Source organism: Phascolarctos cinereus, unplaced genomic scaffold (assembly GCF_003287225.1).
Source record: "Phascolarctos cinereus isolate Bilbo 61053 unplaced genomic scaffold, phaCin_HiC Scaffold_1;HRSCAF=81, whole genome shotgun sequence".
Classification (NCBI taxonomy): Eukaryota; Metazoa; Chordata; class Mammalia; order Diprotodontia; family Phascolarctidae; genus Phascolarctos; species Phascolarctos cinereus.
Genome location: NW_027555514.1, coordinates 107,658,326 through 107,730,414, shown reverse-complemented (window position 1 = coordinate 107,730,414; position 72,089 = coordinate 107,658,326). Strand labels below are relative to the sequence as shown.

At 36.9% G+C, this 72,089-nt stretch overlaps 1 pseudogene; it reads left to right on the top strand.

Annotated features, from left to right (window-relative positions):
* Nucleotides 1–44,040: 44,040 nt before the first annotated feature.
* On the top strand, nt 44,041–45,133 carry LOC110216150 (adenosine deaminase pseudogene; annotated as a pseudogene).
* The last annotated feature ends 26,956 nt before the right edge of the window (nt 45,134–72,089 follow it).

The following is a 72,089-nucleotide window of genomic DNA, read 5'->3' as shown; positions in this document are numbered from 1 at the left end:
TATCTGGGACCCCAGGCTGTGTTTAATGTTTTTCACTTCTTTTTTTATTGTAAACTTGAGAAACATCAACAAATGATAAACATTTCCACTTGGGAAGTACAGAAAAGAATGCTGTGTGTGAAACAATTAATTTATTATGTACAGTGCTTTTTAAAGTAGTAATAAGTTAAATTTAACATGGTTATATTCACATTGTCCTGCTTATCCAGATGCCCTTTTAGATTTCCTTGTTTCCGTCTGTGTTTCTTCTGTATGTTTCAATAGACCCTCTTTTCTCTCTTTAATTATTTTTTCTTGCATCACTATCACCCTTTCCCTTCCCGCTACTCCTTATACAAAGAAAGCACTTTGTTGTTAACAAGTAAGCATGGACAAGGAAAGCAAATTAACTCAAAGGTCTGAAAATATGTTTTATTTTGAATGTAAAGTCCATTACCTTGTCACCAAGAGGGGGAAGTGTGTTTCTTCATCAGTCTCCTGAAGTAATTAGTCATTGCATTGGCCAGGACTTTTCAGTTTTTTAAAGTCATTCCCCATTACAATGTTGTATGTTAACCATTAACATCTTCCCTTGCCCCCCAATTATCATGTCTTTTCCCAGTAACTATAATAATTTAAAATGGTGAGTGATGATACATAACCAGTATAAATACTGACATGTGATGTTTTAATAGTAAAATACTTTATTAACTAACTACCATGGGCTTGCTACACCAACTCTTGCATAGCCTTGTTTCTCTTTCCTGATATGATACATGAACTCAGGGATTTTTTTTTTTAATAGAATCAACTTATTCCAGTGGAGTCATCTTTGAACATGTCTTGTATTTTCATTGTATTTATCTGTAAAATGAGAGCATCAGACTAGATGATCTGTATCTCTGACATCAGATGCTTCTTGTATGGTTCAGTGGAGAGTGTGCCGGATTTGGGATCAGGAGTCTGGATATGACTCCCATCTCTGATATTTACTAGGTATATGACCCTGGGTAAATCATTTAACTTCTCTAGCTCTTCAGTTTCCTCATCTATAAAGTGAGAGATTGGATTAGATGACATTTAAGGCCCTTCTAGCTCTAAACATATGTTCCTATGATTCTCTCATTCTTAGATTCTAATAAGCTGTGAACACCTTGAAAGCAGGGATTATTTCTTTGCTTTCCTTTGTATCCTCAGTGCTTAGCACAGTGCATAGAACATGTCAGCACTTACTAAATGCTTATGGTCTTGACTTGGGTAACTATCATAACGTGAGAACTTCAGTTTAGGCTGGCCCCTCCTCCATCCTAGCAATCCTCCACTCTACTTAAAAATTTTAACAAGTTAGCCTTCTAACAACATTGGGTATTCCCAGTCCTTTCCCATTCTTTGTCCCAAGGTTATACTAATATATTTTAAAGACCTTACAAAGACCTTTATTAGTTGATCCACACTGGAGGAAGACACAAACCAGGGGTACTTAGTCCTAATAAAGTTATAAAGTATCACAAAAATCCCTCCATTCCAAAAATAATAGTAGAGTAGTAGGTGAGACCTGAAACAAGGGTGCAAGGAAATTGGATCAAGACCAGAATGGCTAGGAATGAACCGGGAGAACAACTCAAAGCTAGCATTGGGGGTGTTACAGGGGACAAAGTGTGAAGTCTAACCTTTGGATGGATGACTGCACAAGGAAACAGACGAGGATAGTACGATTGGTGGTTTGGATGTATCCTAAAAATGTACCGAGGTACATCATCTTTGGTTGGTGTCCAGCTGCTGAGGCCTGAGAATAGAATCTGATGAAGTGCCACTTTTGGGTAGATATCTACTCTAGGAAACTGGGCTGAAACCAGCCTCACTGTGAAGTGGCCCTAGGGATGTCTTAGGTAATGACCTAAAACTAATCTTCCATTGCTCTAGAGGTTGAGGCCCAGGGCAAAGTCTGAAGTTGTAGAGCTTCAGATAGATGATTGGACAGGGAAATGAACAGGCATGTAAGAAGATCAGGATTCTGAGGATACCCTTGGAGAAGAGACTAACACAAGTACAATCTGGGCTCAGACCTAAAGACTGCAAGTGTTTTGAGGGTGACTATATATATATATATATATATATATATGTATATATGTATATATACACACACATACATACATAAACGAATATACATATATACATATACACATATATACATACACACATACATACATACACACATATATAAACATATATACACACATACTTATACACACATATATGTATATACACACACGCACACATACATACATATATAAACACAGGCAAAGTCAGACACACCAGATTCTGAAGGAGCAATAGAATACAAATAGAAGATGAAGACTATGGCAATGGCTAGAGCTTGGTATCAATGCCATGTCCAATTCTTATCCTCTGGCTAAGACATTTATCTCTGATGAGGACTAGTGAAGAAGGCAGGGCTTGGAAGGGCTGAAATAAGAGATAAAAATGGAATTAAAACACTTGGAAAGAGAATAAACAATTTAGACCAAAAAAAAGTGCATGACTTTACTCAAGTAGTTGATAACATGAAAAATAGAACAGAATAAACTAAGCTAAAGGTCTCAGTGAAGCAACAAGAAAGAAAAGAAAGTAAAGAGACAAAAATAAGAACAAATGAGATGTTTGTATTTGAAAACAACCGACTTGGAATACAGGGTAAGGAGAGATAATTTTGAAAATGATTTAGCTCCCTGAAAACTATATTTCAAGAAGCAATAAAACTCTTAGAATCATAGATCAGTGTCAAAATAGGAACAATCTAATGGTAGCCTCCTGAAAGCAATTCTAAACTATGTATACGCAGAAATATCAAAGACAAAATTTAGTTTTCAGGTCAAATAAAAATTATTCAAGCATGCAGGAAAAAGATATAAAATACCAAGGAACCACTGTCAGGATCATACAAGACTTAGAAGCAATTATGTTACACCAGATATTAAAAAAAAAAGACTTACAACTAAGAATGACTGATTTTTCAAAACTAAGTATAGTTCTTTGGGGGGAAATGGATCTTTAATAGAATAGAGGACTTTCAATCATTCCTGTTGAGAAAAGTAGAGATAGGCAAAATCTTTGAAATGCAAACATAGGAGAAATCATATTCAAGCAATGTAAAGTAGGTAAATGATGATCAAGTGTTTTACATCCTACTAGGGGAATAGTAGAGGAAAGAAACTGCAGTTTCTTCCAAACTCTACTTTCTTCAAGAACCAAAGAGCAAAGCAAGGTAAACTCAGGACCTGGGGAGAGTTTTGTGCTATTATCTTTGACTTAAGAGAGCAAAGGAATGGGAGGGGAAAAGCGTGATAGGGAAGAAATGAGGAAAAAGGTAGGGACTTATTATTTCTCACAATTCATGTACGTTGGAAGGCTATACATACATGGAAGTAGGAGTGGAGTGACTATATCAGAGCTATACCTTGCTATTATCTAAATTTAGAGAATTAACATATACATATAGAAATACATCAAAATTAATACAGAAATAGTGAGAACATGATGGGGAAAAAGAGGAAGGGTAGAATTGGAAGAGACTGGTTACAATCAAAACAAACTTCAATTATGAATAATTGAATATAAAGGGAAGATGAAGAGGAGAGAAAGGAAGGGTAAGACGACATACTTTTGGTTTGGAGAAGGTGATAGAGAGCCCCAAATAGGATCAAACCATTATACTTACAGATAACTAGAATAAATTCCACTTTTTTTAAAAAACCTCTTACCACATTTTTTCTTTGTGAAAAGAAGGGGCAACAGGAGGAGACACTATTTCCATTTTTGATGGAAGGAAAAACACACCTAATAAGTGTAACTGTGAATGTGGATGGGGTAAACATACCCATAAAAAAGAAGAAAGTGGTAGACTACATTAAACAGTAAATCCAGCAACACATCATTTATAAGAAACACGTTTGAAACATAGAGAATCATATAGAGTTAAGATGAGGGCTAGATTAGAATGTTTTGTATCTCAGGTGAGTACAGACAGTCAATGTGGAAATCATGATCTCGGACAAGGCAACAGTAAAAATAAACAAGGTTAAAAGTGATAAATAGGGAAACTACATCATGCTTAGAGGCACTACTAATATTAGTTATTAATTAGACTTCTGATTTCATTGATTTTAGAAGCTCCCAAAAAGGAATTTCTCTAAAACCTTTAGTGTTAGAGAGGTACCTTGGTGTGGTGCCTGGTATTGAGAGTTAATTGACATCCTGAAGGTGACACAGCCAGTCTGTATCACAGGCAAGACTTAAGCTTATGCCTTACTCATACTGTGGCCAGTTCTTTATCTACTACATCATATTGCCTTTCAATAAAATGATATTAATATTAAAAATAAATGCATTAAATGGCATGGAATCAAAGTACCTAAATAAAAAGCTAGTTAACCCAGAGGAAACTACAACCAGCAAAGCAATTATGGTTGGGGACCTCGATGTGCCCTTTTAAAACTTCAATAAGTCTAAAAAAAGATAAAATGTAAATTAAAGATTTTCATAGAATTTCAGAAAAGCTACATTTGTTAGACCTCTGGTGACTACTGAATGAAAATTATAAAACTATACATCTTCCTGAACTTTGCATGGCATCTTTACAAAACTTGACCATGTATTAGAACAGAAAAAAATGCATAAAGAAAAGCTGAGAAATTAATACAGCCTTTACTAAACATGATGTAATAAAAATGTAATCTATAAGGGTAGTTTAAAAAAAAGGATTCAGACTTGAATAGAGACTGATATAATTTAAAAGAATATATGGGTCACTCAACCCCAATTTCCTAACAAAAAAAAACATATGGGTCATATAACCAATTGCAGAAATAGAAGACAATTTTATAGAAGAAAATACCTTTGAAGTCAACGTAACAAAACATGTGGGATGTATCCAAAACAGGCCTTAGGGAAAGTTTTTTTTTTTTAATATAAATATCTTCCTCATTATAAGAGAGAAGCAAGAAATCAATGTGGGTTTGCAACTAAAAATTAGAAAAGCAACACATAAAAAAATATAAAAATAGAAATTATGAAAATAAAAGATAAGTTAAAAGATCATTGAATTAATAAATAAAATTATGAGTTTCCCACAATTTCTTATTTTATTCTTAAATGTAATTTAAAAACAAAAACAATTGTGTATTTATTTTATGTATTTATGTATTTATATGTATTTACGTATTATATATTTATGTATTTATATATTAAAAACAATTGTGTATTTGTTAGTAATTACAGTACCCATTATGGTGCCACTTCTCCATTTGTATTAGTGGGAGAAACCACAAAGGCTACTGCTGTGTTTTCTTAGGTTTCTAGGAGTAACCCTGAGAGCCTCAGTTTCTAGTACTGTTGCTAATTAGTACCCCCCACCTATTAACTTCTTAATTAGATTTTTAGCTAAGATATTTACTAAGATGGTATAGTATAAATAAATAATATAAAACATTCTCCCTCCTAACTTGAAGGGCCAGTGTCCTACTAGAGTAGACAGATTTAAGAGTATGATGGTGACAGGAAAAACTTTAGAGAACATATGGAAAAAGTGTAAATTTATAACTCTTGGTAACTGGAAGGCCCTTCTTAAGTTCATAGCTGGTATACTTTCCTGGTGCAAGGTGCTCTTCCCTAAAGTGACTATTTTTCTCTATTCATTTGTTCCCATGATTTTCTATAGTGTGTCCTCTGGTTGTATTATTTACTCTTGGTCCAGTCTCTCAAAGGATATGGTCAATGAAGGAAGAGGGAGAGAGAATGAGAAACTTTGAATAAAAATTAGGCTTACTGACAGTTTTTTCTAGTCATTCTAAATATTTATGAATGTATTAAATTAGAAACATATGGAATAAATCAAGCAAAAAACAAGAACATGAAGCATTTTCAAAAAAGGAACTTCATCTTCAGTGGCAAAAAAATGTTTTCATTTTATTGACAGCAGGATTAAATGTAGTCCATGTTGATCTTCCCCTTTTGAGCTTCTTTAGCACACATATTTATGATACAATTTACCACTTAATGTTGGAGAATTGTATAGTTTCTAAATGCTTTTCATGTATCAATATTATCTCCTTAATTTGATTTTAAAATTCTCAAGGACAGAGATATTTTCTACCTGTTTTGTATACTTGATGGTGCTAGAGTACCAAATATTTGTAGGAATGTAGACCTAGAGTTGGAAGGGAACTTAGAGGTCATCCAGTCCAACTCCTTCACTTTAAATAGGAGGAAACTGAGGACCAGAGAAGTTAAGTAAAGATTCCAACTCAGGTCCTATGACTCCAATTTAGCTCTCTTTCCACTGTGTTATATACCCTGCCTAGTAGGCACATAAGAAATGTTTGAGAATCAATGGGTTAATTCATATCCCCAAATAAAACATTTACATCTATATCTTAGGAGATATTTCTGACTAAAATATCTGGTTTATAAAGTAAATATTTTAGTTGAATGTGGCCACGTAGATTGTCCATGTTTCAAACATGTATGTTTGGCCAAAGAATTAACAAGGGTCAATGTGGGCAGCAGAGAAGTCATTAACAAGTCAGTAAATTGCATCTTATTTCTCTCTGTTATCAGTGTCAATCGTATATTCAATTTAGTAAGTAGTTATTGAGTATCTACTACTCTTTAGTTTGCACTAATGTCTCCTATCTTTGTTAGTGTTAGTTGGTATTAATATGGATGAGTTTCACACAACATGAATTTTGAGTTGACATTTTGTTAGTATTAAATCTAATGACAGTTGAAATAAAGACAAAAGCAAACTTAAGTTGAAAATGATTATCTTTTATCATAGATCTTAGTTCACAAATTTATTAATTATTCTCTACTAAAGAAATTAACTTCTTTTTGAATGTTAACTATGAGTATATACTTTATTTGGTGAGGAGTTAACAGAGGATTAACCTTTTTAATAGCATGCATGTGTGTATACATGAATGCTTTTTTCTTTGTTATTTACTTTATTATATAAAGTAAAGCCTAGTGTAACCAATATCCCATTAACTGAACATCTCTAAGCATTACTCTTTCTTTTCACCAGGATAATTGCAACTGATGCTCTAATAATAACCCTAAGGCAATGTAAAATCCTGAAGTATCTTATGAATTATCAAAGAAAGATTAAATTCATGAAATTCATAACACTTTATACTGAGGAGGATTAAGACTATTTGAAGGCCTGAGGTACCAAGACTTTAGGAACTTGCCCTCACAACTTCTGATATGATTTTTTTTTCTCTTCCTCTAATGAAACTGCAGAGATCAACCTTTAGAGAGCTGCTTGAGGCACTGAGAAATTGTGACTTTCTCAGGATAATCCCACTGGTAGGTGCCTTGAACCCAGATCTTCCTAACTCCAAGTTCAATACTCCATTTACCCCTTTAATTGCCTTTCAAAAAATTATATCAATTTTAAATTGAGTGAATTATATGATAAATTTAAAAATCAAGAAAGGGAATTTGTTAGAAGCTGACAGTTCCTAAATTGAACTTAAAACTTGAACATGAAAAGTCAAAACATGAAAATAGTGATTTTTATAATAACAACAATAATATGATAAAAATTAGAGAAAAGAAAAATGTAGTGTATGTAATAATTCATTAAGAAGTATCACAAACCATATTTAGTGAGAGTTAGTGTGGCATGGGGGTTAGAGAGCTGGTTTCACAGTTAGGAAGAACTGGGTTCAGGTCCTGCCTCTAATACATGTTAGAGGCTATGTGACTCTGGATAAGTCACTTAACCTCTTGTTGTCTCAGAGAGACAATGGTACAAGTATGGGGTGGTAAGGAGGATGAGCACGCCTGGTGGTGGGGGGCTTGCCAAGCCCTTTTCAGGGCTGTTCTTCCACCTTTGGTGTCCACTTGATTCACCCAATTCTCACCTATGGCTTTAAGAAGCTAGAGCACGTGTAGTGGTTACGTTCCAGTAAACTGTCTTGGCAGATGGGTTAACCCAGTGTAACTGACAGGCTTAATGTGAAGGCTTTCCCTAGGGGAATGAGCAGATGAGAACAGTTTGTTCCAGCAGCCATGAAGGTGGCTGAAGCAGGCACTGTGGAGTGCTTAGAGGTTGGTTAGACATCAAAGAAGTCACGGTCATCCATTGCATCCTGGACCATCACCAATCATTCTGACTTTTGTCTTGCTACTACACTTTCATGACTGAGGAAGAGAGAGTGAGACCAATGACTTTGTGCAACTCTGCAATCCAATTCGCGGGCAAGTCAAGACATCACCTGTGACGTCATTGGTCCTCTTCGAAAGTGAAGGAAAAAAAACCAAATTGCAAGGATTTTATGAACTGCTTACCTAACTAGTTTGCCTATACCAATTTTGGGGATGGTAAAGAGGAGGAAAGAGGGAAGCTTAGCTGGAATTAACTTTAAGAGTCATATATAAGGGCAACTAGGTGGTGCAGTGCATAAAGAACTGGCCCTGGAGTCAAGAGGACCCAAGTTCAAATCTGGCCTCAGACACTTGACACTTACTAGCTGTATGTCCTTGGGCAAATCACTTAACCCTGATTGCCTTGCCAAAAAAAAAAGTCATATGTATTGAATAATCTGGCTCTGACTTTATTACTTTCTTAGATTTTTATTAAGTTTAATTTGTATTACATATTAGCTGTCTATGTATTAACTCCTATATTACAAACTCCCTACAGGGCATGAATTGCATCTTTCCCAATACCTATTGCAGTGCATTAATATTGTGAATGCTTAATAAATATTTGTTGATTAAACTGTTCAACTATGACCTTTATAGTAAATATAGGGTGTTTAATTCTGTATTCTAGTTCTTTGAAAATTAGTAATTCACCTTTATTTTAGGTAAATCTCTATTAACTAGAATATTTGCTTGAGCCAGGACCATATGATTCTGAAAAGGATTGGGGACAGGTAGTGGACCTGAGATTTCATTGCTATATGAAACTTCAACTGGGATACCCCAGGGAAACTGAATAAACTACTTATAATATTCTACAATTCTTTAGTGCTTAAGGAACCATTAGAAAATTTTTAGCTTGAATTCTTGAACCATTGTCTCAAATCCCCAAGGGGATTGTGAACTACTAAATGGGAAGCATTCACCTAGAGCACTCAGAGGTTAAGTGCTTTGCCCAGCTTTCTCTGGCTTGCAGTTTGGCTATCTATCATGTTATGCTGCATCTCTGCCCTTCTATCATTCTGAATAACAGTTTATTTCTCTCTTCCCCTGTAGAAAAAAAATCACAGCAAGTTTGTATAGTAGTTTTTGCTATAATAGCTAAGTTATGTATCATTTAGGACATTCTATGTGTGTCTGTATGTGTTATATGTATTATATATATATATATATATATATATATATATATATATATAAACAAACTTTTTTTTCCTCTTTTGTTGGTACCTGTGATTTCATTTAGGTAAGGAACTTTGTAGTATGAAAACTTTTACCATTGATAGAGAATTGCAAATCATCTGTAACCAAGTCTTACAGAGCTGTGTTGAGGCAATGAGAGGTTATGATTTGCCAATGTGTCAGAGACAGTTGAACCCAGGTGTTACTGACTACAAGCTGGTCCTTTATCCACAATGCCAGGCTATGCTCCCTCTTCCTGACTGTCCCTCTGTCTTCACCTTCAATGTGCATGTCTATTTATGTATATGAAGTTACTAATGAAAAGCCTTCCTTTCCATTTGAAAACAAGTGCTATGTTTATAATTTATGGGATTTGTTACACAGATTCCCACCAGACAAATCAGGCAAATGTATTTAATTAGGTCTTTCTGAAATTTATATGAATAAATTTTCTATATAATAAATTAGATGAACATTGTTTTAAGAGTCATTAAAAAGGGAAAGATGGTGAAACATCCTGTGAATAAACCTTTATTATTTTTAAAAAAAAATTATCCTTAACTTTATGCTAATCTTTAGTTGTGAAAATGATTTGCATGTCTAAATTGTGGGAAACATTTTGGTTCCAATTAAATGTGTTTGTTTATTTCTTTATTATCTTGTTTTGTCTAAGTAGAAATTTTGCTTTGTACCTCATGAATTTTTATTTGAACTGTAAGTATCCACATAAAAGTAGAAGGCTTTTTTTAAAAAATCTAAAACACTCCAACTAAAATCCCTCCCTTAGCTGTCAGACATCAGGACTTGATGGGGGAAAAAAACCCGTGCCTGGTGATACACTTCATTCTCCTCTCCCTGTACCTGAAATTACATTGAATCTGGAGAAAAATCACAAAATGGAGCAGACTTCACCTAGTGAAAATTTGTATTACACAGATGATGGGTAAAATCACAGTTCCTTGATGTATTAATGTAACTTCAGCTGGCCCTTGTTGATCTAGTCAATCCTCCTGCATTACCTTTTTGACTCCCTGTCTCATCCCTCCACCAGTATTTGTTGCAGACTTTTCCTTTTCTCCTTAAACCCCAGTGTGTTCTCCTTACCTTTACTTATAGTAGATAACCTGAGCTCCTATTTCACTGAGAAGACTGAAGTCACCTAGTGTGACCTTGTTCATTCCTCAAAACTTCTCAAATTGTTGCAAACCTTAAAGTACTAAATAAATATATTTCTTTGTATTATCTTTCTTTGCGTTAACATTATCTTCTCCATCTCTCTGGTTGTAGAAAGGTTATCCATATGCTTGAGGCTAATCTCACTCTCTCTACTGTTGAACCCATTTCTTTCTGCCTCTGACAGCACCATATTCTAATAGTCATATACTATCACTTGCATCTTCAATTGCTGATCTTCCTCTATGCAAGAAAACAATGTCTCTTGACCTTTTTGTAATTAGCCCATCTGACTATTTTCCCAACTCTCTACTCCTTCACTATTAAACTCCTCAAAAATTTTGTTTATAATGGATGCTTTTATTTTTTCATTAATATTTGTTAAATTAAGTTACCTCTGGGTAAAACTGAAGTCATCCAATGGCTCTTCGATGGGGCATGTGCACTTGAAATATACCAAATATATTATTCACCAGAGGACAGAAATCAGTATAAAGCACTTCCATCTTAGACTTTATTGGGCAGGAACTATTTCATTTTTGCGTGGCACAAAGGTGTATAATAAGTGCTTATTGATTAAATGATTTAGTTATTGAAATAACCAAAATGATCCCATTATAAGGTCCCTCTTTCTTCATAAAATCTTGCCAAACTACTCCAATCATAGTGATCTCTTTTTCCCTTTTATCTCACAGGGCTACTTTTCTCTGTCCTTTGATATTATTTTTTCCTCTTCTGCCTTGAGACATATCCAATCATTGTATTGATATAATTGACACATCTTTCCTTAGATTCTGGTGGAGATAGCCCAGGACCCTGAACACAAGTGCCATGATAATGGCAATGTTTTTTGGTCTAGGGCCATTAGTCATCATCCTCGGGAGCCACCCCTGTGGAGAAGTAGCCGGCAAATGCTCCTGTAGGTGCTACAGCCACATTTATTGAAGATCCAGAAAAGAAAATTCTTGTCACCAAAGCCCAGGGCATTGTCAAATGGTTCAACATCAGACATTGATATGATTTTATCAGTGGAAATGACTTTAGAGAAGAAACATTACCATCTACTTTGTTTACACATAGCTTGTTTGCACACAGTTTTTGCATATAATTTCCCCCATTAGACAGTGAGCTCCTTGAGAGGAGGGACTGTCTTTTGTCTTTTTATCTCTAGCACTAACAGTGCCTGGCACATAGTAGGCCCTTGAAAAATGTTTATTGACGGATTGAGTGCTTTGGTCCTGAACCCTAAGGATCTTGGGACCTTTCCATCTGATTTGCAGCTCAAACTTTCCATGTATGTTATCTTCCCCATTAGAATGTAAGCTCTTTGAGAAGGGGAGAAGGGCTTGTCTTACTTTTCTATTTGTTTCCCCAAAGATTTACAAAGTGCTTTGCATATAATAAGTGTTTAATAAATGCTTCATTCATTCATTTAAATCATTGTTTAACTTTATATGTTTTTATTTCCTTAAGTAGACAATATTTTCTTTGTGGGAAGGGACTGAATTTTATACTTGATGTATTTATTTTCACTGGCAATATAAAGAAAAAAGTAAGACTTCTTGCCATGAAGAAGTTTGTGTTCTACTAGGCAGATGCAACATTTCTCACATAAGCAAATATAGGATACATACAGAATAAATGCACAGTGATTTGTAAGAGGTGCTAATAGCTGGGGGAAATAGGAAAGGCAAATTGTCTGTTGCCCTTTGATTAACTGATCATTTTTTACAGTCTTTCAAATGGTAAAATTCTTAAAACTTCCCCATTTCACTTTTGAATGGGACAGCCAAAGCAGCCCACCATGGAGGGAAATGTTTTCTAGGATGTGGCTGCTTGGGTGAGAGCCAAGAGACCTTGAAGCCAAATGAAATTCTTGAATTTTGGACCGTGGTCTGGTGGTTTTCTGCCTTTGGCACAGTTCTTTGATTTGTTCAGAAAATTGAGGCTACTTTCTGTCTTCCAGCCTTAAAAAAGACAGTCTGACCCCTTTAATTAAATCTTTGACTGTCTTGTTCATCAGAACCTCATTTCACCTTGTATCCTCCAAGTAGCCAAATTTACTGCTATCTTTCAGGTGTATTTCAGATGGAACTTTTGGAGTCTGCTTAGTGTTTCTGTTATGCATGTTAGAACATGACATTGGTGCTATTCAGTATCTTTAGAAGTCCAAAGCAATATGTAGAGCACTCTGGAGGATTTCCTAATGATTTGAATTTACATGTCTCCTGTCTAATCTGTTTCAGGAGAGCCAAGAGAATCACAGATAAGCTCTTGGGTGACTGTGGCAGTGTTTAGGACTTTTGATAATGTTTCATAATCCCTTGAGGGAAAAAGATTTCTTTTATTCTTTTTTCAGACTAGTGAATGGGAGCATATTTTGATACCAGCTTTCAGGTTCCTTGATGCGGTTTTCAAGCATAAATGCGTAATCTCTCTTTTATGTTAATTTGTCTTTGTGTGACAGAAACAGAATTTCCATTGTCTGGAAACACCTGCACAGAAATGTCATTGGCTTGGAGTTTGTTCCCAAATCAGTGATAGGCATCCATTTTTCCCAAACACTGATCTTTCTGGGGAGGAATTAGTAGCAATTGGGAGGTGGAGCAGGGAGGAAAAGGAAGAGTAATTGGCTGAGGATAAACTTCTATCAATTAATCTATCAGAAAGCATTTATTAGGGCAGACTATGTGCCAGGTGCTGTGCTAAGTATTGGGGATACAAATATAAAAAATGAAATATGTACTTGCAAGGACTTTAGATTCTAGAAGGAAGACACTTAGGATATAGATTATTATATGTATGTATTTAGCATACATATACACTAAATAAATGTAAAAAGACAAATTAGTTCAAACATAAGGTAATTTGAGAGGGAGGATACTAATACATGAGGGTATCGGGAAAGGCTTAATGCAGAAGATTGTCCTTGATCTTGAGAATGGAAGAGATTCTTTGGGGAGGAAATAAAGAGAGAAAATCACTTTGGCTGCAGTGTGGAGGATGATCTAAAATGGGAGAGCCACCTGGAACAAGGAGAGACATTAGAAGATTACTGCAATAATCTAGGTGAGAGGTGATGATCTGAATTAAGGTGGCAGCTATATGAGAAGAAATAAGAGGTCTAGTTCAGGAGAGATTATGAAGGTAGTAATGGCAAGATTTTGCAAATGATTGGATATGTGGAGAGTTGGAGGTGAAGAGTCAAATATAACACCAAAGTTATGAACCTGGGGGACTAGAAGGATGGTGACAGAAATAGGGAAATATGGGAGAGGGGTGGATTTGGAGGAAAGATAATGAGTTCTATTTTGGACATGTTAGTTTGCGATATGTCTGGGATATCTAGTTTGAAATGTCCAGTAGACAATTAGTGATGTGGAATTGAAGCTGAAAGGAGAAATGGGACCTGGATATATAGATTTGTGAGACATTCGCATAGAGATGATAATTAAGACCTTTGGTAGCTTATGGGGGACAGAGAGAGAAGGAGAGAGGGAGGGAGACAGAGAGAGAGAGAGAGAGAGAGAGAGAGAGAGAAGAGAGAGAGAGAGGTCAAGGGGAAGGAGAGATAGTCTAGGATAGATCCTTGAGGGGGACTACCTGTAGTTAGGAGTTATAATCTGGTGAAGAACAAACAAAGGAGACTGAGAAATAGCAGATAGGCAGGAGAACCAGTAAAGAGCGGTGTATTACAGTCCATAGGGGAGAAAAAAATCTAGGAATAGAGGGTGATTTACAGTGCCAAAGGCTGTAGAGAGGTCAAGAAGGAAAAAGTCATTAGATTTGCTAATTAATAGATCATCAGTAACTTTGGAGAGAGACGTTTCAGTTGAGTGATGTCAGAAGTCAGATTGCAAAGGGTTGAAGAATAAGCAAGAGGAGAGGAAGTGGAAACAGCAGTGTAGACAGCTTTTTTTCCCCTTGAGTTTAGCTAAGAAAGGGAAGGAAGCTATAGGATGATAGGTAGCTTAAGGGAATAGGAAGGCTTAGTAAAGATTAATGTTCTTTAGGTTGGGGGATGCTTGGCCATGCTTGAAAGCAGTAGGGAAAGAATCAGTAGCTAGGAAGCCATTAAAGATTAGAGAGAGGGGGTGATTGAGGTTGCAATTTGCTGGGGGAAGATAGGGGATCATATCAAGAGTACATACAGAGGAATTACGCTTGGCAATAAGAAGGGGCATTGTTGTCCGGGACTGAGGGGGAGGAGGAGTAAATGGGGGAGGATGTGAATAAGTTTATAGAGGAAGAGAAGGGGAGAAGAGAGAATTCATATGGGATAATTTTGATTTTCTTGGGAGATTTTCTTAGGCAGCTAGGTGGCACAATGGAAGAGTGCTGGGCTGGTAGTCAGGAAGACCTTAGTTCAAATCTCAACTAAAAAACTTATTAGCTGTGTGACCCTGGGCAAATCAGTTAACCTCTGTCAGACTCAGTTTTTATATGTATAAAATGGGGCACTTACCTTCCATGGTTGTTGTGAAAATAAAATAAGGCAATAATAGTAAAGTGCTTTGGAAGCTTTAAAGGGCTATATAGATCCTAGCTATTAGTTGTTATTGTTATTAAAATAGGAGGTGAGATTCTCAGCTGAGAGGGAAATAAGAGGTGTGTATGTGAGAGGCTTGAGGAGGGAGGATTAAAATGTTTATAGAAATATACAAAACATAAAATCCCAATCTTTTGAAGGCACTAATAGACATAGGGATCAATAAAGTTTTAATGAAAAAAATTGAAGGTGAGTATGGATTCTAAGATGTGTAGGTGAGGAGGAATTGTATTCTAGATACATGACAGCCAACAAAAAGAATAGAGATGAGATGAAAGGGTCTAGTGAAGGTTGTTGTCATTATTTTAAGATGGAGGATACCTGGACATGTTTGAAGGAAGTAAGGAAAGTTGTATATGAACAACAGTAAGGAAGTTAGTTTGGAGTGTACAGTGTATGAAAGAAGTGACGTATAATAAAACTCAAAAAGATGGTTTGGAGTCAGATTGTAACATAAATGGAGAAATATTCTCAATAGAAGTGAGTACACAGTATAATGGAATCACCCAGAGCAGAGCTCTCCTTATTGAGGACATTGTGGAGAATATTTGAATGGCATGAGTGACAACTCCAGAATGAAACAAGAATTGTTAGCCCGTATATCCCAGTCTAAGATACACAGATGGAATGTATACATGTATGTATGTATATATGTATATATAAACATAAACAGAAAACAAGAAATACATATAAATTCATTCAATACAGGGTAGTTTGAAAGGGAAGGTACTAGCAGTTGAGGAGATGAGGAAAGGCTTTATTCAGAACATGGCAGAGGTACACTAATTATCAATCTAGAAAATGTAACTCTCTGCAAAGATATACCTGCATGCAGATAACAGCTATCATTCATACCTAGCCTTTTAAAAATCCTTTAGAATCTTTCCTCACTCCAAAAATAGTTACATATGATGACAAATTCCTATATTTAAGTAAACAAATACTCATCTGCATCAAAGCACAAATGTTTCCCCACAAAAAACCATTTTTATTCATATGCATTCATAGTGATTGATACATTTGTAAACACTGATGAGCACAGAAGCAAGTATATAAACACAAATAGAACAAGAGGATAGATAAGTGAAGTATATGGACTATTACATGGGAGGAGGATGGGAGGGAATGTTCTGGTGGATTAGTGAAGGTGTTTCTGAAGGTATTAGTAAACTAGTAGATGACCTCCAAATTGGTCTGTTTGCAGATCCAGGAGATCATGGGACTTAAGGAACCTTAGAAGCAGCTTCCAGTTTAACCCCTTTATCTTTGTGCTGAAGGAACTAAGGCCCAGGGAAATTTAATGAATTGTTCAAGATTATAGATGTCAAATACCAGAAACAGGATTTAAACTCAAGTCCTATGACTCAAAAGATTGTTCTCTTTCCATTACATCATGTTGCTTCTTATGTGTACTTTCAGCATGGGGGTCAATGTTGTCAATTATTATAAATATTTGGGGAACACAGGCATTTCCTACTGGATAGCACTGAAGGTCCACCAGTGCTGGGGATTGTTGAGACTACACCATGGGAAAGCAAGGAAAGTATAGCTTTTGAATCTACTTAGTGAGTGACACTAATGGCTGGGTTTGTGATGCAGTGTTGTGTCTGCAATATGTGATGATATTGGAACCTGCCTGGTTCTTAGTCTGACTATAAGACTGGAACTATATGGAGAGAATCCTCCCTGTGTGTATTCCAACAAAGAAGGGGTAATTGGGACAATTCCATTTGAATTATTGGTCTTTGGGTAGTGGGAATGGCCTGGGAGATCTAAGTCAGTTGCAGTGGCCAATGAACCATTAATGAAATAGGGATGGGGATTAGGGAAAAGCTATTTCCCTCCTTCCTTTGTAGCAATGCTTTTTCTTGACTTTAGCTCATCCCTCCAGTGAAGCAAAGCTTTCTTTAAAAACACACTCTAGCAAAACCTTCAGACTCCTTTTCAAAATCAAGTTTTTCAATATAAATACAAAAATAAAATACAATAGGATTACCAAGGAAAACAAAAGTTAGTAAAACTAAAGATGTATTTTCTTCTCACCCAAGTTCACAGACTCCCTGAAGTAATGGGAAGTGACTTGAAATGACTTGGGGACTTTAGGTCAAGACCCTCTGTTTTAGATACAGCCTAGGTTGTATATGTATATGTGTCTTAGGTAATAGTGGTTGGAGGTTAGTGGAGAAGTGAGAGGTAGTACATTCACAGTAGTAATAAAAGTTGTCACTATTTTTATTTAGAAAAACTATTTAAAAGAAAAACATAGTAAGTACAGTATAATCAGTTTGAATGCACCATTGCTGTATGGATCACAGGAAAGCCTTGAATACTTTATGTTCAGGTAAGGAATAATGCTTATAGACCAGTTAGTATTTTGATATCTTAAAATGCAGTTTTGAGCTATTGGAGAGGATTCAGCAAAAAAGCTGGCTTTAATTGGTAATGATTTTCTAGATATCTTTGTAGGGCCAAGACTGGTTATATTAATGCATGTGAGTTGATTGAATACTATGGAGTATAGATAATCTACTGGAAGACACTGAAACCAGTGACTGTAACTCAGCTCTGCTGGATAAATATGTGTGGAAAGTGAGTCACAGAATCTCAAAGTTAGAAGGGACTTCATCTAGTCCAGCCTATACCCGAAAGGGATCATGTTCCCAACATCTCCAACAAGTCACCACCCAGACTTTGCTTGAAGTTTTCTAGTATGGAAAGATTTCACTACCTCCAGAGATAGCCTATTCCACTTTTAAACAGTTCTAATTAGGACGATTTTTCTTGTTGATATGAAATCTACCTTTCTGAAACTTCTATTGATTCCTTCTAGTTCAGCTCTTTGGGACCAAGAAAAAAAACTCTAAGCCCTTTTTACACAGGAAAGCCCTTCAAATACTTGAAGATAAGTACCTAACCCCACCTTACCCCACTCCATGTCAAATTAACAAGATTTATTAAATACCTGCTATATGACTCTCTTCTTTAGGTCAAACATACTCAGATTCTTCAACCTGTCCTCAGAAGGCCTGGCTCATAGTTTTCTTTCTATTCTGGGGGTAATCCTCTGGATCTGTTCCCTCTTGTCAATATCCTTCCTAAAATGTGATACCTAGAATGAAACAGATTCTCCAGATGTGGCCTGACCAGGGCAAAGTGCAAGGGGACCATCACCTCCTTCGTTCTAGATACTACCTTAAAGGTAGTATCAGCCCAAGATCCCATTACCTTTTTGACTGCCAGATTGTATTCTTAACTCATATTGAGCTTGAGACTACTAATAACCCCAGCTCATTTTTAAAGACTCTATTGCCTTTTTCCTTTCTTTTAAATTTGAGCTCTGTACCTGAGGTAGAAGGGGCACTGTCTTAGGCTTCTTGTGCTGCTGGCTGCAGGCCCTGGGTATTTACCTGGTGCTGCACTGATGTTACCCTGAGGCCTCTAGGCAACCCTTGTGCTTGTGCTGAGGGGTGGCTGGTGCTGCTGAAGGCTGTAGGGATCTGGCAGCTTACCTGGTGCTGAACTGGGGTCCTAGTGGTGGTGTCTGGCATGTGCTGAAGCCTAGTGGGGGTGTTTTTGTGTTTCCCTGGGGCTACACTAAAGCACATGTAGGTCTGGCTGCTGGAGCATGCCTGTTTGCCTAGGCCCAATGCTAATTTTTAAGAAATTATTTTCTTCATTGTGCTTTTATACCTCTTTTTCCATTTGGCCAATTCTATGCTTTAACAAGTTCTTCAGTGAATTTAACAAATTCTTTACTTTGGTGAATTTTGAATTTTCAGTGAATTTTATACCTCTTTTTTCATTTGATGATTTCTTATTTTAAAGTTCTTCTTTTCAGTGGATTTTTATGCCTCTTTTACCATTTGGCCAATTTTCTTTTTTAAGGTGTTATTTTCTTGAGTATTTTTTGGTGCCTCTTTCAACCAAGTTGTCGACTCTCTTTTAATATTTTTCTTGTATTGCTCTCATTTATTTTCTCAATTTTTCCTATCCCTCTCTTATTTGATTTTAAAAATCCTTTTTGAGCTCTTCCAGGCTCTTTTTTCAGCTCTTTCTTGTTGGGCATGTATCTAATTCAAATTTTTTCTTTGAGGCTTTGTAACTGCTTTGACATAATTTTTTTCTTTTGGGTTTGTGTCTTGATCTTTTCTGTCACCACAATAACTTGTTATGGTCAGGTTCTTTTTTTGTTGTTGTTTGATCATTTTTTCTAGCTTATTTCTTGACTTTTAATTTTATGTCAAAGTTGGGCTCTCTCCCTGAGGTGGAGAGTGCACCGTTCCAAGCTTCAGGCTTTTCTTGCTGCTGTTTTCAGAGGTAGCTTGGGGTGGTGCTGGTGGGGTCTGTAGGTTTTTTGGTGCTTCCAAAGCACTATGATCTGAGGAGAGGTGTGGTCATTGCTCTCCTGGCCTGTGCTCTGGTCCTTACCCGGGAAGGTTGCATGGTGGCCACAAGTGCTTAGATTCCTCTTTGCCTTGGAACTGTGACAAGATTCCCTGATTTCCTGCAGCCACAAGTGCTAATCTTCTTTCCGTCTTTTAAATGAGACTTGGGTCCCTGTTCCCTTGTGAGTAACCACAAGCACTCTTCTCCACCCTTTAACTTTGACCAGGGCCCTTGCTTCTCTTTGTCCTCTGGAAAGTGTTAGTGCTGTGCCTTGGAACTGCATCCCAGAACTTCATATGGGCAATGCAATAGGCTCCAGCAAAAAAGGGTCCCCTGTAATCTCTTTCTGACCAACTGCCCGATCCCCTTACGGTGTGGACTAAGAGCTCCCAAAGCTGCTCCTGCCCTGATACCGCTGCCTCCAAGCTGTTGGTGTTGCTGGAATGTAGCGTGCTCTCTGCTCCAGACCGACCACCACCCTAGTATGAGACCTTTCCTGCCAACCTCTCACATTGTCTTGGGCTGGAAAATTGTTTTACCCTGAACTGTCATTGTTTCTACCATTCTAGAATTCAATTTGAGGCATTATTTTAAAGTTGCTGGAGGGGAATTGTGGAGAGTTACTGCCTCTATTCCACCATCTTGGCTCTGTGGTACAAGATGTTTTTGTGAAACTTGGTTATAACATCTTCAGTGACATTACTGCAAAGTGGCATTGGTTCGGACAACATTATGTATGTTACACCTGTATTCTTCCCTCAGCCAGTGAAAATAGAGTAGAAACCAATTACTTCCTTACAACATATTAGAAGGTCATCTTTTTTTTTGTCTCCCTAAAATGGTGAAGTAATGGAATCAGTGAGTTGCTGTCTGAGGAGTGATTGTCTCTTGCTCTATCGCATACGGAACAAGAAGGCCATATGACATTGATGGATAGCTGGAGTGATGTGAGTTGGCTGTAGAGTAATAGAGATTATTGCTGTGACAAGAGTGCATGCTTTTACAGTTGTTCCTGTTGCTGAGATGTTACCACTGTTGTCACTAGGGAGATGATTTTTCTTCTTCTTGACGATGATATGAGAAATCTTCAGTGGCTCCTGAGACTTCTTTGCTTCCATCATGGAGTCAGGGAAGCTGCCATTTAGAAGAGATTAGATTACCGTCTTTGCTTGATGATCTAGTTATTCATTTGGTTAAAAGGAAGGGTTTGGCCAGAAGACTGTGGAGGTTCCTGTTAGCTCTAAGTGTTATAATAGATAACACCTACATGAACCACAATGGTAAGCACAGTCAAAGCCACTGCCACCATCACAGGCTTCTGCTAAACGGGCAATCCTAAAACTGTGATTTAAGATTTACAAAATGCTTTGCCTAAGTTCTCTTTTGACCCTCACAATAACTCTGTATGAGGCAGATACTATGGTATATCTCCATTTTACAGATGAGGAAACAGGTTTATTGAGGCTAAGAGGTAGGTGACATAGTAGATAGAGAGCTGGCCCAGAAGCCAGGAGGACATAGGTTCAATTCCCATCTCTACCATAAACTGGCTATGTAGTACTGGGTAACCTCTTTGTTCCTCAGTTTCTTCATTTGTAAAAGAAGAGGGCTGTTGTACCTGATGACCTGTTGTAGCTCTGAATCTTTGATCCTAGTCACGTTATCTAATAAGTGTCTGAAGTTGAATTAAAATCCAGGTGTTTCTGACTCCAAGTCAAGTTTTCTATTTACTGTAACATGTTGCCACTCTCTTCTATAGTGGAAAGAACACTGACATGTGGGTTTTAACATGTACATACTATATAATTCTGGGTAAATCATTGAGCCTCGTTTAATTTTCCCCATCTGTAAAATGGGGATATTAACACTTGGATAACCTACCTTATAGGATTGTTGCAAGGAAGGCACTTCATACGGCATATCACTTTAATACATATTGGAATCTAAAAGCACTATTTTGAGCTACTAGAGAGGAGGTTTAAGCTATTATCATTATCATTATCATTATTATTTTCCTGCTCTTTCAGTGAAGGGACAATTTATTCGTAATCTGTTAGCCAACATATTTTGGGAGCTTAATTACTGCTGCATTAGTTGATATGAGCATCACTTGGTCTCTGACTGATAGTGACCCCTCAGCCAATTTTACTCATCAAATCTCTCTGTCTGTGGCCTAGGACTCCAAGTTTTCTCTTTTATAAAAAAATCTTGTCTCCCTTTGCTACTGATGCTTTGTTATTGTGACCTCTCAAAATAGATATCTGGGTGGTTAGCAGCGGGCACAAAAGCTATACCTGGCAAAAGCTATACCCCCATGGAAGAGTATGCCAGGGAGAGAGATGCTAAAACATACCTGGCCAGTGAATATTTGAATCCTAGTGATAGATAGGCTGGGAGGTGGGAATAGGGAAGGGAAGACAAGGAGCAGGAGTTATTATTACAGGAGTTTTCATCAGTTGTACCTCCTCCCTTCCCAAAACAAAGCAGCGGCCTGTAAAAGTCGATATGGTAGAACTTGACACTAGTGATCTCATGTAACCGTTTGTCTTTACAATGTTAAACACAACCTTCTCACTCATAGTATTGGTAGTCTTTTCCCTATTTATCATAGTCAGTGTAGTCCATTTGGAACATGCCCATATAGATTTGGGCCTGGGGTGCAGTATGTTGTTTCTGCATTTCCTAGGACAGCAGGAATCCCAGGAAGGAACATTGCTCCTCTGGGGGGCTCTGTGGGTATCAGGAAGAACCTAGGGAACAGGCCTGAGTTCAGCAGGTTAAATAAGGGAAGCCACGACTGTTGGAATGTAAGAGGTAGCATGGGATAATAGACAGAGTGGTGGACTTGAACTCAGGAAGACTTTGGTTCGAATCCAGTCTTCGATACTTACATGCTATATATAGCTTTGGGGTAGTCACTTAACCTCTTTGGTCCTCAGTTTCCTCATTAGTAAAATGAGGGGATTGAGCTAGTGAAGCTAAGGGGTTAAGTAATGTACTCAGAGTCACACAGCCAATGTGTGTCTGAGATAGGATTCAGACTCAAGATAGGATTTAAACTCAGATTTTACTGACTCTGAGTCTAGTGCTCTATTCATTCTGCCTATCCCAACTTGTTTCCCTGGTGAGTTTGATGTACTTTCATAGATTTTTTGTAAGATCCATATAACCTAAGTCTGCTTATAGTAAGACATGTATGAATCTTTGCATATATTGTTATATATTATAATCATATATTATAAATTATATATGTGTATATATATATATAATATTTGTCATCTCAGGGTTACAAAGCACTTTACAGTTATATAGAATATGAACACGGGTTTGAGGGAGAGGGAAGTTGCCACTTAGAAATCTTTGTTAGCAAATGTTTCTCACCCATTTTGATGATTCCTACTGTTGCAGTACATGTAGAATGATTGCTCTATCACATGTTATATGCTACAAGATATTTATGACTGGTTAATCTACTGTCAGATCAGTGTTATTTTTTTAATATCTCTAACCTAAAAACAGATTTGGAACTTGATTACAATCATAGCTATTTTTAATTATTCCAACATAATAATGGGAGGATGATGCAGATTTCTGGGACATCATCTATTCTAATAGATCCCTCATAGAGTAGTGGAGGCTACTAGATAACTGTGATTTTTAGCTGTTTCTTACAGATACTTCCTTTGGGGCTCTAGAGGCAACACCAGAGATGCCATCAGGTGATTCATGGCTGAAAATACGGCATGCCTCAGTGTATTGAGACAAGTTTACTGCTGATTGAAATGATGTGACTTCACACATGGGGCTTACATGTGGATCTTTTGAACTAGGGAATATCTCAGCTTCTGTGTTTTACTGATTGCCCTCTATTAACCTGTTATTTACCTGTCTCCTTTGGTATCTATCCTTTTGAAATAGGCCTTAAAGAGGTAAAGCCTATTGCTCTATGTTTATTTATAAGAGGGAACCAGGGGACTAAGCTGATTCCTTAGGGGTAGAAGCTAGTGACTGGGACTGATACTAGCTTTAAGTCATTCAGCCTGTCAGCAAACATTAATTAAGGACCTACTATGTACCAGACACTGTACTAAGTGCTAGAGAGACAAATGAGAAAAAGAAAGACAAGTCTCTGCCCTTGATGAACTTATAATGGAGGAAGACAACACACAAAAGGAAAGCTGAAAATTAGGGAAGAGGAGAAGAAGGTACCTGGTGTGGGAGCATGTGGAGCTCAGTCCAAGAATGCAGGTTCTTAGAAATCGAGAGTTGGCTGGTCTGTGAGCTCTCTAAATGGAGTCTTTGAGAGAAGTTCTTTGCTCCACTCTCTAGTCCTCCAATCAGAAGGGCCAAAGGTCCTAAGGCTATTGATGAGATGTGAATATCAAAGCTGATACAGTCTTTCAGGATGCTGAGGTTTCCCTGGCAGACTGCAATCTCCCTGGTGATTAGGTTTCCTGGGGGCATGCTTATGGTGGAATCCAGTCCAAGAAATGAAGCTGGTGAGAAAAATGACTAGGTAGGCTTAGCTCTTGTCTGTGAAAATGACTTTGAGGCTTTCTCTGACTCTACCCTCAGATAATAATACCTGGAAAAGATGTCAGATTCATTCCTTTTGCCCTTTGTATCTAAGTACAGGTGTTGAGTAATCTTGAGTATATAACTGGGGTTTTTGCTGTGTTTTCCTGTAATCTTCTGAAGGTGAAAAGATGTCAGGACAGTGTCATACAGTGAATATTCATGGGCAATACAGATCTTTGCAAATGAGTTTACTCCTAACAGTTGCTGGCACAGAAGAGTCAATAATTTATAGAGGTTTAGAATCCTAGAGCTTTGAAGTACCTTAATCCAATTCCAATTCCTCCTCCTCTTCTTCTTCCTCTTCTGCCTCCTCTTTATATCACTATACAAGGTGTCTCACAAGTCTTACTGCAGTTTTAAGCTACAAAAGCTGAAAGGACAGGGGACAAAGGGTCTCCCAGGGAATTTGTGTCATTTAATGAATATTGGAAATCCAGATTTTTGCAGATGAATTTACTCCCAGAAGCTGCATGCATAGAGAAGCTAATAATTTATAGAAGTCTAGACTCCTAGAACAGACATCAGGTATTCTCAAGATATCTTTTTGCCGTAGAACATTAACTTTTGAACAATTTAGAATGTAACACAATGTTAAAAGATTGTTATTTCCTGCAATCTTCTCATGCCTTAGCATAGCATGAATTGGGTTCTCTAAGTCCTTGCCAATGAGACACAACCTCTGTTGTGTACCATCAAGCTAGAAGGGTTTTAAGCCTGGGCAGGCCCAGTAGTAAACTTTGGTTAAAGGTCCAATCTAGATAAGAGATGAAAGAGTTGTCCTCAGAAAGGTGGCCACAAGGGGATTTTTTTGAGAAGTGGTGATGGAGCACAGTTTCTCTTGAAAGTATTTACTAAGGCATGGAGGTGACACGCTTCCTTTTTATTGATGTCCAATAGTTGACTACAGTGTGAGAAAACTTAAGAAAGCTTTGGTTTTTTGACAGGTAGAAGTCATGGGGAGGACGGTTAGGGAGCAGGTAGAATTCAATGGGAGAGAGAGCAGGGGGTTAACCAGTATTATTCAGAGAGTCTGAAATGGAATAGAGTGAGTAGTAAGTGGAAGGCTGGGAAGGAGGCATACAAATTTGTCCTCTAGGATCAAAATGAAAAGTGGGGAGAAACAATTTGTCATACTAGGTCTTGGGTGGCAACAAAAAAGGATAGTATAGAACTGAAGCTTGGTTAGACCAGAGAGAGCTGGCAGATATCAAGACTTTGAATAATAGGGGACCATTACTAAGACATCAGTTAGCCACATGTCAGAACAAAAGAATCTAAGGATTGGTCCACTTGGGGAGAGGGAAATGAGTAATAAATAGCAGTTACAAATAGAAATACTTTAAAGGGTCTTCTGTGTCAGTGCAAGCACAGAGGAGCAGATGTAATAACAAGAAATTAAAGTAGGCAAGTATGGTTCAGGTGAATCATATGAGAATTATCAGGAATCCAGGAGCTCAGCACAGTTGGGAAGAGACTAATAGTGAAGCCATAGGATTTTGACTACTGACCAAAGACAGAGACCACTTGGTCTCATCACTGGTTTTATGCTCTTGGCTCCTATTAGATGAGGGCCACATGCTGGAAGCCATGGAGAGAGACTTAAGCATCATGGGTGCTGATTACTCTTGACTGAAGTAGAAGAAGAGGACTGGTCATCTGGGGGAGGTCTAGCACAACCAGAAGCTGTGAATGTAAAAATCATGATGTAAAAGATGCCTAGTGGCAGCTAATGATAAAACAGAAGATATTATGCCCACTGGTGGATCCATAAGTGGGAATAACAAGAAATGAGAAACAGTCTGAGACTTACTGAGGACAGGATAGAGAAAAGAGATGAACAGCAAGGTAGTAGAGTGGGGGAAACACTGAAGACCATGTGGGAAGGTGGAGTGCCACAGTTGAAGTTGTGAATGATGGGGGAAATGGCTACAAGTGGGGATGAGAGTTGTAACACCTATGACAAGATCATATAGGCAGGAAAATTCTTTTGAATTAAGAAAAGGCAAGAAGAGTCTTGGGCAGAGCCTAGATGTAAAAAGAAAAAGGGAGGTGGAGTTTGTGGGCAGTGACTATTGGCTGTGATAGTCAAGACAGATATAATAGGGCAAGTAGCAGGCAGAAGATGAAAGGATTGTATATAGGTCTTTAGCTTTCCCTTTATAATATTGGCCTATTCACCAAACACACTTTATCTTTTCCTTATTTGACTTTCCCTAGAAACTATATTTTAAGGGAAAAATAATATTGAGGGCTCCAGGCATATTTTCTATATTTTGATTCTTCTGCTCGTTTCTTAGCCACCATTTTATGTGAGCTTCACATTGGAGGATGAGGTAGCAAAAAGGTTAATATTTTAAAGATTATTCATCTGTAGTTATGTTTCCCTACCGTTTTTCTGTTTTTCCTCTTTTGGTTAAGATTTTCTACTTGTGTGCTGGACCAAATTTTAGAAGCATTTTGCTTGTCACTCAAAGTGATAGACTTGATCGTGGCTTATGGATTCTTGTGTTCTCCCTTAGCAAATTTTTCTGAGAGGATTTTTGCCTGATTTCTACTTTGCTTTCATTACACTATGCCTTGTATAATGCTCATTGTATAATATTCATGTTGTATACACCTGAGTAGAATGACTGTAAGCTCCTTGAAGTCAGGGACTGTATATTTCATCATTATATCCCTAGCAACTAGGAGAGAATCTTAGGCATAATGGCTTTTTATTAAATGTGAGTTGAATTGAATGACTCAGGCTGAACATGCATGTTTCTGACCTTGAGTTTAGCAAATAAAGCTTCATGCTATGTGTTAACATGGACAGTGATGGTTGGAGAATAAAAGAGGAGAAATCTACTTGAGTTATATATACTCTAGCCACTGATGACTGCTGATAGCTGGGAATTTTCAGGGTATAGCTTATTTTAGCAAGCAAGAACAAAAATGTTGAGGGAATGAATCTTGGGTATGAGTGTGATAGTGTACTGAGTGCCAAGAAGAATGGCACTTCTGTTTTCCCATCTCATCCAAGGCTTTGAAAACCGTAGAATCTTTCAATGTCCTTATTTTGCAGATGAGGAAATGGAGTTATGCCTTGAAAAAAATGATACCGGACATTTGCATGTAACTTTACAATATATTAACTGCTTCAAACACTTTTTCTTATTTGATCCTCCTCACAAGGAGAAGACAAGGCAGATATTATTATTTTGCCCTACAGATGAAGAAGCTGAGCCTCAGAGAGGTTCCAAAGTCTTGTCCAAAGTCCTGTGGGTTATAATTAGTAGAGTCAGCATTGGATTACAAATCTGGAGCTCTTTCTACTCTGTGATAAGGAAAAAGAATGGTCCAAAGATACTCTTGGTCTGGCTAGAAAGCCCAAGCTCTCTCTGATTTGGATTAGTCATTAGTACTAGGTAATGCTAGGGAGAACATGGTATTAGGCTTGTTGCTCACAAGAAGCTGCTTCTACTTATCTGGAGATGAAGTCTTGCTTTAGCAGGGCAGCAGGTCTACTAGAAAACACCTGCTTTTGAAATTCTTGATCGAATAATATGTGCATGTGTGTGAATGTGCATATGGTTGTGTGTGTGTGTGTGTGTGTGTGTGTGTGTGTGTGAAATGTCTTTCTTCTGAGAAATGAAGAAATACTGCCTGCGTAAGTTTGGACAATAAAGCAGTTGAAAGAAAACGTGGATTAAATTCCTGGGCTTGTTATAGCCAAGACAGCAGTGAAGCAGGTTTTCAAATCCCAGACAGAGCCTATCATTACGGAGCATGTGTTGGAATAAAAAGAAAAACAGCCTTGTGGTTTCCTGGCTACCCTCTCACCCCCTTATTCTTTGCCCACTCCAGCATGGCAGAAGTACGGCCTTTTCAACTTGCTAATCACTGTCAAAAACAGGGTGGACACAAAGTGAGGTCTCCTGTCTGAATGGCTGCATTGCAAACTCAGGGAAAGTAGGAAGAGATCAGTTGTGTTGGAGTCATGCCACCCAAATTAAAGTAACAAATGCAAATGAGGGAGTCTAAGGAAAGGTAGGATGCTGCTTGGTTTTCAGGCAGGGTTAACAACTAAGCTAACTTGATTGGCTCCAGTGGGTCACATAAATTCTCTAGATGAAAAATTCTCAGGGCATTTCTCTGGAAAACAAGTGCTTTGCAGGGAAACTGTCTGGAAACAACAATCGCTCTTTCCTCTTGTTTTTAATAAACATCAAGTTTTAATGGTAGCTACACCCCTTAACCCAGAGGTATCCTAGAGAATTCCTAATAAGCTGAGCTGACTAGCCTTGGGCTTCACCTGAAGGCCAGCAGTTCTTCTTAGGATAGAATTAGCAAAGAAGGCAGGCTTTAAATAGGCTAGGTTAGGGGTGGGGAACCTAAGGCCTTGAGGCCACATCCCTCTAGGTCCTCAAATGCTACAGAGAGGGTCACGTATGGCCTTGAGGCCACAGGTTCCCCACTCCTGCCCTAGACTTTGCTTCCTTGAGTAGCATTGTGAAGAGTGCAGTGGTTTAGGGGTTATGGTTCCTGGGTTCAAACTCCACTTGTTACTAGCTGCATGCCATTAAGCAGACACTTCAATTCTCCCAGCCTCAGTCTCCTTATCTGTAAATGAAGAAGTTGGACTAGATAACCTTTAAGGTCCCTTCTGGCTCTAAGTGTCCTATGCTGCTAATTTCTTTTAAGGGAATTACAGTTCATAAGGTCAGCTGAAACATCAGGACAATCTCAAAGGGACCACTGGAAAGAAGGAATTTTTCCATGGGTACTTTCTAGAATTTTTCTTCTGTAATTATTAAGGACGAAGATATGAACACAGACTCCTGAAGTCCCAGGAATCTACCAACATTTCTCTTTCCTGGGGGATGATAGATGTGAATGGAGAGAAAATGAAGAGTAGATTGTGGCTGTGGGAAAAACTCTTTGTTAATGTGAAAGAGTTCCTTGTTTTCCACATATACATGCAAGCGCTTTAAAGGCAGGGATTATTTTGTTCTTATCTTTCCACTAATAACGCCTGGCATATATTAGGTGCTTAACTATTGCTTAATGATTGGTAATAGATCTTGTAAACCAGGGATCCCGTCTTCAGGCTAATATAAAAAAATGGGAACTTTGCTCTTTTCGGGGGGCATAGGCTAAGATGTGAAGACCTGGGGAGGGGGAGGCAACTATCACTTGAGACAAACATGGAAGACACATTCTTTTTCCGCCTTGGCCCAAAGGGGCTCGTATTTGCACTCTCCTGCACTGTGATGGAAGAATGCACATTAAAATGAGTTAAAATGTTGTTTATAATCCCATATAGTGCATGTGTTGTTGTTGTTGTTGTTTTTTAAATGGAACTATTATGTGTTAGAGGGCTATATATGTGTACCAAAGTGTTGAAGCTTAGTCTTATGGAACCAGTATATTCTGGCAATTTCTAGTAGGCTTGAGAAAAGTCATAACCATCTTTCAAAAACAGTCATTAAACAAATATAAGGGGCAAGCAAATGTGGTACAGCAGTGTGAGCCCTGGACTAGGATTTATTAGAAACTTTGTTTCAGATTCAGGTTCTGTCATTTTCTAGCTGTGTGACCTTGGATGAGTCAGTTAACCTCTATGAACCTCAGTTTCCTCAGCTGCAAAGTGGGGATACTAATAGTTGTATTACTAGGAATTACTCCTAGTATGGGGCGGCTAACTGGCACAGTGGACAGACTGCCAGACATGGAGTCAGGAACACCTGAGTTCACTTATTAACTATGTGACCCTGGGCAAGTCACAACCTCTGCCTCAGTTTTCTCATCTGCCTTTTTTTTTCTTTTTTTTTTTGGTGAGGCAATCAGGGTTAAGTGACTTGCCCAGGGTCACACAGCTAGTAAGTGTCAAGTGTAGTTTTCTCATCTGTTTAGCTACTATTGTTATCATTATTACTTTGTGGAGTTGTTGCAAGAAAGGAGAGGTGGCATAGAATAGTGGATAGAGTGTTCAATTTTAGGAAAATCTAGGTTCAAGTTCAGTCTCTGAAGCTTGCTACCTGTATGACTTTGGGCAAAGGCCTCCTTTTCCTTATGAGGAATGAGAGGGATGGATGTCAAAGTCCCTTCTTGCTCCATAGAGATCTATGAGCCTATGGTTCTTTGTCAACCTTAGTGTTACAGGGATGATTATTATGGGGTTTCAGCTCTAAAGAACATGCTTTACTTCCTACTGATAGTCATCTCCTGAAAAGAGTCAACAACAATAAAAACATATTTGTTTTCTATAGAACTGAGGGGGAAGAAGAAGACAGGTGGATATTACTGTTCTTCTACTTCTGTGTACTGTGCTGTTTGTAAATTAAAATGAGACTATTGGCCCGCCACCAGCAATGCTCAAAAGCACTGTGATTTAATAGAAAACGTGCTAATCTTGTTGTCCAGTCCTAGCATCAGTAGTTACTAGCTGTGTAATGGTGGGTTGCTCACTTCTCCTTTACGAAAAACTTTTCCCTCATCTATAAGATGGGGATACTTTAATACTTCTACTAACTACCTTACAGGGATCTTTTGAAGACAGTATTTTATAAGTCTTATAATTTTATATAAATTTGAGATATTAATATTTTTTGACAAGACCTCTGAATTTCATAGATATTATGGAACTCCCAATGGTACTATGGTACTTGTCTCAGTGCAGATCTGAATCTGCTTACCACCTCTGGTTTTACAGTTTTCTGAGGAACTGAGAGTTTAAGTGACTTACCCATGGTCCCACAGTGATTATGTGCCAGGGGCAGGACATGTACTGAGATTTTCCTCTTTGAAGCTGGCTGTCTATTGACTATGTCATATTGACTCTCAATTTATTAAGGTTGACTTTAATAAAATATAGTAATAATGGACTCAAACCTTGGCTCTGCTATTCAATTCACTACCTATGTGACCTGGGAACATCATTTAAAGTCTCTGATCCTCACTTCCTCTTTAATAAGGGTGTTGGATTAGATGATTTCTGATGTCCCTTCCACATTTAAATCTATGATGCTATAATCAGTTTTGACAACTTTTTTTCTAAAACAAATTTTATTGATATATTTTGGTTTTATATCTCTTAGATTTGCCCCTGTATCCTTTGTCTTCTCTGAGAACAATTTTAGTAGGTTTTTTTTTTTTGCCATTTTCTCTCCAGTACTAATATTGTCAACAAGATCAATACTGCCTTCTCATCCCATTTGCAAGAACCCAAAGCATACATGCGTAGAGTACTTGGCCAATCATAAGAGTTTTGTGTTAATGCCATTTGTGACCTCGGAAACCATTTTTTCTCTGATATTTTCCCCAATTCCATAAGACTTGTACCTGTGATACCATGTTTTAACCAAATGAACCTAATAATCCAACAAATATTTATTCATTCATTCATTAGTTCACTCATTTATTCAACAAAGCTTTGCTGAGTACCTAGAAGACATTGTACTAGATGCTGCTGGTTATAAATGAATGAGATGAATAAAATACAGTCCTTTCTCCAACAGAGCTTATACTCTAGTAGGGTAATCATCTGCTTGAGCCCTTGTGCCTTAGTCTTCTGCCCTTTAGTTTGAATACTTTATCTATCTGAGTCCACTCTATACTTTCAGCTAGATCAGCTTGTTTTTATTTTACATTTTATACTGATGACCTTGGCAAAATTATTAGCAGTTGCTTTTAAAATGGCTTTTAGTTTTCTTTTAAAGGTGGTTGCACTGAAAGGTCACATTTTTGACCTTTTTTCCCTCAAAATATTCTACCTATTAATTCCAATTTCTTTTTTTAGCATTCAGAGTCATGTAGCCAGGGGATTTAATGAGCTAGCTTTCCCTTGTGTGATGAATAGGATGCCGCTTTTATTTCAAAGCAGCTATAGGCACAATCTATAACACTGTAATTTCCTACTATTTTGATGATTCCCTAATTTGTCCAAGAGAATTATCAGTTATTATCCCCAGGAGTAATAGGATGTATGGGTCTACATCAGTCCGGTTCCTAACATTGTGCTTTTTACTGAATTTGCAATTTGTAGCTGAGTACTCTGAAGAGGATTGAATTGTGACTCAGAATGGTCCTCCATCCTGAAATCATCAATTTTCCTTCCTCATCTCAGCTTTGTCTCTGTAGACCAGGGTATAATTAACTGACAACCTGGTGAGCTGAATTTCAGCTTCAAGAATTTCCCCGTGAAAGGGTATTTGCTATGTGAATTACCTTTGGGTACTAATGTCTGAATTTGTAAGCAATGGTGCTTTTAAAATGTTTTCATAAGAAGCATAGTATATGCATAGATTTAGAGTTGGAAGCTGGAAAACTCTCATTTTTTCATGTGAAGAGACTGGGACCTCAAGATATGATGTTACTTGCCCAAGGTCACACAGTGAGTAAATAGTAGAGGATTTGAACCCATAGGATCATAGATCTCAGTCTGGCATGTCCCTAAGAAGGCCATCTAGTTCAATTCCCTCCTTGAATCTGAGTTTAAATGTCTTTCCCAACACCACATAGGCAATTAGAGTAAGAGGCAGGATGTGGACCTAAGAGCTTTGGCTCCAGAGTCAGGGCTCTTTCCATCGTGTTACCCTATCTCCAATGATCTGGCAGGTCAAGAAGACAGTTTTTTTTCCCTAGTAGATAATCATCCTTGATCTTTCCAGATGTTTGCTTTATGTTTCCTTGAGAAACCTTTGCTTAGAAAACTCTTTAACACCCTACAAAACAACTGTAGGCTTCTTACTCTTAATTGAAAGAATATTAAAGAGCTGCATTTTCTGAAACTCGTGGCTTTTTAATCTGCATCTTCCAAAGCCTTCCCCCTGTCTGATTTATGCTAGGATTTTCTGTTGTCATGTTCAGAATTTGGACAGAAGAATGATTATTTTATAACCTGGGGTAAGAAGAAAGTTAATGTGTCTTGGGAATGAATGAATGTCTGATCTGTGGATGTTCAGAGAAGGGCACAATGTAGCTTTTAAACTCATAATGCCAGAAGTTGGGATTTTTTTTTCTTTCAAGCAGACAGTAGGACAGGAATAATGGACAAGTCATGTGCAGGAGGGGGTTTAAACACATTTAAAGAGAGACCTAATCAGGATTTGAAGCCCCAGCATTTCGTCCCAGTGACTAGGATAGTTAATAATTGATATCCGGTGAAAGCTCCTCACAAATAGTTGAATGGTCAGTATTTTCATAAAATACAGGAAGGGAACATAAGATGGTATAATTCAAAACAAGACACAGACTAACAGGGAACTCAACTATACAAATATTTATTTAGTACTTAACTGTGTGCAAGACAGCATGATGTAACTGATAGAGAGAACCTTGGAGTCAGGAAGACCTGGATTTGAGCCCTCTCTTGTCTACTAGCTTTGTGATTGGGGGCAAGGCATGATTTCTCAGTGCCTTGGCCAACTGTTTAAGACCATAGTTACAGAGTTTTTGCTGCTCTGCTTTGGTAGATGAAAATTTCTCACCAGGAATTCCCTACACCAATGAACTCACAGGTCCAATTAAAAAAAATCAAGGATCAAGGTGAGTGAGGGATGTGTTACAGAAATGAATGTCAGTTCCTGCACTTAAGAAATTTACAATCTTAGAATTCTAGAATCTTTCAGTTGGAGCTAGTCCTAGAAAAATCAACTCACTTAATCCACCCCCTTCCTACCTGAATTACGGTCCCCTTTCACAATCCTGAAATAAAAATTCAGTGTCTGCTTGAAGATATTTGGTAATGGGGAATTTGGACAGCTCAACTTGGGATTTTTTCTCTTGTTCAGTCATTTCAGTTATGACCACAGTTGGGGTTTTCTTGGCAAAAATACTGGAGTGGTTTGCCCTTTCCTTCTCCACCTCATTTGACAGATGAGGAAACTGAGGCCAACAAGGTTAAGTGACTTGCCCAGGGTCACACAACTAGCAAGTGTCTGAGGATGGATTTGAACTCAGGTCTTCCTGAGACCAGGCCTGGAGCTCTATCCACTACACCATTTCCCCCCTATAATGAGCTAAAAGCTACCTCCCCCTACCTATTAGTCTCTGTTTATCCAGTGGGGGTGGTAGTGGTGATAAGACTTGTGTACAAACGGTTATTAACAAAATAGATTTTGATAAGTATCACAAAGAGGTACAAATGAACCAGCACAATACAGGGGAAGATAATTCAAGAAGTTGCTGAAGACCTGTTATTGCTCAGGCTCAGGCAGCTTAGCATTACTTGTTCCCTGAACGAATTTGGGTGTCAGCTGTTTAGGGGTTGTATATCTAATGAAGGGATGGGAGATAAGGGGAAGGGAAGAAGGACTGGCCTTGGAATAAGGGCATATTCAAATCTTAGCTCTAATTCTTAATAGCTATATGACCATAGAGAAATTACTTAACTTCTCTGAGCCTCAGTATTTTCTTCTGTGAAATGGGGATGATAATCTTGCTCCCTATCTCACAGGGCTGCTGTGAATCTAAAGTTCCTTGTAAGCCTTAAAGCACTATAGAAATTTGAGTGATTATTATTAGATAACACATCCAAGTTTCATTTGTTATATAAATTAAGCAGATTAATTACTCTACCATGTAAAAGTAACCATGGAAGAAGAAAGACCTTTTAATATGTTCCTTCATTCTGAAGTCTGAAGTCATGAAGAAGTCATTTCTTTTGGACAAAGGGACAGTTTTCAGCAAAAGCAATTTGATGATATCTTCCTTTTGAACTGTAATCTAAGGGACAGAAAAGAGGATGGGCTGGGAAAGTTAACATCCCTTTAGTTCTCTGTTAATAATTTTTCTAAAAACCCTCAAAAATGCTTGTCTTTGAAAATATAATTAGCCAGTTCCTATTATGCCTGATCTTAGAATAAAAGGTAACAAAGCAGATACGGAACAAATGAAATTGGCAGAAAGCCTGGAAGACATCTTTGTTAAGGAATACACATACTCATTCCCCAAGTTATGATCATTTGAGTTGTCCTATACATCTAAATGACTGGCTGGTTTGCACATTGCTTTCCCTTATGTCTACATTCCCAGAGGCCATGCTGTTCCTTGTACTCCTCAAAACACCCTAGACAGCAACCAAGCTATCCTGGGTCGACAGTGTCAAGTGATAGCTTTTTCAGGGAAATGTTTGATGTCTTCCCTGAGGCAGACTGGTCACATGTCTTTTTCTTTTTCTGTTCTCTCTACACAGCTCACTTTATTTCACCTTAAGCTGTCCTACTTTTAATGTTCACAGAATCTGAAGAGACTTGCACAAGTCATCTGGTCCAATCACTGCCTAAATAGGAATCCTTCTGCAACATCCTCTGCTTAAAGACCCCCCACTGATCCTTCCTTCTTATCTCTTTTTTCCAGCGCTTGCTTTGTTACTTCCTTTTCTATTTCCATTTCTCTCTCTTCTTCATTCCCTTTGTGGTCCACAAAAAAAGCCCCTTATCATGGCTGATGAGAAACAGAATAATGCCAATGATTTAAATGTATTAAGGTCAAGAAAAACCATATGTTTTGAAGCAAAATTATTTAACGTAAGGAAGTAGAAAAAGTAGTAGGGCTGCTTACTTTTTCCTGGATGTGGAAATGGTGGTGGCGGTGATGGTAGAGAACAATATGTATACAAATAAATATGAAATAAATACAAAATCCTTTGAAGGGTGGACAGCACTAGCAGCTAGGAGTGGTGGCTGTGTGGAGGTCAGGAGAGAAATTAGGAAAGGCCCAATGTCAGAGGTGGTACTTGAGTTCCATTCATGTTTGACTTTGAATGGAACTATGGATACCAAGAAGTGTGGATGAGTAGGAAGAGCATAGCTGGCATGAAGGGTGGCCCGTACAGTGGCACAGAGAGGAAGACTGTCATGTCTGAAGAACAACAAATAAGCCAGTTGGCTGGAACATAAAGTGTGTGAGGAGATAAAAAGTGAAATTAGGGCAGCTTGTTGGTGGTAAACACCTGCATTTCCTGTTACTGGTGCTCCTGAGGCTAAAGGATCTTTTGAGCTTGGGGGTTCACTAAATCTGGCATCAAAATGATGAAAGGAAGTGTAAATAGGTTCAGGGCAGAAAGGGAACAGATCAAAACTCTCTTTTTGATCTGTAGTGGGACTGGGCACAGTGGTGTGCTGGAGCTGGTTTGTACTAGCTAGAGAGATCCAATTGTTAATTTTTCAATTTGAGCATTTATACCTCAGAAATGGGCAAATGTTATGAATTAGGGCTTGATTTATTGTTTTGTTAAGTCTAGATTTAAGAAAGTGATGGAGAACATGTGGATTAAATTTAAAAGTTTGTTGAACATTACTGCTCCATATTTCATAGGGCTGCTGTAAGTCTAAAGCTCTTTGTAAATCACTGTAGAAATTGGAGTGATTATTATTAGATAACATGTCCAAGTTTTATTTCACAGAAGAAAACATGGGGACTTAGATTATTAAACATTTACTAGCATGCTTATGCCTCTACACTTACATCCTGGGGGAGAAGGGGAGACTTTTTTTTTTTAAAGAGAATTCAGTTTGCATTTTTGCAATTTATAGTTTCATGTTTGAAAATTATACCATATCTTTAAATATTGATTTATATATTTTCTGATTAAGTTTGTTGATCCTCCATAGAGGACTGACTCAACATTCTGGAAGGGGAGGGGTCTTCCTCCAGATCTTCTTTTTTAATAATTTATTTTACTTTTAATTTATGGAATAAAACAAGCATTTCTGTAACGTAGTATAAACAAGTATAAAGTATAACACAGTATAAAAAGATGATTGCACATAAAGCTATAAATCTACTATGTATTACTTGCTATTCCTTTTAAATATGCAACAAAGTTATATGTAAATTTCTTTTTCTTTTTTTTTCTTGTCTTCCCTTCCACCCTAGAGATGGCCACCATTAGACACAAATAGGTATGTGTGTGTGTGTGTGTGTGTGTGTGTGTGTGTATATGTATATATATACATACATATGTAAAATTATTTTATACATACTTCTATTTATCAGTTTTTTCTCTGGATGCAGATAGTATCTTTCTTCACATGTCCTTTATAGTTAATTTGCGTATTTATAATCATCAAAATAACTTATTTTGTCAGTCATTCTTAAAACCATATTGCTGTTACTGTATACAATGTTCTCTTGGTTCTGCTCATCTCACTTCATTATTTTGTGCATGTCTTTCCATGTTTTTCTAAGATCATTGAGCTTATCATTTCTTATAGCACAGTAGTATTCCAGGTCAATCGTATACCACAACTTGTTCAGCCATTCTTCACTTGATGGGCATCCCTGCAATTTCCAGGTTTTTGCTATCACAAAGAGCTGCAATAAACATTTTAGAACATATATGTTCTTTTCCTTTCCCCCTAATCATCTTTGGAAACAGTCCCAGTAGTGGTGTTGCTCTCCAGATCTTCTAAAATTGTATGGCGGCCAATGGAGCCAGTAGGCTGACCACTGGTTAGCTCTCACTTTCACCTAATGACTTGCTCTGTATTGTTTCTAATTATACATCTCTAGATTGACAGCTTTTGATGCTTATCATTCAGTTACTTTATGAGTTAATATATTATGAGTTACATAGACTTTTATGGGCTAATCTGGCTGTTTGACAATGACTTTTCATACTCTTTCAATTGGAAAACGCATTCTAATTTGCAAATAACTGGCTTAGGAAGCAGGTTTTTGGAATACAGCCCCTTGGTAAATTGGAGACTTCTGCTGGCCTTAGAAACTAGTATTCCACTGTTTCTAAGCCAAGCTGCCACTTGTTCATTCAGTTATAAATCTAAATTGTTTTTCTAGTAGTGACCTCTGCTGTGTGTAACATTTGTGAGATAGCTGGCAAGGGTTTGAATTCTATAGGATACCACTGGGTCCTATATTAAGAGCTGAAGCTGGTATCAATATGAGCCATAGGGTTTAGAGCTGGAAAAGATGGTGAAGTCCAACCCCTGAATTTTGCAAATGACTTGAGGCCTAAAAATGTGATGCAATTTCTCTGATTGTGAAAAAGGTATTTTTTCAATTATACTGCATTTCCTCCCACATCTCTACCTGTAGACATTCTTATCTTCTTTAAAAGGTATAGTCCAGATACCATTTTTTCCATGAAGCCTTCCTTGATCTTCCTTAATGAGAGATAACATGGCATCGTATGTAGGTTTTATCTTCATTGACCTCATCTGGCAAACATTCTAAATCCTCAGGGAGTTAGAGTCAAGAAGACTTAGGTTCAAATCCTGCCTCAGATGCTTACTTTAGCTTTGTGACACAGGGGCAATCCACTTTATGTGCTTCAGTTTTCTCATCTGAAAAATGAGAGGACTCAAAGGCTTCTAAGGAATTTTATAATCTTGCTCAATGGAAGTTATTTTTCCCTCTTAAATTCTTTGTGTGGGAATTTTATAATCTTGCTCACTGGAAGTTATTTTTCCCTCTTAAATTCTTTGTGTTTCCAGTGCTTAGCATAATGCACTGTATCAGAAAATGAGCTGAAAAATAGTCAGGAATGCTAGGTTATATTGATTTAAATGGCATTGCTTCTAAAAGCATTTGGGAGGTAAATTCAGCTGTCTCATCAAGATCATTACTCAGTCTGGAGCATAGTGTGGGGAAGGGGTCATGAACTCTATAAAGGAGACTATATGGCTTAATAGAAAATGCATCAGACTGGGTGTAAAGACATTGTGTTGATCTAGAACAGAGGTTCTTAACCTGGAGTCTGTGGACTTGCTTTAAAAAAATATTTTGATAGTTACAGTTGTATTTCAATGATTGATTTCTTTTGTAATCCTTTATGTTTTATTTAACGAATTGAAAATATTCTTAAAGGGGACTATGGACTTTGGTAGACTTCCAAAGGAATCCATGACACACAAAAAACTTGAGAGCCCTAAACTAGGAGATTCCTAAGGTTTTCTTCAACTCTAAGGCTTTGTGGTTCTGCAGCCCAACTCTAAGGTATTTATCTTAGATTTCTTTCTATCCATTGCTTCTACACAGAAGAATTTACTTTTTACTCGATTGAGTCATTTAAAATAAAAGTGGGTAAATCTGATTTGCTAAAGGAAATTAACAAAAGCTGAAAGCTGATTTAATAAAGGCTGTTTCTTTGATAAAAGCATGAACAGTAAGTCACTTAACTATATTTACTTAATATATTATTTTCACTCTTTGCCAACCATGGCTATTGATTAAATATTGAGTGTAATTTATTGAACAAACACAGACAAATTAATTACATTTCTCATTATTTGAGAATGAAATGGAATATAAAAAATTAAAAGCTTTGAGGTTTTCCTATATCAAAAATGCATAAGCTGAGGAAGAAGTTGAGGAAGCTGAATCAGACAAGTTTTCATCTCAAATTCCTTGTGAGTTAGAGAATCTTGCCTAGAATATTTGTCAGATGAGGTCAAAGCAGACAAAACCTTTATATTAGACAAAAGAGGCCTGAATTATATTATTCCAGGGCTTCCTTATCTCCCCCCTCGAGAAAAAAAGTCAAAATTGTCTGGACTTTGGTTGACAGGGAGATTAACAATAGTGTGGCATCTGACAAGTCTCCTCTTTACTCTTTACTGGTTGTTGACCCTCAGGCCTTATAGCTTATCTGGCTACTAACAAATTATAAGAAAACCAAGGTTGTATATAAAATAATTTAGTGAAGACCCTTATGACTTGAAGGAGTGGTAAAAGCAAGATACCTGGCTTCTAAAAGAATTTTTACACCATTTCTGGAGAGTCTGTGACCAACAGGTATTTTTCCTTTCTCCTTCATGTGGGGGCAGTCTGATCCAATTCTATCTGCTGAGTGCAGCTCTGTTTCCAGGACCTATAGGCCCTTGGGGGCCACTGATGCATATGAGTGTAATGATTGCCAAGCCAGTAATATAAAAGTCTCACTCTTATCCCTCCACTCCAAAGATCAATATTTTGTAAAAATCAATTTAAAAGGTGTGCCTCCAAGTGTTTGAAGGGCTGGCATTTGTAAAAGCAACTAGACTTATTTGTTTGGTCACGGAGGGCAGAATGAGTAGCAGTGGTTGGAAACTGCAAATAAGATAATTTAGGATTAATGCCAGGAAAATAGTCCTCTAAGTTAGAGTTCTCTTAGATTGAAATGGGCTGCCTCAGAAGGGAGTGAATTCCCCTTCATTGGAGGTCTTCCAGAAGAGGCTGTATGACTCTCCCTTCTAGACTCTGTGATTGTAATTATAACTAAAATGGATAGATTTTCTGTTCTAATGGGGATTTTTTTTTTTTTTTTGGGTAGGCTGTAGTTGATCCTGATGTGAACTAACAAAGAAGTAGTTGGTATTTTGGAATGACTCCCATTGAACTTAAGGAACTAAATTCAGTCTTTAGATTCTTTTTCACTGGCCAACAGGGTGATATTTCCTTGCTTACTAGGACTACAATCCAGGCAATAATTACTAACTTGGAGGATTACTTTGGAGAATATACTAATAATACAGCTTTTATGATTTTATAATTAGGACATTTAAAGATTCCCTCACCTCTTTTCTTCCCTTCCCTCTCTCATTTTCTTCCTCTGTATATCTTAAACCCCACCCATGTTTATCTCTCCTTTCCCTTTTCCATCCTCGTGGTTCTCTTCCTCCTTTTTCACTCTTTCTCACCTTCTTTTCCCACATATATTTTCCTCAGGACACTTTCTTTTTGATGTCTAAACACTTGAATAAAAATTTAAAAATATTAATTTCACACACAGAGGCAGCAAGGGATGGTGAATTGAGGGCTGGTCTTGGAATCAGGAAGCTCTGCATTCAAGTCCTATTATTGATATGTACTGCCTCTTAGTGCCTCAGGCTACTTTCTAAGGCTATGAATTAAAGAAGAGTTGTCCATCTGCATTAGTCCTGAGAGTTTCCACTTTATATATTCCTCATACTGACCAAGTCATAGGTCATAAAATCAGAGAATCACAGCTGAAAGGAAACTTAGAGCCTATCTAATCTGGCCCAGGATTGGTTAAGTGACTTGTCCAATGTGGTGGTAGCAAGTGGTAAGTTTGGATTTAAATCCAAGTCTGCTTAACCCAAATCCAGAACTCTTTTCACTGTGTCACACTGGTTAAGATTAAAAATAAGAAGCCAACAAAACCCAAAAGACAAAAAAGAAATCTTCTAGTCACATATAAATCAACAATATCTATTAAAATTCATTCAACTAAATTTATCAGTTAAAAAAGTTTTTTTTTTTATTAGCCTAGGAACCAAAAGAAAGCTGTTTTGGTGGGGAAAAGGAATTTATGATAGAAGGAAAATATCTTATGGTTAATCATATCACCATTTAATCCATTATCCTATGGTGTGTTGCTCAGTACTTACAGACCCTTTCCAACTGTAGCTTTAGATTAAATAGGAACAACAGTTTGACTCAGCCATAGTCTGCCTGAAAAGTAGGACAACTAGAATGGGAACTTCAAGGACTCTGCTTGTATTGGCTGTAGAAGGATATGGATGAATGATTTCTTAAAGGCGATGGTTTTGCCACAGAGTGTTGTAAAACATGAAGATGAAATATTTTTTCTATTAAAAATATTCTCTTTCTCTGAATCTTTCCCTCTTTTCCTCCTTCCCTATTACTTTCCCCTCTTCTGCTTCCTGTCTCCCTCTCTTCCTCTTTTTCTCTCCAGCCCTTTCTTTGTCTGTCCTTTTTCTCCCCTTATTGCTTTCTTTCCCTTCCTCTTTTTCTGTCTTTCTTTTTCTGTTGCCACTGTCTGTCTCTGTCCCTTTCTCTGTTTCTGTCTCTCTGTCTCTACCTGTTTATCTCTCACACACACACTTCATTTAAGCCTTCAGACCCAAAATAATGTAATTAGATTTGGTCAACTCATATATTTTAAAAATGGGAACATATTGTTCATACATATAGCGTAAGATTATACAAGGATAATTTTTAAAAATAGAAAAAGGCTTCTGAAGATCTAAGATAATATTCTCTTTCTCAGAAGTCCTATTTCATCACCTCTTTGTCGCACGAAGGAGGCCCTGTGCTCTTCAAGGCTAGAGCACTGGTATGATGTATAATCGGACAATTCCACATTGATGGAATCACAGATTCTTGAGGTTAAGTCACAATGGATCAGATCTTGGGAGTATTTACCTAACTTTATATCATAGCCTGGAAAATAGGTATTTTTCATTCGCTTATTTTTTTTTCTTTTGTGTAGATAGTCAGGTTAACTCTTTTAAGTGCTTATAGATTTCATTTCTCTGCAATGTTCCAGGGCATAATACATTCAGTACAATTACTTTTAAAGCTGTATTTTGTTACTTTAAATTTGCTACAGCAAATAGGTTTAACCTAGTGATGGACTGCATAACCTTTTTAGATTTGTGCATGAGATGAAATTATTTATAACCAGAGTCAGTAACTTTATAGGACACTAAAGAAAAATACTGAGGAGCCGTAGGGACTTAGCAGGTAGTCCTGTTCATGTATGGGAAGAATGATTGAGCTAGGTGTTCAGGTATCTCCATTTCTCAATCCTGTTTATACTTGAATAGTCACTTGAACTGGTAATTCAGGGTTTAGTGCACCACATGATGGCTTGCCTAGATATAAAGCTCTAGCTAGCTATTCTAGCCACAAACACTCTTAGTTGCTATATAAATTGCTGCTCCTCAGTGAGGGAGAAACACTTTGTTGGAGGAGATCCTTCAAGTCTGTACATTGTTCTACCAAATGAATTTTTGAAAAATATAGTCAACAAACAATAAACACAGCAGGATCTTCAACCATATGCAAGTTCCAGTCATTTGTGTGTCCACTGTAGAACTTTGTTGGCAAAAGCAGCCTGGTATGCATGGTTTTGTAGACCTTTGGGCATAATTACAATTGCTGTTCAGATTCGTTGTATCAGTTAGCAACTCCGACAGTGCATCAGAGTCCCAATTTTTCTACCTTTTCTCCAACATTTGCCATTTTCCTTTTCTGATATATTAAACAGTCTGATACATGTGAAGTGGTACCTCAAAGTTGTTTTAGTTTTCATTTTCTAATCAATAGTGATTGAGTATTTTTTCGTATGATTGTAGATACCTTTGATTTCTTTTTCTAAAAACTGCCTGTTCACATCCTTTGACGATTTATCAATTGTGGAATGACTCATATTCTCGATTCAGTTCTCTCTATATTTGAGAATTGAGGCCTTTACCAGGGAACTTTGCTGGAAATTCCCTCCCTCCCTCCAATTTCCTTCTTTCCTTCTAATCTTGGCTGCATTGGTTTTATTTGTGCAAACCCTTTCAAATTTGATGTAATCAAAATTATCCATTTTACATCCTTAATGGTCTCTTGTGTTATCATAATTCTTCTCTCATCCATAGATCTGACAGGTAAAATATTCAATACTCCCTGAATTTGCCTTTGATATCACCTTTTATATCTAAATCATGTACCCATTTTGACCTTATCTCAGTACACAGTGTGAGATGTTGGTCTATTCTTGTTTGTTGTCAAACTGCTTTCTAGTTTCTGCAGAAATTTTTTTTGTCAAATTGTGAATTATTACCCCAAAAGATTGAATCTTTAGGTTTGTGAAACACTAGATTACTATATTCATGCTGTGTGCTATGGACCTAATGTTATTTCATGGATCCATCACTCTATTTCTTAGCCATTACCAGATTATTTTGATGAGTACCACTTTGCAATACAGTTTGAGATCTGGTACTGCTAAGCCACCTTCCTTCACATTTTTTTTTCAATGATTCTCTTGATATTCTTGACCTTTTGCTTTTCCAGGTGAATTTTGTTATTTTTTCTAGCTCTATAATTTCTTTTGATAATTTGATTAGTATAGTAGTGAATAAGTAAGTTGATTTAGGTAGAATTATCATTTTTATTATATTGACTCAGCCTACCCATGAGCAATTAATAATTTCCAGTTGTTTACGTTTGACTTTATTTGTATGAAAAGTATCTTAAAGAGACAGAAATCCCTGGGAGAGAGCTGGCCAAACTGATGGACAAACTGAATGCAGATGGTCACCATGAGCCAGCCACCAGTGTTTGACAAGCCTAAAGTAGAACTTCATGTCCATCTGGATGGAGCCATTAAGCCTGAGACCATCTTGTACTATGCTGAGAAGAGAGGAATCCCACTTCCCACCAACACAGTGGAGGAACTCTGGGTCATCATTGGCATGGATGAGCCCCTAAGCCTCCCCCAGTTCTTGGCCAAGTTTGATTACTACATGCCAGCTATCACAGATGACCAGGAGGCCATCAAATGAGTGGCTTATGAGTTTGTGGAGATGAAAGCCAAGGAAGGTGTGGTATATGTGGAGGTGAGGTATAGACCCCACCTGCTGGCCAACTGCCAGCATTCCCTGGAATCAGGTTGAAGGAGACCTCACCCCTGGTGAAGCTGTGTTTCTTGTCAGCCAGGGCCTACAAGAAGGCGAGTGAGACTTTCACCTCAAAGTGAGGTCTGTTCTGTGCTGCATGCCTCACATGCCAAACTAGTCCCCTGAAGTGGTGGAACTCTGTAAAAAGTATTGCCAGTAGACAGTAGTGGCCATTGACTTGGCTGGAGATGAGACCATAGAAGACAGTAGCCTCTTCCCTGGGCATGTTCTAGCCTATGAGGAGGCTACGGAAAGTGACATTCATCGGACAGTTCTTGCTAGAGATGTGGGGTTTGCCAAGGTTGTACAGCAGGAAGTGGACATTCTCCATACTGAGAGGGTAGGCCATGGCTATCACACCATGGAAAACACCGACCTGTATGACAAGTTGCTGAAGGAGAACATGCAATTTGAGGTATGCCCCTGGTCAAGCTATCTCACAGGAGCCTGGAAACCAGCACACCACATGTGGTCATATGATTTAAGGATGATAAGGCTAACTATTCACTTAATACAGATGACCCCCTCATCTTCAAGTCTACCATTGACAGATTACCACATGGCAAAAATGCAAATGGGCTTTACTGAGGATGAGTTTATAAGACTGAATATCAACGCAGCCAAGTCCAGCTTCCTTCCAGACAACAAGAAAAAGGAGCTCCTTAACCAACTGTACAAGGCCCATCAGATACCACAGCCAGTCTCTAATGTGTCAGAGTGATGTTGCCTCCAACACAACAGAGCAAGAGAGAAAAACTCCTGATGCCATAATGCCTCAGTAGCCACCATGCCATGACTCAGCAACCAGATTCAAGGTTCCTTCACAGTAGGGCAGAAGTGCTATAATCTTGCATATTTTCTTTCATGGGGCAATATTGATTAGCAGATCAACTTTTCCCACTGTACATATAGCCAGCTGTGCATTATTATATCTCGATGCGGAAATATTTGTCTTGTATAGACTGCTCACCACCCACAAGACTCAGGGCTTTTGCTTATACATCATTTAAAAATAACTTTGCTGAGATGACCAACTTCCAAGGGCCGAGTCTGAGGTGCCTTTGAAGAAGTGATCCTGCTGGGTGCTGGGTGTGGGAGGATGGCAATTCGGCCATACTCAATCAATAATCTAACTGATCCAGTTTGTGTGTTGCTTAAGAAAAAAAAGGAAAAAAAGAAAAGTGTCTTATAATTGTGTTCATATATTCCCTGGGTTTGTCTTGTCCAGTAGACTTTCAAGTATTTCATGTTGTCTTATTTTAAATGAAGTTTCTCTTTCTATCTCTTCCTGATAGATTTTGTTGGTAATATATAGAAATGCCAATGATTTATGTGGGTTTATTTTATATCCTGCAACTTAGCTGAAGTTGTTAATTATTTCCACTAGTTCTTCAGTTGATTGTCAGGATTCTCTAAATATACCATCATATCATATGCAAAGAGCAATACTTTTGTTTCCTCATTGCCAATTCTAATACGTTTACTTTTCTTGTCTTATTGTTATAGCTAGCATTTATAGTACAATATTGAATAATAGTGGTGATAAGAGACATCCTTGGTTCTCCCCTAAATTTATTGGGAAGGCTTCTAGCTTTCCCCCCTTACAGATAATGCTTGCTAATGGTTTTATGTAGCTACTATTTATCTTTCTTAGGGATGCTACATTGATTCCTGTGCTTTCTAGTACTTTTTTTTTTTAAATAAGAATGGGTGTTGTGTTTAGTTAAAAGCTTTTCCTACATCTTTTGAGATATTCATATGATTTTTGTTTTTTGTTATTGATATGGTCAATTATGTTGATAGTTTTCCTAATAGTTTGTTATTGATATGGTCAATTATGTTGATAGTTTTCCTGAACCAGCCTTGCATTCTTGGTATAAATTCCACCTGGTTGTAATGTGTGATTTTTGTGATATATTACTATAATCTCCTTGCTAGTATTTTACTTAACATTTTTATATCACTATTTGTTAGAGAATTTTTATAATTTTCTGGTTTATAATTTTCTTTCTCTGTTTTTGCACTTCCTGGTTACTTATTATCGCTATATTTGTGTTGTAGAAGGAATTTGGTAGGACTCCTTGTTTGCCTGTTTTTCCATATGGTTTATATACTATTGGAATGCATGAATTGTTCTTTAAAGGTCTGGTAGAATTCACTCGTGAATCCATCTGGTCATGGGGATTTTTTCTTACAGAGCTCATTGATGGCTTGTTAATTTCTTTTTCTAAGATAAGATTATTTAAGTATTTTTATTTCCTCCTCTGCTAATCTTGGCAATTTGTATTGTTGTAGATTTCTATTTCACTTAGATTGTCAATTTAACTGGCATATTATTGGGCAAAATAGCTCCTAATAATTGCTTAAATTTCCCCTTCATTGGTCATGAATTCACCATTTTCACTTTGTTACTGGTAATTTGGTTTTTTTCTTTCTTTTTTTTTTAAATCAAACTAACCAAAGGTTTATCTGTTTTATTGTTTTTTTTTCATGAAACCAGGTTTTAGTTTTGTTTATTATTTCAATGGTTTTCTTACTTTCAATTTTATTAATCTCTGCTTTGATTTTCAGGATTTCCAATTTGATGTTTAATTAGGGATTTTTAATATTTTTTTTCTATTTTATTTTTAGTTACATGCCCAATTAATTGATCTGCTCTTTCTCTATTTCATGGATATGTGTTTAGAGGCATATCCCCCCCCACCCCAGTACTGCTTTGGCTGCATCCCATAAATTTTGGTATATTGTCTCGTTATTTTTATCTTATTTTTTAAAATAATATTTTACTCCCCTTAATTACATGTTCAGTCTTTAAACATATTTTAAAAATTTTGAGTTCCAAATTGTATCCCTGCCTCCCTCACCCTTCTCCCACACTGATACAGTAAGCCATTCAATATAGATTATACATGTGCAATCATGTAAAACATTTCCATTTTAGTCATTTTGCATAAGAAGACTCAAGATAAATGAGAGAAAAAAAGAAAGGACGGAAGAAAAAAAGCAAGAGCATGCTTCAGTCTGTATTCAGACAGTATCAGTTCTTTCTCTGGTCAGGGATAGTATGCTTCATCATGGGTCTTTTGGGATTGTCTTAGGTCACTGAATTGCTGAGAACAGTGAAGTTATTCACAGTTCTTCATCATAGAGTGTTGCTGTTACTATGTATAACATTCTCATGGTTCTGCTCACTTCACTTTGCTTCAGTTCATGTAAGTCTTTCCAGGTTTTTCTGAAATCATCCAACTTGTCATTTCTTATACCAAAATAATATTCCATCACAATTATATACCACAGTTTGTTTGGTCATTCCCAATTGATGGGCATCCTCTCAACTTCCAAATCTTAGCCACCACAAAAAGAGCTGCTGTTCGTATTTTTGTACAAATAGGTCCTTTTCCCTTTTTTAAAAAAATATTTTTAATTTATAGAATAAAACAAGCATTTCCACAACATAGTACAATAAAAAAAGATGATCGCACATGAAACTACAAATCTACTATGCAAACTTGCTGTTCCTTTCAAATATACAACAAAATCATCACATATATTTCTTTTTTCCTTTCTCCCCCCCACCTTAGTGATGACTGCCATTAGACACAAATAAGTACATATATGTAAGCTTATTCTATACATACTTGTATTTATCAGTTTTTGCAGATTGTATCTTTCTTCATATGTCCTTTATGTTAATTTGGGTATTTATAATAGTCAAAATGACTTATTTGCTCAAAGTTGTTCTTAAAACAATATTGCTATTACTGTATACAATGTTCTCTTAGTTCTGCTCATTCTTTCTTCATTATTTTATGAAAATCTTTCCATGTTTCTCTAAGATCATTGAGCTCATCATATAGCATGGTGGTATTCCATCACAAATATATGCAACAATCCATTTAGCCATTCCTCAATTGATGGGCAACCCTGCAATTTCCAGTTCTTTGCCACCACAAAGAGAGCTGCTATAAATATTTTAATCATAGGTTCTTTTCCTTTCTCCTTAATCTTTCTTTGGAGATAGACCTAGTAGTGGCATTGCTGGGTCAAAGGGCATAAGTAGTTCAATAATTCTTTGGGCATAATTCCAGATTGCTCTCCAAAATGGTGGAATTTCCCAATTCCACCAACAATAAATTATTTTTTTGCTGGATAGGTGATTCTTGGTTGTAGTCTTAGCTTCTTTGCCTTACAGAAAATCATATTCCAAGCCCTCCATTTCTTTTACTTTTTGAAGCTGCTAGATCTTCTGTCTGACTGTCTGACTCCTTGCAATATTTTATCCCTGACTTGAGAGCTGTGAAATTTGGCTATAATATTCCTGGTAATTTTCAATTTGGGGTCTCTTTCAAGAGGTAATTGGTGGATTCTTTCAATTTCTATTTTACCCTTTGGTTCTATAATATCAGGGCAATTTTCCTTGATAGTTTCTTGAAAGATGATGTCTAGAATTTTAGGGCTCTTAAGTGGTCCAGTAATTATTTTTTCCACAATTTAAAAAAATTAGTTAATGTTTTGAGTTCCAAATTCTATCCATCCCTGCTCTCTCCCTGAGATGGTAAACAATCAGACATAGGTTATACATGTAGAATTATGTAAAGCATTTCCACTTTAATCATTTTGTACAAGAAGCCTCAAATAAAAGAAAAAAATGAAAGAAAGTGAAAAAAAAACATGCTTCAGTCTGTATTCAATCAATGCAAGTTCTTTCTCTGGAGGAAGATAGTCCTTTGGGATTGTCTTGAATCATTGTATTGCTGAGAATAGCTAAGTCATTCACAATTCTTCACTGAACAATATTGCTATTACTGTGTATAATGTTCTCCTGGTTCTGTTCACTTCCCTATGCATCAGTTCATGTAAGTCTTTCCAGGTTTTTCTGAAATCATCCTACTTTTCATTTCTTATAGAACAATAATATTCTGTTACAATCAAATACCACAGCTTGTTCATCCATTCCCCAATTGATAGGCATCCTCCCAATTTCTAACTCTTAGCTACCACAAAAAGAGCTGATGTACATATATTTGTACAAATAGGCCCTTTTTTCTTTTTTGGATGTCTTTGGGATATAGATCTAGCAGTGGTATTGCTGGATCAAAGAGTATGCACAGTTTTATAGCCCTTTGGCATAGTTCCAAATAGTTCTCCAGAATAGGTGGATTAGTTCACAATTCCACCAACACTGCACTGGTGTCCCAGTTTTCCCACATCCTCTCTAACATCCAACATTTTCCTTTTTTGTCACATAAGCCACTCTAATATAGTCCAGGAATTCTTAAATTATCTCTCCTCATTTTATTTTCCAGTCAGTCATTTTTCCATTGAGATATTTCATATTTTCTTCTATTTTCTTTTGTTTTTTGATTTTGTTTTATTGCTTCTTGGATTTTCATGGATTCATTAGCTTTCACTTGCCCAACTCTAATTTTTAAAGAATTATTTTCTTCAGTGAGTTTTTGTACTTTCTTTTCTATTTGGCCAATTTTATGTTTTAACAAGTTCTTTTCTTCTAGGAATTTTTGTGCCTCTTTTACCATTTGGCCAATTTTCTTTTTAAGATGTTATTTTCTTCACTTTTTTGTGCCTCTTTTACCAACTCTTTTCATAATTTTCTCATCATTCACATTTCTTTTCCCAATTTTTCCTCTGTCTTTATTATTTGATTTTTAAAATTCTTTTTTAAGCTCCTCCAGAAATACTTGTTGGATTTGTATCCAATTCACATTCTTTGAGGCTTTTTTGGCAGCTAGTTTGACATGTTGTCTTCTTCTGAGTTTGTGTTTTGATTTCCCTCTGACTATAGTAGCTTTTTATGGTCAGGCTCTTTTCTGTTGTTTGCTCATTTTTTCCAACCTATTTCACTTTAACTTTATGTTAAAGTTGGACTCTTTTCTCAGAGAGAATGAGGTACTTCCCCAAGCTTCAAGCCTTTCTTCTTGCTGTTTTCAGAGGTGATTCCAGGAGTCTGTAAATGTTTGGTGCTTCCTAGGTGGTATGATCTAAGGAGAGGTATGTCACTGCTCTCTTGGCTTGTGCTCAGTTTTTTATCCAGTAAGAAACCTTGTTCTCATGTAGCCACCAGTGCTAGCACTCCTCCTATGCCTGGGACTGTGGCCAGATTTCCCAGTCTCCTGCAGCTGTGATTGCTAGTGCTACCGTGTGTCTTGGAATAGACACTAGATCCTTATTCCTCCATTTTTTTTTAACCACAAGTAGTAGTCACAAGTAGTCTTATTCACCCTGGAATCATCACCAGGCCCATCTCTACCCCTATTCCCCACCCTCCCACTGGTGCCTGCAAGGTAAGAGATATTTTGATTGTATCTCAGAGCCTCCTCTTCTTTTTATTCATTCTTCTGATCTGATGTTCACTTAATCTTTTGTTTAACAAGTCAATAATCTTTCATTTTGATAACTTTGAGTTTGGGTTTGAACTGGTACAGGTCTTTGAATCTTGAAGACAATTTTCAGGGTTTCTAAATTCTTACAGCAGCCAGTTAACAAACATTTATTAAACATTTCCTGTGTAATATCTACTATCCTAAGCACTGGTGGTACAAAGAAAAGCAAAAACTGCTCCAACCCTCAAATAGCTCACAAACTAATGGGAAAGAAGAATAGCAAAAATTACTGGGGATATACAAAATATATGCAGAGAGATTGAAGGTAATTTCAGAGGGAAATGTACTAGCATTTGGAGGGACTGCAAAGGTGCCTGGAATAATATGATACTTGAATTAAATCTTGAAGGGAGCTGGAAGGGTAGGGATAAGTAGGGATAGCATTCTAGGTGGGACTGGGAGGGGGCAGCCAGTGAAAATGTATGGAATCAGGAAGTGTAGTGACACATACAAAAAACAGCAAGTAGGTCAGTGCTGTTGAATCATATAGTAATACTTGCCATCGGCCAGTCCATATTTATATGCGTGTCTTCAACAATAATCCTTAAATATGAACAAGTGAGTCCCATACATCATATTTATCCTCCTGGATTAGTATGATTATATAGACAGAAACACTGAGACAACCAATTTCAGAATTCCAGGGACAAATTAGATACATGTAAGACTTGCTTAGGCATACAAAATTTAGGATTTATGAATATGGCTGTAAGCTTCACTACACCAGAGAGCTATTTGTGTTAACAGGTTTTTAGCAGAATGAACAGTTAATGTTTGTAGATGTGAATTGTACTCAGAGAACCAAAATTTCTATATGATGATACCCTTATTTTGAACTCTGCTCATAGTATGCTCCAAAACAAATATTCTAAGGGATATTCCCTATAAATTAACTTTGTGCATTGATTCAGAAATTATATGAATGATTGAAGACAGAAGATAAAGAGAAAAAAAGTTAGAAATGTTAATTAAATAATTTATGTATGCTAGTTTATTTTTTATTTTTTTAAATTTTATTAATTTATTTTGATTTATCAACAATCACTTCCATATGCTTTTGAGTTGAAAATTTTTCTCCCCTTCCTCCCCCCCCCCCTCCCCAAGATGGAGCACAATCTGATATAGGCTTTACATTTACATACCCATTAAACATATTTTCACATTAGTGAAGTTGTAAGTAAAAATTAAAACTAATAGGAGGAACCATCAGAAAGAGGAAACAAAACTTAACAGAAGGTAAAAATAAGTGATAGGGATTTGACTTTCATAGTTCTTTCTTTGGATGTGGACAGCATTTTCCATCCCGAGGCCTCTGGAGATGTCTTAGATCCTTGTAATGCTAAGAAGGGTTCAGTTTAACAATCTTAGTCATTGCATAACGTGGCTGTTATTGTGTACAAAGTCCTCTTGGTTCTGCTCACTTCACTCAGCATCAGACTGTATAAGTCTTTCCAGGTTTTTCTGAATTCAACCAGTTCATCATTTCTTATAGCACAATAGTATTCCATTACATTCATATACCACAACTTGCTCAGCCATTCCCCAATTGATGGGCATCCTCTCAATTTCCAATTCTTTGCCACCACAAAAAGAGCTGCTATGAATATTTTTGTACATGTGGGTCCTTTTCCCATTTGTTTGATCTCTTTGGGATATAGCCCTAGAAGTGCTATTGCTAGATCAAAGGGCATGCACAGTTTTATAGCCCTTTCCACATAGTTCCAAATTGTCTCCAAAATGGTTGGATCATTTCACAACTCCACCAACAGTATTAGTGTTCCAGTTTTCCCACATCTTCTCCAACATTTATCATTTTCCTGTTTTGTCATGTTGGCCAATCTGATAGGTGTAATGTGGTACCTCAGAGTTGTTTTGATTTGCATTTCTCTAATCAATAATGATTTAGAGCATTTTTTCATATGACTATAGATGGCTTTAATTTCTTCATCTGAGAACTGTCTGTTCATATCCTTTGACCATTTATCAATTGGGGAATGGCTTGTGTTCTTATAAATTTGTCTTAATTCTCTATATATTTTAGAAATGAGGCCTTTATCAGAAGACTGGTTGTAAAATTCTTTCCCAATTTTCTACCTTCCTTCTAATCTTAGTTGCATTGGCTTTGTTTGTGCAAAAACTTTTCAATTTAATGTAATCAAATTATCCATTTTGCTTTTCATAATGTTCTCTATCTCCTGTTTGGTCATGAATTCTTCTGTTCTCCAGATCTGATAGGTAAACTATTCCTTGTTCTCCCAGTTTACTTATGGTATCAGCCTTTATATCTAAGTTGAACCCATTTTGACTTTATTTTGGTATATGGTGTGAGATTTGGGTCTATGCCGTTTCTGCATACTCTTTTCCAGTTTTCCCAGCAGTTTTTTTCAAAGAGTGGGTTCTTATCCCAGAAGCTGGGGTCTTTGGGTTTGTCAAATAATAGATTACTATAGTCATTGACTACTGTGTCTTGCATATTTAACCTATTCCACTGATCCACCTCCCTATTTCTTAGCCAGTACCGCAGTTTTGATGATTGCTGCTTTATAATACAATTTAAGATCTGGAATTGCTAGGCCACCTTCCCCTGCATTTCTTTTCATTAGTTCCTTTGATATTCTGGACCTTTTGTTTTTCCAAATGAATCTTGTTATTATTTTTCTAACTCTATAAAATAATTTTTGGTAGTTTGATTGGTATGGCACTGAATAAGTAAATTAGCTTAGGTAGGATTGTCATTTTTATTATATTAGCTCGGCCTACCCATGAGCAACTGATGTTTTTCCAATTATTTAGATCTGATTTTATTTGTGTGAAAAGTGTTTTGTAATTGTGTTCATAGAGTTCCTGGGTTTGTTTGGGAGGTAGACTCCTAAATATTTTATAATGTCTACAGTAAGTTTAAATGGGATTTCTCTTTCTATCTCTTGCTGTTGGGCTTTGTTGGTAATATATAGAAATGCTGATGATTTATGTGGGTTTATTTTATAGCCTGCAACTTTGCTAAAGTTGTTTATTATTTCAAGTTGTTTTTTACTTGATTCTCTAGGATTCTCTAAGTATATCATCATGTCATTGGCAAAGAGTGGTAGCTTTGTTTCTTCTTCGCCTATTCTAATGCCTTCAATTTCTTTTTCTTCTCTTATTGCTAAAGCTAAGGTTTCCAGTACAATATTGAATAACAGTGGTGATAATGGACATCCTTGTTTCACCCCATCTTATTGGAAATGCTTCTAGCCTGTCCCCATTACATATAATGCTTGCTGAAGGTTTTAGATAATGCTATTTATTATTTTAAGGAAGACTCCATTTATACCTATGCTTTCTAGTGTTTTTAATAGGAATGGGTGTTGTATTTTATCAAAAGCTTTTTCTGCATCTATTGAGATGATCATGTGGTTTCTGTTGGTTTTGTTGTTGATATGCTCAATGATGCTGATAGTTTTCCTAATATTGAACCAACCCTGCATTCCTGGTATAAATCCTACCTGGTCATAGTGTATTATTCTTGTGATAAGTTGCAATCTACTTGCTAGTATTTTGTTTAAAATTTTTGCATCTATATTCATTAGAGAAATTGGTCTATAATTTTCTTTCTCTATTTTGACTCTTCCTGGTTTAGGTATCAACACCATATTTGTATCATAAAAGTAATTTGGTAAGACTCCTTCTTCACCTATTTTCCCAAATAGTCTATATAGTATTGGAATTAATTGTTCTTTAAATGTTTGATAGAATTCGCATGTAAATCCATCTGGCCCTGGAGATTTTTTCCTAGGGAGTTCATCAATGGCTTGTTCAATTTCTTTTTCTGAGATGGGGTTATTTAAGTATTTTACTTCCTCTTCGTTAATCTGGGCAATTTATATTTTTGTAAATATGTATCCATTTCACTAAGATTGTCAAATTTGTTGGCATATAGTTGGGCAAAATAATTCCTAATTATTGTTTTAATTTCCTCTTCCTTGGTGGTAGCTTCACCCTTTTCATTCTTGATACTAGTAATTTGGTTTTCTTCTTTCTTTTTTTAATTAAATTAACCAAAGGTTATCTATTTTATTGTTTTTTCATAAAACCAGCTCTTAGTTTTATTTATTAGTTCAATAGTTTTCTTAATTTCAATTTTTTAATTTTTCCTTTGGTTTTCAATATTTCTACTTTGGTGTTTAGTTGAGGATTTTTAATTTGTTCTTTTTCTAGTTTTTTTAGTTGTATGCCCAATTCATTAATCTCCTCTTTTTCTATTTTATTTCTGTGAGCATTTAGAGAAATAAAACTTTCCCTAAGAACTGCTTTCGCTGCATCCCATAGGTTTTGGTATGTTGTCTCATTATTGTCATTCTCTTGAATGAAATTATTGATTGTTTCTATGATTTGTTGTTGACCCAATCATTTTTTAGGATTAGATTATTTAGTTTCCAATTATTTTTTAGTCTATCTTTCCATGGCCCTTTATTACATATAATTTTTATTGCATCATGATCTGAAAAGGATGCATTTAATATTTCTGCCTTTCTGCATTGGATTGTGAGGTTTTTATGCCCTAGTACAGGGTCAGTTTTTGTGTATGTGCCATGTACAGCTGAGAAAAAAGTGTATTCCTTTCCATCCCCATTCAGTTTTCTCCAGAGAGCTATCATACCTAACTTTTCTAATGTTCTCTTCACCTCCTTAACTTCTTGTTTATTTTGTGATTATACTTATCTAGTGCAGAGAAGGGGAGGTTCAGGTGCCCCACTAGGATGGTTTTGCTGTCTATTTCTTCCTGTAACTCCCTGAACTTCTCCTGTAAGAATTTGGATGCTATACCATTTGGTGCATATGTGTTTAGTAATGATATTACTTCAATGTCTATGGTGCCTTTTAGCAGGATGTAGTTTCCTTCCTTATCTCTTTTGATTAGATCTATTTTTGCTTTTGTTTTGTCTGAGATCAGGATTGCTACCCCTGCTTTTTTTACTTCAGCTGAAGCATAATATATTCTGCTCCAGCCTTTTACCTTTACCCTGTATGTGTCACTCTTTTTCTAATGTGTTTCCTGTAAACAACATATTGTAGGATTATGGTTTTTCCTCCATTCTGCAGTCCGTTTCCGTTTTATGGGAGAGTTCATCCCCTTCACATTCACAGTTATGATTACTGTCTGTTTCTATTTTTCCATCCTTCCCCCCCCATTTATGCTTGTCTTTCTCCTTTTTCCTTTCCCCCTTCACTAGTGTTTTGCTTTTGACCACGCCTCCTTCAGTCCCTTCCCCCTTTTATTATCCCTTTCCCTTTTCTTCCCCTTTAGTCTTACTGCTTCTTCCCTCCCTTCTTTCCCCTCCCTTTTCTTTTCCCTTTTCCCTCCTACTGCCTATAGGGCAAGTTAGATTTCTATACCTAACTGATTATATTATGCCCTTCTTGAGCCAAATCTGATGAGAGTAAGGTTCAAACAATGCTCCCCCCCTTCTTTCCCTCTGCTGTAATAGGATTTTGTGTCTTTTCCTGTAATGTAATTTACCCTTGTCTGCCTCCTCCTTTCTCAGTACATTTTCTAAGATCAGATTGATCCACTTATTTGGATCCATTTAACCCACTTGATTAGATTTTTTTTTATCATTACATCAAAGTCAACTAATATCCACCCTCTTTATGTATACTCCTTTAACAAGGTGTAATAACAATACAGTTCTCAAGGGTTGCAAGTCTCATATTCCCTTGTAGGGGTTTAAACAGCCCCCCCTTATTAACATATTGTATCCTTCTGTCCCATTTACCTTTTTAAGTCCTTCTTGAGTCCTGTACTTGAAGATCAAATTTTTTGTTGAGCTCTGGTCTTTTTATCAGGAAAGTTTGGAAGTCTCCTATTTCATTGAATATCCACCTCCTCCTTGAAAAATGATGCTCATTTTTGCTGGGTAATTGATCCTTGGCTGCATTCCAAGCTCCTTTGCCTTATGGAATATCATGTTCCACGCCCTGCGTCTTTTAATGTAGAAGCTGCAAGGTCCTGTGTAATCCTGACTGTGGTTCCATGATATTTAAATTGTTTCTTTCTGGCTGCTTGCAGCACCTTCTCTTTCATCTGGTAATTTTGGAATTTTGCTATTATATTCCCTGGTGTTGTCAATTTGGGATCTCTTTGAGGTGGTGACTGGTAGATTCTTTCTATGGTTATTTTCCCTTCTGGTTCCAGGACTTCTGGGCAGTTTTCCTTTATGATTTCCTGAAAGATACTGTCCAGGCTCTTTTTTTCATCATGATTTTCAGGTAGTCCAATAATTTTTAAATTGTCTCTCCTGAGTCGATTTTCCAGGTCGGTTGTTTTACTGATGAGGTATTTTACATTTTCATCTATTTTTTTTTTTTTGTTTCTGTTTGACTGATTCTTGCTCTCTCATAGAGACATTAGTTTCCATTTGTCCAATTCTAGTTTTTAACAGATTGTTTTCTTCTGTTAGTTTTTGTACTTCCTTCTTCAACTGGCCAATTGTGTTTTTTAGGGACTTGTTTCTTCAGTGTACTCTTTTGTTAGTTTTTGTCCTTCCTTCTTCAATTGGCCAATTGTGTTTTTTAGGGACTTGTTTTCTTCAGTGTATTTTTTTTCCAATTGGCCAATTGTATTTTTGAAGGACTCTTCTACCTCTCTCATTTGACTATTAAAATCCTTCTTGAGCTCTTCTAAGAAGGCTTTTTGGGCTTCAGACCAGTTCATATTCCCTTTTGTTGTTGCAGATGTGGGTTTGTTGACAATGTTGTCCTCTTCAGAATTTCTGTCTTGATCTTCACTCTTCTCATAATATGAATCTATGGTATGTTTCTTTTTACTCATGGTGTTTCTTTATTCCCTGGCCTTTAAAGAGATTGAGCTCTCCTGCTGGGGAACAGAGGGTACTGACCCAAGCTTCTTGTGTTGGGAGCCTAGGTCTTGGTCACTGGCTTTGTGTGCTGGGGCCTCTTATGCTGGCAATTGGAGGCTGTAGGTTTCTGGCAGCTTACCTTGTGTTGGGCTGGAATCAGCAAGGCTGGAACTTTCAGGCAATTCCAGGTTGCCTGCTTTTCCTTTCCTTTAGCTTTCTTCAGCTCCTTTTAGATGGGTGCTGCAGGGTGTTTATCTGCCTGGGGCCCCTGCAGTGTTGTCTCCCTCTTTCTGCTAATGCACTGGGAGATTCCTTTGGTGAGTGCCGAGGCACCTGGTGGTTTTCTGAGCTGGTTTCCACCGTTTTCCCCCACCCTCACTGAGGCACTGGAGGTCCAGGTGTTGGTGTTTGCCTGCTCTACCACCTGGGCTTCAGGATTTCTTCACAATTGGAGGCTGCAGGGCTTGACAGCTCACCTAGGTGTTGGGTTGGAATCAGCAAGGCGGCTTTAGGAAGCCTTTAGGTTGTTTTCTTCACCTCCTTTCAGATGAATGCCAGGGTACTTATGCCTGGGGCCCCTTGTAGTTCTGCCTCCCTTATTTTTGCTGAGGCACTGGGAGCCCTTTGCTGGGCTGCTGCACTGCTGCTCCCTCTTTCTTCTAGTTCAGGTGTTCCAGGTTTTTTTTTTTCTGGGGTGATATTTTCTGGGTTTTCAGAGGTTGATAGGGGAGAGTGAGAGTGACTACCTTTTCACTCCGCCATCTTGGCTCCCGGACTCAGAAGTACTAGTTTCTTTATTAAACATGTATAACCAGTACTTATCTATGTGACATGAGATGTTTTAAGACAAAAGTGAATATCATACATGATGTCCTGTTGTATCTTAATAATGAAAACTTCCCCAAATATTCAACATTTGATGAAACTTTCTGATCACAGCTATAGGTTCTGCCATATTTTATCTTTTCCTCTTTTCTTTTTAGTCATTCTTCTTGCTGTGTATTAGAACTCTAGAAATGACTTAGTTGTTACTTTTACCATCACTTTTGTTCCTGATATTATATTGGCTGGAAACTTGGTAAATATTATGGGTATAAGATACTCTTGACAGGTGACTTTGAGTATAGAAGTAAAAAGACATGTTAGTAGCATGAGTAAGTTTGGTCTACTGATAATGAGGTTTCTTAGTTCCAGAGGTTCCGATGATTAGCACTTTGTTTATCTATCTTGTGCAGAGTTAAAATAAAGATGGCACAACCAGAATTTTGTTCCAAGATGCCATAATTCTAAGAGAGCTAATGGCAATTTTTCTTTGGCTGGTAAAAACAAGTTAGATTAGTGCCTCATCGTCTTAATTAATAAAAATATTAGTTAAAATGGTAAACTAGCACATGGTGTACTTCCTCCCCCAATAGCTGTGAGTGAGGGAAGTTCTCCAATATAGCCTAACCCTCCCCTCATGTTAGTTACTCCACAGCACCTCCTTAGTGTTCCGGGGTCTTTGTTTCATCCCACTGGGAGCAGTGTTCGGTGGGATTGTTTTTCCCCATGAGGCTTTGGGACCTAAGGTCCAAGACCTCCATCTGCAATGGAATTTTAAAAATGTAATGAGAGGGTATTACTCTTGTTGTTTGTCTCAGGCATTTAGAAATTATCTTGGGTTGCAGAATGTTAGTTATGGCTCTAGCCATAGACAAATTTATGATAATTGGAATCCCTTGCCTCCAGTGTCAATCTTGGTGGAAGCCATCTGATTATCCCATTCTGGTACCTGATCCTTATTTCCTTCCTGCTTTTCTAGAGCCTGATCTCAGAGAAGATGGCAGAAGAAGTTGGAGGACTGAAACATGAATTTCATTGGAGCACTATGTAGGTTGTAGAGTTATAAACTCCCTCTAGATGCTTTGCTAAGGAGATTGTCTTTACTGATCTTCCTGAATACTGTTATGTATTGGTGTAGTATGGGGAGTCAGTTTAGTATAATATGAAAGACTTTGGGTTTGGAGTTAGAAGAGTTATGTTTGAATGCTATGACTCTGGCCAAGTTTGTGGACCTCTTTTTCCTCACCTGTAAAATGAAACTAATGATATTATTATTATTATGTATTGCTGTACTACTGGTTTTCTTAGGCCTACTGGTGCACACTTAGGGCATGGGCTGCCAGTTACAAAATAGCTATACTTTGTGATAATTTGAGGTTATAAATTCTGTTCTATATATTTTTTTCTAATTTATGGGTAAACTAATGATAAAACTCATAATCATAACTATGCTTTACATAATGCTTTATTGTAAAAGCATCTTACATATATTTTCTCATTGAATGCTCAGATATTATAGATGAGGAAATTGAGGTAAAGTGGCCTTCCCAGAATAACCTGCTTAATAACTATCTGAGGCAGAATTGAAACCCAGGTCTTCCTAACTTTAAGTCTAAAGCTTTTTATACAATACTACACTATATTTCTGTATCAAAATTACTTCATGTTTTAGAACTGAATTTCATTCATTATCATTTATGAAGTATTAAGTCTTTGGGCTCTCATTTTAACTTATTTGTCAGAGTTCAAGAGGTGGTCAGAGTCCAGAGGTCTCTATAACACTCCCCTCAAGGGAGGTGAAGGCTTTGATGAACCTACACTAGGCTTGGAGGCTATGTGATATAATGGATAGAGTTTTGGACTTGGAGACAGGAAAACTTGGGTTAAAATCCTGCATTAGACACTTACTGGCTATGTGACCTTGAACAAATCATTCTCCAAACTTAAATATTCTCACCTGTTAAAAGGGATGACAATACTACTTTTACAACAGAGTTGTTGTGAAGATCAAAAGAGATATTTTAGTACCCTTTCTAAACCTTGGAGCATCATTTAAATTTGAAGTAACATCATCTTTGTCACTGTTGTCATTGTCATTATCATCATCACCACCTCATCATCATCACCATCATCATCATCATCATCATCATCATCATCATCAATAGCCAAAACTGGGGGCAATTTTTTTCATCATTGTTACTTTCCCAGGTGATAACAGTACCACAGATTATGGAGTCTAATTGCTTCCACAGCTCCAGACAGACATGACTTGTATCACTCCCCAGCATTCTTTTTTTTTTCCCCCAAAGGCTCAAAAGCATGTGATTTTTTTGGGTCATTTTTAAAATTTTAAACTTAAATACAAAATGAGAAAAGAAAAAAAAATTTCCATGTACACAGTAGACCATAAGAGAGGATTCAATATAAAACAATAAATTTCCATTTCAAGAAAACGTATATAACAAATACTACACATTGTTTTTAAAGCTGTTCAGCTTTTCTTTGCTTCCTTGTTGGTTTTCTTTTGTTTTCTGCTGTGCACTTTTTACTTTCTTTTTTTCCCCTCTATTTCCCCCTCCCCCAAGAAGGCTACAATTAAACATGGAGATACACACACACACACACATACACACACACACATATGCACATATATACTTATACATTTATATGTAAGATCATAATATGCTTATTTCCTGCTATCATCTGTTTCTCTGAAGGTGGATAGCATCTTCCTTCATATATTCAAGTCTTTTCATGTTTTTCTAATCGACCAGTTCATGCTTTCCTATACCACAGCAATATTCTAGCCCCATCACATCATATCTGAAAGATTGTCTATGAAATTCCCCTCCCTCCACCAAAAATTTTCTGCATTCCTTCTATTCTTGGCTACATAGGTTTTATTTATACAAGAAAATTTTAATTTAAAATAATTGAAATTATCCTTTTTACACTTCAGTAATGCCCTCACTTTACAATATAGTTTAAGGTCTGATGTTGCTACCTCCTTTACGTCTTTTTCCCCTGGTTCCTTTGAAGTTCCTGATCTTTTGTTGTTATTTTTTCTAAATCAGTAAAATAATTTTTAGTAATTTAATTGGGATGACATTGAATAAATAGATTAGTTAAGTAAAATTGTCATTTAAAAAATTACACTGACTTTACCTAACCATGAACAATAAATATTACTTCAGTTATTTAGATCTGAGTTTATTTGTATAAAAATGTTTTATATTTATGTGCATATAGTTCCTGTGTATGTTTTGGCAGTTATACACTCAGGTATTTTATACTGTCTAGGTATTTTAAATGGTCTAAAACAATACTGAATAATATTGCTGACACAGTGTAGTTTCTCTATTTTTCACTTTTGATTAAATATATTTTAACTTAAATTTTGTCTGAGATCATGACTACTATCCCTACTTTTTTCCATACTAAATTCTACTCCTGCCCTTTATTTTATCTTTGTGTATATCTCTCATTTTTATAATGTTTCCTGAAAGCATCCTATTGTTGAATTCAAAATTTTAATTTGTTATACGTTTCTGTTTTATGGGTAAATTAATCCCATTTACATTCTAAGCTACAATTATTTGTTGTGTAATTTCCTCCTTCCTATTTTTCCTCACTATCCTTCTCACCCTACTTACTCAATCCCTCCTCACTCCTCTGCTTTACTTCTACTTGTTACCTTTCCTTCCTATTCCTTAACCAGTCCCTCCGTCTAAGAGTCCCTCTCTTATCCTCTCCCCAACCTTATTCCTTTGCCCTCTTATTTCTTCTGAATTTAGAAGACTTTTATACTCTTCTAGATTTGTGTTATTTCCTCTTTAACCCATTCCCAATGAAAGTAAGGTTCCAGCACTATCTTCTAGCTTCTTCTGTTTCAATTTTTCCTTTTATGCTCAACTTATGTGAAATAATTACTCCTCTTTATCTGTCCTTACAGTTTCATTTTATTAGAATCATCCAATCATACTCAGCTCAGCAGATGCCTTTCTTTCAAACTACCCAAACAATGATGACAGTCGTAAGAGTAGTGCTAATATTTTCACATATACAAAGTAAACAATTTGACCTTATTGAGTCCCCTTATGATTGGTCTTTAATGTTTACCTTATATTTCTCCTGGATGTTATATGTTGACTTTTCCCTTAAGTTCTGGGTTTTTTTCCCCCACAAAAACCTGAAAGTCTTTGAGTTCATTAAATATCCATTTTTTTCCCATTCATGATTATACTTAACTTTTTGGGGTAAGTTACCTTGGTCATAACCCTAGCTCTTTTGTTCTATGAAATATAGTATTTCTGGGGCAGCTAGGTGGCACAGTGGATAAAGCACCGGCCCTGGATTCAGGAGGACCTGAGTTCAAATCTGGCCTCAGACACATAACACTTACTAGTTGTGTGACCCTGGACAAGTCACTTAACCCCATTGCCTAAAACAACAAACAAACAAACAAACAAAAAAAGAAATCTAGTATTTCCAAGACCTGTGGTCCTTCAATGTAGTAGCTGCAAGGTCTTGAGTAATCCTTACTGTAGTTCCATGATATTTAAATTGTTTTTTTTTTCTCGTTGCTTCCAATACTTTCTTCTTAACCTGGAAATTTTGAAACTTGGCTATAATATTCCTGTAAGTTTTCCTCCTGGAACCTCTTCTAGGTGTGATTAGTGTAGTTTTTTCTATTTCTACTTTGCCTTCTTGTTCTAGAACTTCAAGGCATTATTCCTTGATACTTTCTTGTAATATTGTATCAAGATTCATTTTCAATCATAATTTTCAGGTATTATGACTATTCTTATATTATTTCTCCTTAATTTGCTCTCCAGATCCGTTGCTTTTCTGATGAGATGTTTCACTTTCTTTTCTATTTTTTTCATTCTTTTGATTTTGTTTTATGATTTCTTGTTGTCTTAGAATATCATTCTCTTCTCTTGCCCAATTCTAGTTTTCAAGTAATTATTTTCTTCCTTAAGTTTTTGATTCTCTATTTTCAGTTGCTTGACTTTCTTTCCACAACTTTCTTGATTTTATTGGATTGCTCTTTATTTTTTTCTAATTTTTCCTCAGTCTCTCTCATTTGATTTTTAAAGTCCTTTTCAAGTTTTTCCGAGAACTTTTTTTGTGCTTGGGGCCGTTTGATGTTTTTCATTTTGAAAACAGAGCAACTTTTTTTTTTAGCTACATTATTTTCTTCTGAATAAGAACCCAGATCTTCTCTATCCTCATAATAACTATCTATAGTCAGGTTCTTTCTCCTTTGCTTACTCATTTTTTAAACTTTTTTTGTTTTATTTTGTTTTTAGCAGCTATTAGTGTAATCAAGTTGTAGTCCTGAGGTATGGAGAATAATGTCCCAAACCTCAGGTCCTTCTTACTGTTATTTTCTGAAGTCTGTCTTGGAGCCCAACCTTGGGCTCTCCTCTCCACTCCTAAGCCACAGCTAGTGCCTCCAGCCATGCTCTCCCATAAATAATCTTGCTCCTTGTGTTCCCTCTGGTGGTTGCAAACTACAGCTGTCCTCTGCCTCAGAACTAAAACCAGGGACTCTGCTCCCTTCCAACTTCCCACAGCCAACAGGGTCCCTATCCCTTGCTACTGCACTCATGGTGTGTGGCCAGCTCCTTCTCCCTACAGCCATAGCCTGGGATGCATCTGGTCAGCTGTGCTTGGCATTTCTCAACAGTAGAAGGTCCTTCGATCTTCTTTTACTTAGCTGTCAGACCCCCATGCTGTCTATGAAATGAAAGTTTCTAAGGCTGAGACTGCCCCTTAACCCAGCTGCCTCCTGGGTCTTGTTTATTGATTCTGCAGAGTAGGCCTGGAGATGTTTGCATTTCAGGAAGGCCAAACCCTCTACCCCTGGAGATCAAATCTTTTCTGGAGTCTTCTAAAATTGTCTTAGGAGGACAACTGCTTTATCTTGTGTTTAGTTCTGCTTCTCTGAGGCAATGTTCTGTCTGTTTTTGTGGAGGATATTTGAAGAGCTGAAAGTTTTTTGATCTATTCTGCCTTCTTCCCAGAATCCTCTCCAGCATGTGATGTTACTCCTTGTTATCTCCTGATTCATGCCATACAAATCCCAAGACGGCAGAAATTCCACTCACGTGGGCAGGAGTCTAGGACCATGGTACCATGGAAAGAATCTGTAAGCAGAGGGCCTGGATTAAAATCCCATTTATTACAGTTACTATCTGTATGACTATGGGGAGTTCATTTAACCTCTTAGTGCCTCAGTTTCCTCATCTGACTTCACCTCCAATTCAACTCATTTTCTGAAATTAACTTTCATATGTTGTCTTGCCCTCTGGTGGTTTCCTTCCCTAAGTAATAGATATGTGTATGTATTAGAGAAGAAGAGACACATTGGGATGCCCTCAAGAAACTTTATAATATAGTTCAAGAAAAACTGAGGTGTTGTTGTGTAGCTCTTGTGCCATGGGCCTATCTCTAAGTCTTCTTATTTTATGTCTTCTTTATGTTCTTGCTGAGTGTAGAGTTTTCTTATTTTTGGTTTCAGGTAATCTTTTTTTTTATTTGGTATTTTTGTTTTTCCCCAATTACATGTAAAAACAATTTTTAACATTTGTTTTTAAAAATTTGAGTTCCAAATTTCTCTTTTTGTCCCCTTCCCCCTCATCGAAAAGGCAAGCAATTTGAGAAAGGTTATAAATGTGTACTCATACAAAATATATTTCCATATTTGTCATGTTGTAAAAGAAAATACGACCAAAACAACCCCCAAGAAAAATAAAGTTAAAAAAAATGCTTTGCTCTGTATTCAGTTCTTTCTCTGGGGATGGATAGCATTTTTCATCATAAGTCCTGCAGAGCTGTCTTGGATCATTGTATTGCTGAAAATAGCTAAGTCACTCACATTTGATCATCATACAATATTGCTCTTACTGTGTACAATGTTATACGACTCTACTCATTTCACTTTGCATCAGTTTGTGTAGATTGTTCCAGGTTTTTTTTTTCTGAGAGCATCTGCATTGTTCTTCATAATGGTTGAATCAATTCCCAACTCCATCAATAGTGCATTAGTGTCTCAATTTTTCCACATTCCCCTCTGGCATTTGAGATTTCCCTTTTCTGTACAATTAGCCAGTCTAATAGTAGTGAGGTAGTACCTCAGAATTGTTTTAATCTGCACTTTTCCATTAATAGTGATTTAGAGCATTTATATATGGCTATTGACAACTTTGATTCCTTCATCTGAAAACCGGTTGTTTATATCTTTTGATCATTTATCAATTGGAGAAATAGCTCTTATTTTTTTTAAAATTTGACTCATTTCTCTATATATTTGAGAGAGAAGGCCTTTATCAGAGAAACTTGCTTCAAAAATTTTTTCACAAGTATGATTGCTAACTGTATTTTCCTACATCCTATTCTTCCCCCCATTTATTCTATTCTCTTTTTCCTTTTACCCAATTCCTCTTCAGAAGTGTTTTGCTTCTGACTACCACCTCTGAATCTACCCTTCCTTCTATCTATCACCCTCCTCTCCCATTCTCTTATTCCCTTCCCCTCCTACTTTCCTGTAGGATAAGACAGATGTCTACCTCCAGTTGAGTGTGTATGTTATTCTCTCTTTGAGCCAATTTCAATGAGAGTAAGGTTCAAACATTCTCTGCTACCTCCCACATCTTTCCTTCCACTATATAAGCTTTTTCTTGCCCCTTTTATGAGAGGTAATTTACCCATTCTACTTCTCCCTTTTACTTTCTCCTAGTGCATTCCTCTTTCTCTTTCCCTCAATTTTATCTTTTTAGATATCATCCCATCAGATTAAACTCACACCTGTGCTGTCTATATATAGTCCTAACTGCCCTAATATTGAGAAGGTTCTTATGAATTACAAGTATTATTTTTCCATGTAGGAATGTGAACAGTTTAACATTATTAAGTCCTTTATGATTTCCCTTTCATGTTTACCTTTTTATGCTTCTCTTGATTCTTGTATTTAAAAGTCAAGTTTTCTATTTAGCTCTGGTCTTTTCATCAGGGATGCTTGAAAGTCCTTTATTTCATTGAATGTCTGTTTTTCCCCCTGAAGGATTATATTCAGTTTTGCTGGGTAGGTGATTCTTGGTTGTAGTCCTGATTCCTTTGCCTTTTGGAATATCATGTTCCATGACCTCTGATTCTTTAATGTTACAGCTGCCAAGTCCTGTGTAATCCTGATTGTGGCTCCTTGATATTTGAATGTTTCTTTCTAGCCAGTTGGAGTGTTTTTTCCCTTGACCTGATAATTCTGAAATTTGGCTGTCCTTGATTTATTCTGGGATCTCTTTCCTGAGGTAATTGGTGGATTCTTTCCATACCTATTTTGCTTTCTGGTTCCAGGATACCAGGGCAGTTTTCCTTGATAATTTCTTGAAAGATGCTATCTAGCTTTTTTTTGATTATGGCTTTCAGGTAGTACAATAATTTTGACATTGTCTCTCCTGGATTTATTTTCCAAGTCAGTTGCTTTCCCCATAAAGTATTTTACATTTTCTTCTATTTTTTCATTATTTTGAATTTGTTTGACAGATTCTTGATGTCTCATAGAATCATTAGCTTTCACTTTCCCAATTCTAACTTTTAAAGAGTTGTTTTGTTCAGTTAGCTTTTGTTCTTCCTTTTCTATTTGACCAATTCTACTTTTTAAGGAGTTGTTTTCTTCAGTGGATTTTTGTATCTCCTTTTCCATTTGGCCAAATCTACTTCTAAAGCAGTTGTTTTCTTTTTCCGAGCTGTTGACTTTTTTTTCCCCATAATTTTCTTTCCATCCATGGCAACTAGTTAGTCTTAGGATCATAGATTTAGAGCTGGGTAGACCTTAACCTTCAAATGTTGTACCCTCATTTTTCAAATGAAGAACTTAGGCCCCATTCTAGCTCTAGTTCCATTTTCAAATATTTATTTTTCACATGAGATTGCAGTAAGATCCATTGGATCATAGGATCATAGATCTAGAGTGGGAAGGAAACTTAGTGGCAAGTGATTCTACCCCCCTCCCCTTCTTTTTATGGATGAGGAAATTGAGGTATAAAGAGGGTAAATTAGGGGCGGCTAGATGGTGCAGTGATAGAGCACTGGCCCTGGAGTCAGGAGGACCTGAGTTCAAAGCTGGCCTCAGACATATGATACTCACTAGCTGTGTGACCCTGACTGCCTCGCAAACAAAACAAAACAAAAAACTAAAACAAAACAAAGAGGGTAAATTACTTGCTCAAGTTCCCACAAGTAAGAAGTGTCAGAGGTGGGATTTAAACCTAGGTCATTTGACTCCAAAGTCAGTGCTCTTTCCATTGTAACAAGCTGCCTCTTTTTGCCCTTTCAATCTCGTCTTGTCCAAGACTTCCATCTGAATCTCTTTCTTGTCTGTCCTGCTTACTATTTTGAATTTGGATTCTTCATTTTCCCCCCATCTAGTTTCTTGACAAACTCCATTCCTGTTTGTAGCTATGTTTTCTAGAGGGTCAGAGGTTGCTGTGGGGAAGATTATAGTGATTAAGTTTAAGATAGTGGTGAGGATTATAAAGGCTTTTTGGGCCATAGTTCAATTGAAAGGGTCTTGCATCAATTCCATTCCTCAGTTCTTTACACATCTCCAATTTTCCATCTTTGTCCTGGTCACTTCATACTAGAAAGAGCTTCTTGGTAATGGGGCAAATCTCATTTTCCCTTATTTGGTCTGATGGCTCTGTCCTTGTGTGATCCCTCTTTCATTTGGCCAGAAAGTTGATAATAGTACATATTTAGTTATTAATTGCTGATAGTCAAGTGCAAGAGAAATTACATAATCAAGACATAGAAATAAGACTTTGACAACAATCTCCAGGCTCATTTTTGAAATTAGTTTCAAAATGTTTCCCTACCAAACCCTTTGACAGAGCTAATAGAAAGAAAATAGAAACACTTTTATTTTCTCTGTTCTCTAAGTGAGCAGTGAGATTGTCTAAAAGCCAGGAAAATGAAGCGTAAGAAATAATGGATTAAATCATAGTGATGTTCAACTCTTAAGAAACTGTATGATCTTTTGGTGAGGAAGAACTACTTTTTATTCTGCTGAGAGCCTTGAGGTCACCTGGATGATGGGAATAAGAGGGAAGTTCTTGAAAAGGTATGGAAACAGAGGGGTAGGAGGAAGTATTATGCTGGTGGTAAAATACCTGATTGTCAGAGGTTGATAAATCTAGAACTACAAGGTGCTATAGAGTCCATTTAACTTACTCTCAAACTTTACATGTAAAGCAACAGAAGCCCAAAGAAGTTAAATGATTCGTCCATCATTTCCCAGTTACAGTAGTAACTGGCCAGGCTGGGATTTGAAACCAGGTCCTCTGACTCCAAATCTAACATACTTGCCAATGCATCACATTGATATAGGGGTAAGGGATAATATGGCCCAGTGGTTTTACTTACTGGAAATTCTGGCAAAGCATAAAGAGCAGTGTATGGCAAAGGGGAATGTGATGGATGCAATGGGTTTAGAGATCAACCAAGTGAGATTTCAAGATTTTTTGGTAGATTTTGATTTCATAATTGGGTACTGCTGCATTAGAAGCTTTCCTTTCCTTATTATCTCTAACAAATTATCGATGATGTAGCATATTCAAAATATCGCATTAACTAAATGCACAAATGTATCTTCAAAGACAAATTTTCCACAACAAGACAATGATAAATTCCATGAAATTTTTGTAATCTTCTCTTTCTTAAATGTATCTCATCAATACTTCAGTGAATTTATGATCTCAAAGAGTTGTTATTCTCTCCAGTGGTGCTGGTTATATCCCATGTATAATCTCCTTATCCTAAGTGACTTTTTCATGTCTTTCACAGGGAAGACCACCCAATGTGATTGGGGTCTTCCTTTAGTTTTTTGACATTATATATATGCCAACTTAGCATATAGGCTATCCATCAATTATCTCTTGATCTTTCTGTATAATTGGTATACTTCCTTTTCTGCTTTTACACCTCTTTTGTCACATCTTTTATAGTACTTTGTGTAGCTCTCTGTTAGTAATACACCAGTTATGTGCCTTTTGATTGAACTTTGTGGGATCCATACTTTTTATTTTTCAGTGATTATGGTATTTATTTGTAGTCATGTAGTCTCTCCAGGAAAAAAAAAAGATCAGTATAAAAGATATGTTTTTTTTTATGTGATGATTATTATAAAGGTTTATATGTAAGTATTTATAGCTTCCTAATCTCTCTCTCCAACATTTCAGAACTCCTCATTTAGGAAGAAAAGACACATTCAGTGGTATTCTTATTTTCCTATCCTCTCCCATATTTCTTCTTTTGAATTTTGTTACTGATACCCAAGAGTCCAAGCCCTATAGGACACATATTGTTCCTCAGTGTCATTCTTTGAATATTACTGATGCCTATTCAGAACTTGATTGAAGAGTTTAAGAAAATGGATTTTGTCTTGTCCCTTGACTGTTCCCAGTACAGGACTGATTCAACCAAGCAGAAAAAAATTAATAGAGCTTAGAAAGGGCTAAATGAAAGCTATAGTTTCCAGCTACTTCCCTGAGGGAGCAGAAAACATGAGTTGGTGGTATGGAGGCTCTAATTCTGCTTGCTTTGACTTTGTCAAATGTATTTGATTTCTCTTTGCCTCTCAGTGGATGCTCCCTTACCAATGTGTTATAGAATTATTTAGATAAAGGAAATGTTACAGCATGTACCACAGTCTACAGTATGTGCTTGGATAGCCAATACTGTCAAAAGCACTCCAGTGTAATAGCATAATGGCTCACATCAATGACAAGAGTTTAAAAAAAAATTTGTGATTTTTATTATGGACTCCTTAGCTCTCTCATAGGCTTGTCATTGATTTAGGATTTCAAATAGAATTTAATCATGAAAGAAAGCTGCATGTACCCAGCCAATCCTCTTGAAAGCAATTGCCTTTTACATCCCCAGGTTCCTAATCGCTCCTTCAGTCTGCCTCTGCTGTTTTATTCCCTTTTATGTTTGTGACCAACATGTAAATAAGCAAGGGCCAACCTCTGACTATTATTTAAAGCAACTATAAAGGGAAAGTGGGAATGAACCACTTGTTTTGGATTTGATTGGTGGATGAAGTCAAGCCTGAAGGGAAGGGGCTAGGGCCCTGTTCTGGGAATCAAGAAATCAGAATACCAATTCACTTGTCGCACTGGGTGACCTTCTGTGCTTCAGTTTTGACATTTCAAAATGAAAATACTGTGTGGAGTAATAACACTACTGATAGTTTATATGTTTTCTGGTTGTGAAGGGTTTAGATATCCATTGCCACATTTGACCCTTATTATTTGACCCTTATATATAATCCTGGAAGGTAGATGGTACAATTATTACTATCTCCATTTTCATACAAAGGATTGAAAGGATTTCATACAAAGGTTCAGAGGTATTAAACAAGTTACTAAAGGTCAGTTAATACATGGCAAAGTAGAACCCAGCTCTTTGGATGCATTATTGCACACACACACACACACACACACACACACACACATACACACACACACCCATAGTATGCCAAAAAGTCTCAGTGCAGTTTAAAACTATATTTGTACATGCACATATCTCTCTTATCTGTATATGTACATATATATTTCCTACTATATTATAAGTACTCTCTCTCTCACCCCCTATAGTATTATACACACACACATATGTGCTATATATATATGTAATATATATATACACACATATATGTACACACATACACATGTATGCGTTATGCCTTCATCTCCCCATTATAATGCCTCCTTTGCACAGCTACCAAAGTGATTTTCCTTAAGCATAGCTCTGACAATGTCACTCTCTTACTCAACAAACTCTAGTGGCTCCTATTGCATTTAAGATAAAACATATAACCATGTGTTTGGCTTTTAAAGTTCCTTGCAAACTGTCCCTACTTACCTTTCTAGCCTTACTGTATATACTACCCATCTTGTACTCTGAAGTCTTGTCAAAAACTTTTGCAGTTTCTCACATATCATCCTCTATCCTGTCTCCATGCCTTTGCACTGACTGTTCCTTATGACTGGAATGTGTACTTTCTTCCGTCCCATCTACTTCCTTCAAGGCTCAACTTAAGTTCAGCCTTCTACAGAAAGCCTTCCCTAATTTCCCCAACTGCTAGTATCCTCCCTCTCTAAACTAAATAGATAGAGCATTTATTAAGAGTTTGCTAAATGTCTGGCATGATGACAATTACAAGAATAAATACTCGAAAGCAATCCATGCCCTCAAAGAGCTAATGTTCTTGTGGCAGAAGAGAACATACAAAGAGGTGCAGGAAAGGGGATAAAAAAGTACCTGCCCTGGGAGCATGAAGTTGCTTGAGACATGGTTCCCAGATAGATAAGAGACTTTGCTTTGTGGTATGAAGGAAAGGCCAAGAGTGGAGGTGTCTTTCCAGTGGGGTTGAGTGTAAGACATAGTAAGTCTTATTGCCTTCAAAGAGCTTATTTAAGCTCCTGGATAGGCTGAGCTAATATAATAACAATGACAATTCTACCTAAATTAATTTACTTATTCAGTGCCATACCAATCAAACTACCAAAATATTTTATAGAGCTAGAAAAAATAATAAAAAATTCATCTG